This window comes from Mustela erminea, chromosome 9 (genome assembly GCF_009829155.1).
Source record: "Mustela erminea isolate mMusErm1 chromosome 9, mMusErm1.Pri, whole genome shotgun sequence".
Lineage (NCBI taxonomy): Eukaryota > Metazoa > Chordata > Mammalia > Carnivora > Mustelidae > Mustela > Mustela erminea.
The window spans coordinates 101,014,015-101,078,517 of record NC_045622.1 but is presented as its reverse complement, the minus strand read 5'-3'; the positions used below and the strand labels follow the sequence as shown (position 1 = coordinate 101,078,517).

At 48.9% G+C, this 64,503-nt stretch overlaps 1 protein-coding gene across 1 annotated transcript; it reads left to right on the top strand.

The window, feature by feature from the left end:
• Window positions 1-25,460: 25,460 nt before the first annotated feature.
• APLNR (apelin receptor) lies at window positions 25,461-28,339 on the top strand. Its single transcript, XM_032358680.1, has one exon. It carries the CDS (start codon window positions 25,934-25,936, stop codon window positions 27,083-27,085), a length of 1,152 nt encoding a protein of 383 aa, XP_032214571.1. The 5' UTR covers window positions 25,461-25,933; the 3' UTR covers window positions 27,086-28,339.
• Window positions 28,340-64,503: the final 36,164 nt, after the last annotated feature.

Below are 64,503 nucleotides of genomic sequence, written 5' to 3'. Positions count from 1 at the left end.
CACACACATACACACACCACACACACACACACACACACACACACACACACTGAGGACAGGAGGAAGCTTTTGGAGGAGATGAAGGTATTTATGGCTTATGTAGGTTGTGGTGATGGTCTCATGGGTGTACACTTATTTCCAGACTCATCAAGTTGTATAGTCTGAGACAGGTACGGCATTTTGTATGCCAATCATACCTAAATAAAGTGGTTTTTAAAAAAGAATTATTTCTTTATTTTAGGGGGGCTGGAGGAAGGGACAGAGAGAGGGAGGGAGAGAATCACAAGCAGATTCTCTGCTGAGCATGGAAACCCATACCTGGCTCGACCTTACCACCCCGAGATCAGGACCTGAGCGGAAATCAAGAGTCCGAGGCTTAACCGATTGATCCCCTGTTTGTTTGTCTGTTTGTTTTTGAAGAATGTTCTCTTCTTACAGGAAGCGCACGTGCAGCTCAGTTATGGGGCTCTCTGGCAGAAGCCAAGTGTAACATAGTGGCACGTGATCGTGTACCCCAGGGAGGAAGGAAGGGGTACTGACATCGTTTTCTCTCTAAGAAGGATCGTCAGCATCATTCAGCTTTTATTCAGTGTTTCTGAAGCTCTGACGATGAGCGAGGCATTGTGCTAAGCATTCGACATTCCTTATTTTGTTAACTCTCCACCATAACCTTAAGGGTTAGGTACCGTTCCCCTTTGTTTTCCAGGGGAGGACAGTGAACCCCGAGCAATCGACGTGCCACCTCTCACCCAGCTAGCAGGTGGCAGAGCTGGGATCCGTGCCAGGCTGTCTGCCTCCAACACCTGCACTTCCTCATGGTGCCCAGAGCACCCACGCTCTTGAGTCCAAATCCCACTGATGTTCATTTTCATGGGGTCAATTTCCATTGAAATTTGCATGGGAGGCAGTGGAGCTGCGGAAGAGCCCTAAGCATGGACCCAGAAAGCTGGCACGGAGGACTCTAGCACGCACGGGCTTTGTGCCACTTGGGTCTGTTACCTCTTTTCTCTCTGTGTTTCCTTACCAGACAATGCAGATAACACACCCACGTCACAAGGTTATTGTGAAGGTCAAATGAGATTTTGGCTGTGAGTCTGACTTGTAAACTCTAAAGTCTGGAAGGTCAGGAATTGTTATTCTTACTACATTGTTCCCTTGGCTCAGGTCAAATCCTGTCATTAGCAGTTCCAGACCCAGAGAGGAGTCTCAGCCAAGCTCAGTGGTGGCTGACTTCTGAGCACGAGGGAGCTGACTTCTGAGCAGGATGGTAGAAATGTAGCACCACCTGGAGCTGGGGGTCTGGACTGGGTGATACATGCTTAGTCCCCAGATCCTACTCACCTTTCCCCACTTCCTCACCACCAACCTGGACCCGGGCCCTTTGGCCTTCACCCCTGTTCCCGTCTGCACTGTCTTTACCCTTTGCTTGCCCCCTGGCAGGAGCTGTGTGGTAGATTTGTGCCAAAGACAGGATGTGTTCACAAAACGTCCACACGCTCTTGGTTGGGGTCAGGGCAACGTTGGTGGAAATGACATGAATCTCTTCTGGCAGAGGCAGTTAAGACCTAGTGCTCCCCTTCCGTGTCTCCTGTCCCATTGGAGGCCATCTAGAAGGTAGAGGTAGGCCACCTGACCCACAGCAGTGTGTGGCATGAACGAGAAATGGATCTTTGTTGGAATAAAGCCCCTGAGATTTGGGGGGTAATTGGTGAAGCAATGTAGCCTAGCAGTGCCCCCACCAATATATTTCCTGCCTTTGGTCTACACAGAGGGGAGGAGGGAGGACCCTATTCCAGGCAGAGCAACATGAGTAAAGATGGGTCACGCTATGGGAGAAGGAGAACATAGGTGTGGATGGGGCTGAGGGTGCTTGCCCATAGGACCCTATCACATAGCGGTTAGAGTCACACCCTTGGAGCTCCGACTCTAATATGGATGGGCTCTGTGGTTTGGGCACATGACTACCAAGACTTGGTGTGCTTAACTAAAGTTGCAGGTGGTCACAGTGCCCAGACCAGCCCATGGGGTTGAGTGAGTGCTTAGCTCAGTGACTGAGTTAGGGTAAGTGTCTGATAAAATGTAGCTATGTTCAATCTCAGTTGTTGTTGTGCTAAGGGAGGACTGGGCGGCCGATTTCAAGGTAACAAGAAGTGCTTTCCATTCTCACAATCATCTGGAGCCCAAGATGGTAAAATGTAGGAGACAAGGACACAGGGAGTCTTGGGGGCACGTAGGATGGATTCCTCCACTCATCCAACAAACTAAAAAAAAAAAAAAAAAAAAAAATCATTCTTTGAATGTGAGGGAGTCTATAACCAACAGAGCAAGAGAGCCTGAAAGGCTCGGGTTATTGGAGAAGGCCTTCCCAGCCTTGCTGCCTCCTTCATAGGAGCTAGAAAAAAAATAGCAAATTCAGGAAGGGAGCCAAGGCCAGTGACGTCTTGGTAGGAAGGGCAGCAACAGGAAACCACATCAAGGCTAAGTGCCTCTCCTTGGGGCCCTGTTCTCCCCTGTGTGAGGAGCTTGGTGGGGAGGCGTGGTGGGCTCTTTATCCCAGGCACTGTGGTCTGGTGGGGAGGGAGTGGACTCTGGCTTGTAGTCCACCAGGTCTGGGGGGCCGAGCAGTGATTTACTGAAATCTCAGAGCCACAGGCCCAGAAGCAGCATCGAAGAGTCTGTAGCAACATTTCCGGAAGCCTCCTGGGCTCACAGGTGAACGGTGTCGGAAAGCCTGGTCAGAGGGAACGTGGTGGGTCTTGTCTATCCAACTTCCTTTTCCCTGTCTCCTGGTTACTGGGCTAGCTCTAAATCTGTCCATTCAGCAGGGGTGACTCCATGTCCGGCTCTGCGGCCTGACCACTTACAATATCAATTCTTCCAGGCTGCTGTGACTGGTTCAGGCGTAGGTCCAGTGGGATTCCATCTGTGAACCTTTATTTGAACCTTTGTGTTAAGATCCGCTCTTTTCACAGGACTCACAGCGAGGAGGATATGGGTCTGGATCTTCTGGAAGCTAGTGAGTCCAAGGAGAAAATCTGCCCAAGACTAATATAGCAAAACACAGTACTGATAGAACAGAGGCTGCAGCCTGATGCCATTGTGTGCGGGCCCCTGGATCCGACCATGCCTGAAGGCCGCCTGAACGGTTCAATTATTTGAGAGTCCTGATTGTTATACCAGTTCTCCAAAAAGCATCTTTGGTTGTCTGAACACTGTTGGATGGTGGGGGATCTCACTGCCAGGAGGCATTTCCATTCTCAGTTCACAGTGGGTTGCTTACTCTGTACCAGCTTATGAGCTGGGCTCCTGGGATAGAAACATGAATAGGGCTCTAGCCTTAGCTCCAAAGACTCGTAGTCGAGAGAGGGAGACCGATATAACTGGAACGTTCAGTGTAAGACGTGCTGAGATGAAATGAAAACTGTCATGGGAACTAAGAGGAGAAAGGAAGCCTGGATCGCAGCGGGAAAGGCGTGTTAAGTAAGGCCGTTGAGAGGAGGTAATATTCATTCCTTTCAACAGGTATTTACGGGGCTCTATGCCATATACTCAGCTGGGCCCTGGGGTTGTAAGGGCATGGGACCTGACCTCAAGGTGCTGGCTGTCTGATGGGAGCAGGTGACCCAACTTCTCAGAATAACCTGTGGGTCCCGGGCAGGATCAGGGTGCTGTTAGAAGAAATAACCAAGGAACTAACCAAGGAATAACCAAGGAATTGGCTTTGGGATGTAGGAGGGGTTTCTCCGAAGAGGAAGGAGGAGCAGGAATTCAGCAGGATGAGTGGGGATGGGAGGCATCCTCGGCAGAAGGGAACAGCATCTACGACCGTTCTGTGGTGGGAAGGGGCAAGACAACCAAACACACATAACAGATTATTGGGCTGTTTAATTGAGGAGGGAAAACCCATGATCCTTAACTCCAAGGGCTTTCTCACACCAGGTGGGTTTTTTTTTTTTTTTTAAAGATTTTATTTATTTCACAGGGTGGGGGAGAGAGATGGGGGTAGGGGGAGAGAGAGGGAGCACATGCAGGGGGAGCAGCAGAGGGAGAAGCAGGCTCTGCTGAGCAGGGAGCCCGGTATGGGGCTTGATCCCTGGACCGCAGGATCATGACCTGAGCAGAGGGCAGACATTTCACCAACTGAGCCACCCAGCTCAGTGGTTTTTAAACCCAGCAGAGTATCACTTTTCCCACCTGTGAAATGGGGTAACAACACCCACTTTGCAGGCTTGTCAAGGGGTTCACTGAGGCGAAGTGTTGAAGGGCCTGGCAGAGAGAAGGCAGTCAGCGAACAGGGGTGATGACCAACGTCCTCCTCCTGCTCAGGTCCGACCCCAATCACCCCTGGTGCTTTCAGCTTTCATTTGGTTCCCAGACTTTTCTCTTTCCTTCTGGGAACCTTCTCTCCACTCACCTGCTCCCCGCAGTTCTGCCCCCAGAACCTGCTCCCATGGGCTCCTCCGGGGGGCGAGAACCTTTGGGGTTGGGTCGCGCAGCATGGAGGGAGACAGGGTGTGTCATGGGCCCAATTGTGTCCCCCCCGACCCCCGCCACTCCCAAATCCACACTGAAGTCCTGATGGCCTGGATCTCAGAATGTGGGGAGATGGGGGTCTTGAAAGGGGTTACTAAGTTAAAACGAGGTCATTGGGGGTGGGAGGTCTCTAACCTGATATGACTCTCCTTACGGGCAGAAGACGTTTGGACACAGACAGGCACAGAGGGAAGATGCAGGGTGACAGTCACCTGCAAACCAAGGACAGGAACCTCAGGAAGAGCTGAGCCTGCTGACACCTCGGCTTCCACCGACTTCTAGCCTTTCAAGCTGAGAAAATAAGCGTCTGTTGTTTGAGTCCCGCAGTCCGTGGTATTTGTCCCGGCCGCCTGAGCAGACTGAGACAAGGGCACAGTGAGAGTCACAGAAAGAAAGTCAGAAAGAAAGGCACCTGGGCTCACGCGTCACAGCCATATACCTCGAGGCAGGCTCCTGTATTTTCCACCTCCCGTCTCCCACCCGCGGCCCCTGAGGCTTCGAGAGCAGCTTGCATTCTTCTCCCCTTGGACACAGGTGATAGAGCTGGAGAGGGACACAGGCTTTGGGAACAAAGGGGCTTTGTCCTCTACCCACTCCCTTCACCTGTGCTGGGATGTGGGTGAGTGAAGTGCGACCTCTCTCCAGTTAGGCTGGAGTCAGACTTTCTGGGTTCTCATGTCCTGACTCCACCACTTGCTGGCTGTGTGACTTTGGGAAAGTTGCCGACCCTCTCTGTTCTTCACCTTTTTCATCACCGAAATGGGACTAATAAGCATACCTCCTCCATTGGGCTGTTGTGGAGATTAAATGAATGTTTAGAGCAGAGCCCATCACTCATGAGAGGTTCTAAGGAACATTCTAAGGAATGTTCCTGGCCTCATGAGATTAGGCTAAGGCTGAAACAGGATGTGGCAAGATATTTCAGGATATTGGACATGAAAGAATCCACGCTTGTTAGATGTTGAGTTATTCAGTTAGGTTTTAAGTCCTGGTTCTGGCATCTGTTGGAGAAGTCATGTCACCTCTGTGTCTGTTGGCCTTTGTAAAACGGCTCCACTGACTCCTCATCTCCCTGACTGCCTCCGACTCATCGTAAAATTCTAGTAAAGTAGCATTTGTGAAATCACTTTGTAAGACCGAAGCCTTGTATCAGTGTAATAAGAGCCAACAATGGGGTTTTTACGTTATTTGGCATTCTTCTCTGTGTCTCCTATATATTTCTCATCTACTCTTTACAACAGCTCTGTGAGCTTGACCCTGTAATTCCCCATCTTATAGATGGGAACACTAAGGATAAGGAGATTAAGCAATTTGCCCAAGTCTCCCAGTAAGCTGTGGTGCTGAGGTTTGCTTCCGTGCGTCAAACATGGGCACTCACACCCTTCTCACCGCGCAGGGCTGTCCAGGAGAACTTTCTGTGGTGACGGAGGTGTTCTACAGGTGCCTATATGATACAGTACCCCGAAAGCTCTCGTATGTGGCCAGTGTGACAGAGGAACTGAATTTGTAATGTAATTACATTTTACCTAATTGAAATTAAAATCTAGATAGGGCCACATGGCTCCTGGCTACCATATTAGACGAGCACAGCACTAGGCTACCGTCTCCTGCTTGAGATGCTTGGGAGACAGATCACATGGCATCAAGTGAGTGAAGAGGGGATTCTCCAACCCCCCATAGCTACTAAGCCAGACTGCAATGCATTGCTCCTGGCCTTAAACCCAGGCTTCAAGCCAGTCCAGGCTCTTCCCTGCTGGACCTGGAGAGAACAGGCTGCCCACCCGTGAGAAAAGGGCATTTTTCTGCGGTGGACACCAGACCTCCTGCTCCCCCGGATGGGTGGCTGCAGGGTAGGTTGAGCGCCCTCCCTTGTTCCCCTGACCTCGTACCGTGCAGCCCCTGAGCTCTCCTGCCCCAGCAAGAGAGAGAGAAAAGCTGGAGGGGAAGCCGACCACAAGCTTCTGCACTTCCTCTCTGAGCTGGAAGCTGAGCTGGCCAGCATTCAAGGCTTAATTAGCTGAAATAACTGAATAATAATCTTCAAAATGATAGTGGTAAAGCGGAGGCCATGCCGTTTCGGATAATTCAGCTGTGCGACGCGCGCATCACATTGCCAGCTCGGCTGTGCCAACTTGGCCAGGCTGAGCAGGATGACTCCAGGGTGCCCTGTTGGAGTGATTCTCTTGCTTGTTGGGAGAAGTGAGGTTCAACGTCTTTGGGGGCCTGGCTCGGCATCTGCGGGACGGGGACCGTACCCACTGAGCGGGACAGCTGTGAGCAGTCAGTGAGAGGCCTTGCAGAGCAGAAAGTGCTCCCAAAGAACTACAGTTGGGCAGGCCACACAGATGTCCCAGACAAAGGGACACTGGTGCTTGCTGCTGAGTGACCTTGGGCATGGCACTTCATGTCTTGCAAGCCGGCTTCCTTCTCTAGAAAACGGAGGACACCCAACCTCTGAAGGCTGTCAGGAGGTTCGAGTGAGCATGTGTACAAGCAACTCTTGGCCCAAGTGCCCAGCACACAGAGGACACTCCCCAAATACCCCTTTTTGGGTTTCTCTTGTTTTTCTGCTGGATCACTGGAGACATTCCTAGTTTGGGATGAGAGGGAAAGGCTTTGTTGGAAGGTTGGAAGGTGCTGATGTTCCAGAACAGTTCTCTCCCCTAATACCTACCAACATTCTTCTGTGTGATGTAGACTTTCAGGGTGCTGGGGCCTTTGAGGTTTAGGACAAGAGCAGAAGAGGCAGGGAGCAGTCCCCTTACCAGAACCCATTGAGTGCATTCTTCCCTGGAACCCAAGCAAGAGAAAGGCTTCCAAAGCCAACAAGGTTACTTTCCATAGAACTGTTAGGTTGGAGGATGCCATTTTTCTAGGTCAAAAGTTGGCCGAATATAAGCAAGACATGTGAAATAAATAAGGCCACTTGACTCGACTTTAATTAATTAAGTCTGCTTTAAGCAATGTGCTGCTTCTATGCATCTATTTAAGGACGTGAGAAAAGAAAAGTATAAATGTTTTAATAATGAGATTTAAATAGCCCTTCAAAGAACAAGAAAAGAGAGGCCATTAGGCAGGATCTAACTGATTGCCAAGTAATTTATAAGAAAATGATGAGTGCAGGATTTGAGAAGAGGGAGAGGCTGTTCCTGAGTAAAAGGGGTGATGGGTAGGCTAGCAGATGGAGGTGGGGTTTCCATTTGTGTCTGGAAGGAGGGTCTGCAGCTTCCAAAGGCAGAGAGAAGGGTCAGAATGATGCTTCTGGCAGAGAGAAACAGCATGGCCAAGGTCTGGGGACTCAATCCCCGGTGCAGGGAGACCCCGTCTGGTAAACATTTCTGCATCTAACACAGTCCCTGTGACAAAGTGGGTAACAGTATACATTGGAGAAAAGAATGAACAAATGAGCAGATGGAAAGGTGAGCGAGCAGATCCGTCGTTGTGGGGGGGTGTCTGTGGGTTGGAGGGGATGGTTCGTGGGAGCTGAAGATGTTCAGCTTGGTTCTGGGGAGTTCTGAACACAAAGGAGTTTGGATAGCACTCAGAGACAGGAGTTTCCCACTGTGAATGCAACAAATATATACAATGTGGCACGTTCTAGAGGTGAAAGCAAGCTCTGGAGCATCTCCTAATATGCTGCTTTTGAGCTGACGTGCTCCTGAAAAACAGAGGCCACTCTGAATGGTCCAGATAAGCTGGATGACATTGCAATCACAAATAACTCTAGAATCCCAAGGGCTTAAAGCAATGGAGATCTATCTCTTGCATACGCTGTAGTTCTAGCTCAGTTGGAACATTGCCCCATGGTATCTTCATCCCAGGATCTGGCCGACAGGGCAGTCCATTATCTGGGGCATTTCTGCTTTAATAACAGGAAAATAAGCCCTGGTAAGCCATGTGCTGGGTCTCAGCTTCTGCTTAGAAGTGACACATTTCCTGGCTGAAGTAAGTCATGTGGCCAAGCCAGACGTCAGTGGGGTGGGGAAGCCTCATTCCTCCTTCCCAGGAAATTGATTTGAACAGTAAAACAACCTCAGTTTCTCACTGAAATTCTGCATAAAGTAAGAGCAAGCAGGCCAGGGAGATAGATAGTAGTAGGGAGAGAGATGATCTGGGGATTCATTCTGAGTCTGAGCTTTGTAATTTCCCCTCTGACTCAGCTGAATAGAAGCCACTTTTATGCATGTAGCCATTCTGGACTGGGTTCTGGGTAGTTCTTTATAGGGTGGGACATGTTACCTGATTTGTGGGACCCAGTGCCCCGTGAAAACATGGAGCCCCTTGTTCAAAAATCATGAAGAATCCATAGTCTCTCATGGTTCACCTCCCCTTCCAATTTCCCCCAACTCCCTTCTCCACTCTAAGTCGGACGGGGGGTGGGAGGTTGGGGTACCAGGTGGTGGGTATTATAGAGGGCACGGATTGCATGGAGCACAGGGTGTGGTGCAAAAATAATGAATACTGTTATGCTGGAAATAAAATAAATAAATAAATAAATAAATAAATAAATAAATAAAAAACAAAACAAAACAAAACAAAAAAAATCATGAAGAATTTCAAGACACTGACAGCAAAGCAGAAAACCACACACGGAGCATTTTTAAGTGCAGGCACTGTGCAGTTGTACAGGTTGTGCACCTGTGAAGCCGGGCTTGCTTATAGGTAACCTCTCCATGGCAACTGTTCAGAGATACCACATGTCAAACCTCCATTCCCTTCAAACCTCTGACCTGCTTCCCTTCAGTCTTCCTGTTTATCCATCGGATAGGAGACATATTCTCAAACCCAGGTCTTCAGACCTCCCAATAGCGGCACTGCTCCCAAACCCCAGGGAGGGGGGCTGCTGTCCTGCTGCTAAAAGTGAATCCTTCCAACTCTGCCTTGCTTGCTCCCTCACCTAGACTGTCCTTTAGCCCTTTCTGCCTTCATCTGGTTCACTCCTTTCATTTGATTTTTGTTTTTTAAATAACTGCTTTCTGTTTTCTGTTGACTTTTATTTTTTAAATAACTGCTCTATTGAGATGCACTTCTCATGCCATACATATAATCTGCCTACGTAAGTGTAACAATGTAATGGTTCTTAATGTACTCAGAGTTATGCAGTCATCACTACAATCAATTTTGGAACATATTTATAACTCCTCCCTGCCCCCCTTTAGCAATTATTCCCTTTTCCACCTCGTCTCCCCACCCAGCCCTAGACAGCCACTAATACACTTTCTATCTCTGTAGATTTGCCCATTCTAGATGCTTTAAAATAAATGGAGTCGTACAATGTATGATTCTTTGTTACTGACTTTTTTCACTTAACATAATGCTTTCAAGAATTATCCAGATTGTAGCATATGTCAGTGCTTTTTTTTTTTTTTTTTTTAACTGTCAAATAATATACCATGTGTGGCTGTACTACATTTTATTTGACAGGCATTTGGGTTTGTTTCCACTTTTTGGCTATTAGAAATAATGTTTGTATGAACTTTTGTATGTTATCACATGGACACGTTTTCATTTCTGTTGGGTATATACCTAGGAGTAGAATTGCTGGGTTAGACGGTAAGTCTATTTTAAAACTTTTGAGGAACCACCAGACTGTTTTCCAAAGTGGCTGCACCATTTTCCATTCCTACAAGCAGTGTGTGAGAGTTCCAATTTCTCCACATCCTTGCCAACAATTGTTATGTCTTTTTTTTTTTTTTTAAGATTTTATTTATTTGACAGAGAGCGAGAAAGGGAGAGAGAGAGAGAGCGAGCATAAGCAGAGAGAGCAGCGGGCAGAGGGAGAAGCAGGCTCCCAGCGGGGCAAGAAGCCTGATGCGGGACTTGGTCCCTGGACCCCTGGATCATCACCTGAGCTGAAGGCAGATGCTTAATGACTGAGCCACCCAGGTGCCCCTCTTGTCTGTGTTTTTATTTCAGCCCTCCCTGTGGTTGTGAAATGGCATCCTACTGTGATTTTGCTTTGCATTTCCCTGTAGCTAATGATGTTAATCATCTTTTTACATGCTTATTAGCCATTTGTATATCTTCTTTGGAAAAATGTCCATTAAAATCCTTGGCCAATTTTTTTAAAAGATTTTATTTTTAAGTAATCTCTACACCCAACGTGGGACTTAAACTCATAGCCCTGAGATCAAGAGTTGAACCAACTGAGCCAGCCAGGCACCCCTTCCTTTGCCAATTTTTAATTGGGTTATTTGTCTTTTTATTATTGAGTTATAATAATTATTTATATATTGTAGACACCATAAGTTCCTTATCAGGTATATGGTTGCGAACATTTTCTCCTGTTCTGTGGGTTGTCTTCTCACTTTCTTGATTGTCTTCTTTGGAGCACAGTTCAATAAAGTCCAATATATCTGTTTTTTGTCGTTGCTGCTTGTGATTTTTGGTGTTGTATTTAAGAAATTGTTGCTTAGTCCAAGGTCATGAAGACTTATGGCTATGTTTTCTTTGGAAGTTTCATAGTTTTAGTTCTGACATTTAAGTCTTGGTCCGTTGTGAGTTAATTTTTCTCTGTGGTGTGAGATAGGGATTCAACATAATTTCTTTGCATGTGGATATTCAGTTGTCCTCACATTTGTTGAAACGATTTTTCTTTTCCCATTGAATTGTCTTGGCACTCTTGCCAAAAGTTTTCAGCCATTATTTCTTTGCATTATTTCCCCCTTCTCCTTTATCTCCTTTTCTAGTAATCCCATTTTGTGTATTTTAGCGTGCCTAATGGTGTCCCACATTTCTCTGAGGTTCTGTTCATTTACTTCATTGTTTTTTCTCTCTGTTCTTTGGATTATGTAGTTTCTATCGACATATCTTCAAATTTATGGATTCTTTCTTCTGTCAGTTCAGATCTATTGTTGAATCCCTCTAGTGCATTTTTTCATATCAGCTATTACACTTTTCAACCTCAGATTTTCCATTTGGTTCTTTTAAAAAATATATATAATCTCTATCACTTTATTGATAATCTTTTTTTGATGGAACGCTGTATCACCATCTTTTACTTCTTTAAGCATGATTCCCTTTACTTCTCTGAGCATACTTCTCTGGCTGTTTTGAAGTCTGTTACATCTGACATCTGGGCTATCTCACAGATGGCTTCTGCTGCTGCTTTCCTGCCCCCCGACCCAACCCCTTTGCATGGGCTATACTTTTTAGTTTCTTTGCCTGTCTTGTAATTTTTTCTTGAAATCTGGACATTTTAGGTGATGATATATTGTAGAAATTCTGGAGACTGATATTCTCTCCCTCCTTGATTTGTTTCTGTTGTTGCACGTGTGTTTGTTTAGTGACTCGGCTGAACTATTTTAGCAAATTATATTTCCACCTTAATATGAAGCCTCTGCTGTTACTTCTCCCAGAGTGAGACATGCACACAGTCACCCTGGGATGGTGGGTCTTAGCAGGGCTCTCTGTGATGGTCTCTTTCTCTAAAATCTCGATTAACCTCCTTGCCTTTGCTATTATCACACATAGCCCTTAGACTCCACTCGTTTTCTTCTGATTGCTCTATTATTGTGTCAATATTCTGGGGCTGTACACTGTTCTGCATTCCGACCCAATTAGATTTGGGCACCTTTGCAGAAGGAGCTTTAAAGGCAAGTCTTTGAGGTTTGTTCTGACCCAGGATGGCTTTTCTTTGCTGTCTCTTAACTGGATTCTTTCTGGTAAGCTAGCTGGACTGTGATTTAGCTTGCTGCTCTAATGGATCTACTCACTTCCTCTTCATTGCTTACCACCAAAATCTTCATTGCTTTTGTGAGCACTGTTAGGCTTGAAATTCCCCACACTCCATTTCAAATAAATTCTGTCCCACTGGCAAGAGCTTTGGAGCTCTCCATTTGTATTAACTGCCTCTTTTCCTAGGTGAAAATTTCTGAACCATTTCTTCAGAGGTGAAGGCTGGGACAGTCACTGCTCTTGGATTGACCACCCTGATTTAGGAGCAGGGCACTGAGTGACGATGGCAGTCTCTAGTCTTCTCAGCTTGCTTCTCCTGGTGTAGAACCTCCATTCTACACCTGAGCTGGGGTGAGGGCAATTAGGACTCCCATATTCTTATCCTGCTGTGCCTGCAGTTATGTCTCTGATCTAGGAGTGAGCACTAAGTGGAGGGAATGAGCCACTGATAGTTTGGGCACCTCTGCCAGGAGGTTAGCTTTTGCAACTTGGAGTTTGGGTAAACGAGAAATGCTAGTAGCCTGCCTTTTCCTGTGAACAACTCTAGCCTTTGACAGGGAACATAGAGAAGAGGGAGGCCCACTTTATTCACACAACCCACTCTGATTAGAGCTTCCATTGTCTTGTTGAGATGAACGGGGGAAGGAAGCTCAAATTACATAGAGTCTCCCTATACTTACTGAGATTTAGTTCTTAAATAAACGTTTCTTTGTGTGCCAGCCTTTCTTATGACAATTTCCAGAGACTTCTAGCGGTTGGGTATAATGATTTTCACCAGTGATGGTTCTTTCCTGAGGAGCGGGTTCCTGGCTCTCCAAACCCTGCCATCCCGGAAGCCCTCCTTGGCTCTTCGGCAAGCTCATGTCTTTGCCATTAAAAAAATTCCATCCTCCACTATTTTTGCTTTCTCTTTCAAAGTTCGAGGAAAAGTTCTGTAGTTCCTCTTTACCAGCTTTCTCCTCAATCATTCTGAACAGATTTTCCAGGCCCACTGGTCCTGAAGGAGCAGCTTGGATCCCGAGGTCACCGGTGCCTCCTCATCTTGATGTTCGTCCAGTATTTGTCTCTCGTCTAACTTCCTCTCTCAGCAGCATCTCAAACTGCTGACTCTTCCCTCCTGTCTTCTCCTGGGTTCTGTGACTCTGCTCCCACTTGGATTGCCGTCTATACCCATGGTTTCCTGTATTGGCTTGTTCTTCACTCCCAGCCGATAAAGGAGGTAGAGATCCTCAAGATTCTGGCATCGGCTCTTAGTTACTGATTGCTGGGAAACAGATCACCCCCAAACCTGGTAGCTTAGAAAACAAACATTTATTATCCCATGGTTTCTCTGGGTCAGGAATCTGGCTACGGCTTTACTAGATGTCTCTGGAGTAAAGTCTCCCAAGGCTGCAGTTAAGGTGTTGGCCAGAGCTGAAGAGCATTCTGAAAGCTTGACCAGGACTGTAGAATCTGCTTTCAATCTCCCTCCTGTGCTTATTGACAGGATTCATTTTTTTCACTGGTTGGATGTTGGATTAAGGGTCTTAGCCCCTCCCCAGCTATTGGCCAGAGGCCTCCTTCAGGTCTTTGCCATGTGGATCTATCCATAAGGAAGCTTACAACATGGTGGTTGACTTCCCTCAGAGCAAGTGATTGAGAGGACATCCAAGATGGAAACAGTCTTTTGATGACCTGATTTGGAAGTGACATCCCATCCCTTTCCCCATATTCTATTTTTTAGAAGCAATTCACTAGGTCTAGCTCACGTTCAAGGGGAGTTGCACAAGGGCATAGATCCAGGAGGTGGGGATGACTGGGCCCCCTAAGTAGCTCCCTTCTTCAGGCTTCCTTCTGTTCTCACTCTCTCCCCCTTTTCTAGACCACTTCAGATACAATGAGACTTTCATTACCAACCACAAAGAAGAGGGAGATGATTTTCAGTCCACGCCTTCCCTCTGACTTCCAGGCTCATATCTTGTTTTCCATTTCACTCAGATCTCTGAAAGGCTGCTCAAAAACAGAATGTCCAAAACTGGACTCAAGGGTTTTCCCCAACCTGGTCTTCCTATATGTTAGTTATGGCACAGTGAAGCTGTGAGACGAGACAGTGTGTGGCTCAGCTCTCCTCCACGAGGTGGCCAGCTCTTCTGCCATTCCTCCACATCCTGTCTTCATGCACATATTCGATGCTGGCTCACCAGCCCCCTGCTGCTGTTCCGGGAAGTGAAGAGTAAGCAATGTCCCCTTTGAAGGCTGTGACCCAGGGAAAGTACATATCACTTCTACCCATACCCTGTGGACAGTTAGAGAGTCAACTGTAGAGAGGGAGGCTGGACATGCCAGTCTCTGGTCATGCATCTGTGACCCCAGTTAATACATGGGGGGGGTCATATTACTGCCTAGATTGGGTTCCCCTCGGGGTGACATCTGAGGCAGGGGGCTTCTGTGCTCTTATTTTATTAGGGAACCAATTCCCAGGGGAGTAAGTTGCAAGGGGAGTGGCATAGGAAGGAGGGAGACATAAGATAAGTTTGCATATTATGGACTGGCCAATGGATAGGACGACTGCAGTAAATTGTATAAACGGCCCCTGAGGGTCAGCCGTCTGGGAGAGAATGCAGGATGGATTTCTCCACTGGCTTGTTTTCCATTGGTCAGTAGTTCATCCCCTGGGGTGCTAACGCTCTTGCTTTTCTGAGCTGGCATGTCTGCAAGGACATGGGCACCAGAAGCTCCAGAGGAGGGGGTCAGTAGGCACAGCATGGGCCAGAGACAACAGGTTCCTCAGTGCCTTTGCAGAGCGGGGACAAGGACAGGGGAGCCTGAGAGGATCTGACCCCGTGACAGGACTCCCGTGCCATCTCTAAATAGAGAAGGAGAAAATAGATATCAGGGTTCACTTACCACTTCCTACCACACCCTGTTTCTATGAGTGACGCCCTATTCATTTAGTTCCAGCAAGTGAGAAACCCAAGACACACCTGACATCTCCTTTCTCCTTATACCTAGATCCAATCCAAAATATCTCTGAAATCTGGTCACTTCTCTCCATTTTGACTACCACATCTTAATCAAAGCTTCTATCATCTCTTGTGGGAACAAATGTCTTCTAACTAAACGCCTATCCTTCTTCATATCCATTCTCCACACACAGCCAGAATAGCTTTTCTGTAACACCAACTGGATATTGTCACCATGGCCTACTAATTAAAATCCTTTCTCTGCTCTCCATTTCTTGAAGGATAAAGGCAAAACTCCTCAAGGTGGCCCACAAAGCCTCATGTGGCCTGGCCCTTTGCCTCCTCTTGCAACAGAGACTCCATTGTCCTCACCCACCTACTTTTGGCCTTAGCTTTCCCAAGCTCTTGCTGCCACAGGACCTTTGTACATGCTCTGCCCAAGGTTTGCTGTAATTGTTCATCATCCTTTTCTCCTACCTGCCTTCTCATCTTGAAGCTCTCAGGGCAGTGATCATTTCTTCAAGGGGAGTATTTCTTGATTTTCCTGACTAGGTCAAACCCTTGTGTACATGTCCACTTCTGGATTCTTCAATAGGCAGACTAGGTATGTATTTTGTATTTCAGGCACTAATGAAACAGTGTTACTCCCAATTTTTCTCAACATGCTATTTGACTTTTCACAAATAAAATAACATCAAGGAAGTCTTCGTGGGCAAGACAAGACTTTTTGGGGATTTCATTATACTTGTCTTTTTGTTGTTTGTTTTAATTTTAAATTGGTTGTGGGGGAGGTCATAGTCTTTTTAATACTTGGAGCCTCTAAGCGTCAGACCCTAAAACTCTGGCTGTGGATATGACTTTCCTTCATTGCTTTCTACTGCTAACGCTTAACTTTTCATCATGTCAGTTAGCAGATGCTGGTCTTCCCCATTACTTTTTGTTTTTCAAAGGTAGAGGGCTAGGTAGGGTTTGGGCTCACCACTGAGCTTAGCACGGGGTCCCTACCCAGGAAAAATCACTCTTTAAGTGAGTGAGTCTCAGGAGCTTGGAGCTCTCACGCTGGTGTGGCCACTGAATGGCTCTGTCCCCTCCTCTCTGTGTCCAAGTTCATCTGTCTTATCACAGCAGCTCCTGCCTGAGATATAGGAAAATCTTTCCCAGAAAGAGAAAGAGGAAAAGAGAAAAAGCACACATACACATTAAAAAAAAATTTATATTCAGTTAAATTCCTATGAAGCCCCCAGGGTCCCAGGGCTAAGATTGCCAAGATAGCTTGGCAGGGTTCTGAATGAAGAGTATTTGTGTATTCACACTTCTTGCTCAAGCCCTCAATTTGTGTGTCCATCTTTTGTCCATGCTAAAATCTGTGGGGGCAGCGGGAGACATTTCAGTGCAAAGTCCATTGAGTTAAAGGCTCAGACAAGAAATTCTCAACAAGTCTTAAACAGAGGGCTAAGTGAGCGAAGTGGAGGTTGCGGTTGTTGTCATGCAATTGACCACAAGGTGGCGCTGGGTGCTCAGCAATGAGAGTCCTGTCTCCAGGGACTTCAGGACCAACTTTCCCCCTATCAGTTGTCAGTTTATTTTAAAAAAGTTTCCTTAGTCTTTTTCTAGTCCATAATTTTCTTTAATAAAAGAGTTACACTTTCCCCTTTTATGTGTCTTTGCATAGTGACGTGCTTGAGGAAGTCATGAATAACCCTGAGGATGATTCAGTGTGTCTGGTTTTCACCCAAAGTGGAAATGACAAGAACATCTCTTTTCCTACGTGAGTGTCATAATGTGATATGGGGTGATTACAGCTCAGTGTAACTACACTTCAGGAAATAACATGTAGCTCAAAACACTGTGGTGGATGTAAAGATCTAGTGCTTGATTCTCCAGGACACTGGGCTCCTGAGCTAGCTGGGTGCTAGGATCCGCTCAGCCTCAGAATCACCAGCTGGTTGGACTGTGGGTAAGTCCCCTGTGCTAACGATTCTTAGCACTGCCCCACAGCTGGAAGAATCTGGGATTGGCAATTCCAGATGCCATGGGAACCCAGGAGAAGGAGAGGTCCGGCTACCTTAGCCGCTCCGGGGACTCTGCTCACGGGGTCTTTGCCCCCAAGGGAGGGCCCAGAAGCCAGTGCTGAGAATCAGGCTCAGGGGAGGTCAAGACTGAGTACCAGCTCGTCCCCACCAGATGTCAGCATCTCCCAGGTCAGAAGCACACAGCCGATCCCAGCCTGGCCAGGGTGTAGCTTGGGAGGCAGCTCTGTGCCCTGGTCTGGTAGTGACACTGATGTCCAGTGCCTATTTCCATCTCCCCGACCACTCCTAGTCCCAGAGCAGTCCTAGGGGCAAGAGATGCTGTAGTAACTGCCTCATGTCTCCTTGGCAAAGGCCCATGGTCATCGGACACCTGTGGTACTCGGGGCGTCCTCGGGGTCCTGGGTAACCCCTCCACCGAGCTCCGCGGCACACAGCGGCAGCCTCTCCGCACTCACACCAAGCTGGGGACTGTCCCACTGGCTGCTATCAAAATGTTAGGCAGGCAGAGCAGACAATGTTCATACCTCAAGAACTAAAATAGAACGTTTTAAAGAACAAGAAAAAAATATGACTTCACAGATTGTTCAGGATGATGAACTATATACCAGGGGAGCCAGCCATCCTGGGTTTGAAGTCTCCTTCCAAGACTTAGAAATCAGGGGACTTGGCCTAGATTCTCCATATCTTTGTGCCTCAATTTCTGCATTTGTAAGCTGGGAATACTATCGTTCCTATTTATTTTCATGGACCCTTCCAGTCCCGTCGGGTGATTGCGAGAATAAGATCACTGTAATCAGCAATGTTTGCTGAGCAATTCTCTCTGCCGGGCATGGACCTGGTCTTTTTCTCTAGTATCTCATAGTTCTGACCACTGCAAGTGTGTTGTTACCCCACTGTATAGTTAATGAAACCAAGGCTCAGAGAGATAGAGTAGCAGAATGAGGATTTGAAAGCAGGCACTTTGCCCTCAGAGTTAACTCATGTAATCAGCGCAAAGCACGTTTGCAGGTCTTGCAAATTATTTTGTTGCTGTCATGACCTTGTGGACTCCCGTGATCCCTGATGGCAGCCCTCTGTCTCCTCTCTGTTGCTTGTAAGCCAAACGCTCCTGAGCCAGTGAGGTGAGTTTCCAAACCTTGATTTACTGACCTGTAAAATGGAAATCGTGATAGAAGTTACCTGATGATTGCTGGGTCATAGGGCAGTTCTATTTTCAACATTTTGAGGAACCTCCATGCTGTTTTCCAGAGTGGCTTAAGTGGGTAGGAGAAGAATAAATGAAACAAGATGGGATTGGGAGGGAGACAAACCATAAGTGACTCTTAATCTCACAAAACAAACTGAGGGTTGCTGTGGGGAGGGGGTTTGGGAGAAGGGGGTGGGATTATGGACATTGGGGAGCGTATGTGCTTTGGTGAGTGCTGTGAAGTGTGTAAACCTGGTGATTCACAGACCTGTACCCCTGGGGATAAAAATATATGTTTATAAAAAATAAAAATTAATTAAAAAAAAAAAAGAAGAAGTTACCTGATGAATTTTTAATGAAATTAAAAAATTTTTCTTAATGAAAATCACTTTGAGGAAAGTGTTTAGAAGTGCTTCTGTGGTGCCTGACAATGTTACCCATCAGGATGTGAAAAGAGTTCACCTAGTCCTAGAAGTCATGTTAGCTTGGCATCCTAGCTCAGGAAGAAGAGAAATCACATCCCTCTTGGATGGTGCCATTTGACGAAAAAAAAAAAAAATCCCAGCCTTCCCCTTAATACAGAACTTCAGTCTGGACAACGGCATTTACTTCCCCTTCCTAACCCACCCCCGAGGTGCCTCTGGAGTGGGCGTCTTAAAGCGTAGAGCTGGTCCTTTAGTGCTGTCCAACAGGAACATAATCCTAATAGCCACATTAATAAAGCAAAAGAAACAGGTAAAATTCACTTGAGTCATGTATTTCATTTACCCCAATGTATTCAAAACATTATCATTTGGACGTGTAATCAATATAAAGAATTACGAATGAGATGTCTTCCGCCTTCTCTCTGTGTGGAGTCTTTGCAGCCGGCATGTTATTTTATACCTGGAGCTCTTCTTCTGTGGCCCTGACCACGTTTCAAGGGCTCGGGAGGCACCTTTGCTGAGTGGCCAATACACGGGACAGTGCAGGTCGAGCTTTTCTGTGTCACTATATTTATTTATTTTAAAGATTTAATTAATTAATTTGTCAGAGAGAGAGAGCACACAAGCAGCAGGAGCAGCAGAGGGAGAGGGAGAAGCAGGCTCCCCGCTGAACAGGGAGCCTGATGTGGGATTTGATCCCAGGACCCTGGGATCATGACCTGAGCCAAAGGCAGATGCTTAACTGACTGAGGCCCCCAGGTGTCCCTCTGTGTCACTTTAACGGCAACAAGATGGAGCTTGGCTTTTCTGGCTCTATCTAACTGTAGCCCCCAGAGGTTTTGCAGAGACGCAAAATGAAAAGAAACAAACAAACCAAAACAACTTTGTTTTGCCTCTGCATCTTTGCTGCGTCTTTCTGCCTGCGTGGCAACCCCCTACCCCTACCACTTTACCTCGTGTTGAAGCCTCACAGCAACCCCATAAGGTAGATACTATAACAACGTCCATTTTATAGATGAGAAAAGCGAGGCTTGAAATGGCTCCTTTACCCATGGCAACGTGACTGGTAGGCAGCAGCATGTGGTCTGAACCCCTGTGCTCTGTTGCACATGGCGCTGTTGGAATGAGCAGTGTTGTACCCGTGTGGAGCACCCCGGGGCAGGAGTGAGTGACTGGTCAGCAGAGGTGTTCAAGAAGCCGTGGTGGGCCCTCAGACTGGGGTGCAATCGAGGAGATTCCCGGGCTGGATTGGAGCCGGGAGGCAGGTGGGTTGCTCTTTGCAGTCCTGGGGGTCCAGGAGGTCTTCCTTTTCCCCGGAAGGCTGTGTTCTGGGCAGCCAGGATGGGGAGCCATTGTCTGCAGTGCCCACTCTGGCCCCAGGGCGGAGGGCTTGACTTCCTCCTCCAGTGGTCAGTCGGGGTGGGTCGCGGGGGGCCTTCCCCAAGCTCCAGAGCCCTGGTGCAGCCGATGGGCGGTTTGGCGTTGGTCTTCTCCCCTGGAGGGCCTGGCTCTACATCCTCCCATTGTCCGTCCTGATACAGGACCTCATTAATTTAGACTCACTGTAAATATTTTTGGAAACACCCTGTTGCTCTCCTGAAGACTGGAGAGGCCTTGGTGTGAGCGGGGGCCTGGGGCCTGTCCGCCTCTTCCTGACCTTCTTCCGGCCTCCACTCTGTTTCCTGTCCTAGCTGCCTCCTGCCCAGGCCCTCCTGTCAGGCTAACAAAGGCGAGTGAGTTCCAAGGAGACAGGCGTCCTTGGGACTTGATCTTTAGGGATGGGAGGGGAAGACTGAGTGGCACGGGGGACCGTGGGTCTGACCCGGTGGGGACACCTGGAGGAGCTCCCTTGTCCCCCTCAGGCCTCCCTTTGCTCATCAGCAAAGCCAAGTGTATGGGACGGAGGACTGACCGCACAGCAGAGCCCACTGGCCATGCCCTCCCTTCTCCCTGAGCAGTGCGTTGTCATTTTGGAAGGATTCTGTTTATCTAGTCCTCCCTGTGAAATAATCATTAATTCATATTCTCAGTTCTGATTCATCAAAGACCTCCTGAGTACCAGGGAGGAGGAACCAGAGCCACCAAAGTGGGTTGTGAAAATCCAAGCTCGGGGGAGCCTTGACATTTAAGGAGGGTTGTTTGATAACGGGCGGGGGGTGTGTGTGTGCGCCATTTCCAAAAGGTTTCATGAAATGCTGAGGCTGCCCCCATGAGACCCCCTTGCCCCCCACCCCACTACTGTCTTCTAGGGCTTCAGCTTGGGTGAGGCGGGTCAATGGCTTGAGAAAGGGTCCCCACACATTTACTAGAGGCCCAACTTTGTGTTAAATAATGGGGGGGTAATGTCAGGTGGGGGGTGAGGGGGTGGCTGAGGGGAATCACAGCCTAATAAACGACCCATTAGTGGGGACTTGGTGCCACAGCAAGGAGAATGGATTCTGATCTCATTTTGCCTCCCTGTTCTGACCCTGTTAGCAAGAAATCCACTTTTCCAACCACCTCTGGGAGCCACTGCCACAGGTCCCAGAATCTCCAGCTGAATCCATGCCCTCCTGTACGGACAGGAACCCTGAGGCTCAGAGAGGGCAGAGCCTGGTGCCGGGTCACAGGCAAGGTGGTCATTCAGATTTTAGCTAGAAGGTCAGCCGCGACAAGAAGGCCCTCTTCTGGAGGCCCACCCTGCCTGTCACTCTCCACTCCATGCAGCTCTCCTCATTATCGGAGTTCTTCAAGCCTGTTTTGCAATCGGCTCTTTGGGCTCTTCTCCGCCTCTAGAAAGCATGTGCTGGAGATCAGGGATGTGGTCTGAGCTGCCCGCACAATTCAGTGTGCGCCACGTGCCTCGGCTGGAGTCTGGCTTATACTAGCTGCTCATTAAATATTTGCTGAGTGAATGAATTAGTAGCCAAGATGGGACTGGAACTTATATGGTCTGGTGCTTGGGCCAGCAGGCTTTCCTGCATTTGCTGTCCCCGGGGCCCCGGGTGTCCTCTGTGTTTGGAGAGCGCCTGGGAGTTTGAAGTGGCACCAAATGGCCAGGGGAGAAGGAAGGGGCTGCTGAGGGGCTGAGGGGGGGGGTCTGCTTTAATTGTCAGAGGCAGCTGGCCATTTGGTTTTGCTCAGATAAACTGCTAAGATAGGGCTTGTGAGTGTGTGTGTGTGTGTGTGTGTGTGCGCGCGTGTGTGAGTGTGCACAGGGCTGGGATGGGGAAGGGGTTGTTGTGTGGCTGAAGAAAGGGGAGAGGAATCCCTGAGTGGGCTGGACAGCCAGCTTCATCCCCATCTGGGTCCTCCCCCTCCTTCCCCACAGATAACACCACCAGCTGTTCAGGACACAGCTGTGCTTTCTCTGGGGAAGGGGAGAAAAGGGCCCCGTGGCCCTGGGTGAGTTCAAAGCAGACCTGTGAAGTGAGGGGGCTGGAGGGGGTGCTGGAGGAGGAGGTGAGAAGTCAGCAAGAGGCAGAGAAAGACAGCTTTCGCTTTGATGTCCCCCACCCAGAGCCTGGGGCAAGGTCCGGGCAGGTCTCGGCAGACCCCGGGCTTTGGGCTTTCTCCCTCACCCCAAGCCCTTAGAGAGATCCAATTAACCACTCTTTCCTGTCCCTCCAAAAAGGAGGCCCATCCAGTCCCTGAGCCCAGCACACAGCAGCTCACGGAAGCACACTCGCACCCCACAGCATACGCTAGCCTGCCCGTGAGCTCACACAGCCACACACGCAGTCCCGGGCGTGGGGCCGAGGCAGGCTCGCTTTCTAGGCCAGGAGCCAGCCCAGGGCTGGGGTGGGTGACGGCGACTGATTCACTGGCTGCAGAGGTGCCCATCAGTCCGGGCTGTCCCCAGAGGGACCCGCAGCTGGTCTGGGGTGCTGATCTGACAGGAGCTGTTCACGCCAGACTCCTCACAATAATCTGAAGAAATGACTGGGGAGAGCGCGAAGTCCCCGGGGCAACTGGGTCGGCCTCTCCAGGGCAGGCCAGCCTGGGAGACACTGGCCAAGAGCCCTGCCCCAGCTGCCGGCTTGCCAGATGGCTCAGGGCCGATTATCCTGGATCAATGCAGCAAAGAGGTGCCCTTCTGAGCGCAGAAGGAGTGGCCCTGGAGTGAAGACCCGGCCTTTCCCGTCTTCTCCTGAGTGTGTTTCCTACAGTTTTAATTCAACATGCCTTTGCCAGGCTCCGGCTTGAGTCGGGGAGGGGTGGTGCCCAAATGAAAACAGGTGTCTGCCCTGGTGTGCTCTGTCTGGTGAGGAATTCCTTCAGAGCCCTGGAGGCACATAACATCAGGCTTTAGCTATGGCTCCTCTTGACTAAGCTTATCTTCTGTGTGGGATGGACAGGGGTCTTGGGTGCCAGGCCAGGAGGCGAGGCTGGCTGATTCTATGATTTCTGGCTACCACTGGGCAGGAGGTCAGATCTTATCTGCACTTCACCCAGTCCAGCCCTAACCAGTAGCCCTCTCCCAGGCCTGGCCCCCAGTTCCCTTCCATTTCAACGAGTCTGGTTCCCCTGGTGAGATGAACCACTTCTTACCCCCTCAGAGACAGAGAGCCTAGCGGCCAGAGGACTAAAGAGATGGGCCCATAAAGGGACTCTCTACATGGCTCAGGATCCAAGTGGGAACAGCTATGGGGGGGGTGCGGGGGAGACCTGATTTTGGGAATGCTCCAAGCTCACTGGCTTCCCTTCTGTTTCTAGCTGCAAAGGGCCCTGTTTCCTGCATCTTTCTGGGAGAATGAGAGAAGATCTGGATTACCCGGGTGTCTGGCACTTGGCCTTTATCCTGCAATGTTTCAAGCGAGCAATTTAATACATAATAGCTACCATCAATTATGACCTGACCGAGGCGAACTGGTTCCTGCACACCTCTCAGGTCCCTTTTGATAGGTCAAGGTTGAGGTAATCCGACAAGGGTAATCACTTTCACCCAAGTTTACGGACGGATTAATGAAAGGCATTCAGCCACCTGCCTAGACTTCTATTAGACAAACATGCCGGAGCAAGCATGTCCCAGACTGTCTACTGGGTCCTGTTAGCTTTCTGGAATCCTCTTTGGGAATGGCTGGCCACAGGGCTGTTTCTGGATCGAGTTATGGTGCCAACCCTAAGGGCACAGACATTCCTAGCCAGAGTTCTCATAACCTGTTCCATCAGGGACAGGGGTGGGGTGGGGTGGGGAGGATCTATAAAATATTTTAGTCCATCTTTTATAAAAATTTCGCTCAAGAGAGCTTATTTTAGAATAAATTATAGGTATCTTAGTGCTATCCTACATTTCTGTAACGCTTAGAAGGTGAAAAACCCCCAACCTAAAAAGGGTTGGGGGAGAGGAGAAGTTTGAGGGTGAGCTCATGTGCTCAAATTCTGGCTCTGACAGTGACTGGCTGAGTGACCTTGGCCAAGTTATTTCACTTCCCCGTGTCTTCATTTCCTTATCCGTAAGTGGAGATTAGTAAGAGTGCAAGTCATTGTGCTAACTGAAAGGGATAATAAGGACATACAGAATGTAGAACACTCTTAACCAGGTCCTTGTGGGTATTTGAGTTTGGGACCCTGGCTTAAAAACCCCTGCAGAAGGTTTTCTGAACAACCCTCCTTGGAGACCAGGAATTCTGGTTTTAGAAGCTCTTTGCTTTGGGTGGGGCCATGATTTATCTGCTGATTTTGTCCCATCGTATCCCTGCTCAACTTTAGACGGACTTCTGCAGTCTTGGGGGTTATATTTAAAAATCATGTCTTGTGCACCTTCCCTCTTTCCTGCCCAGAGCTCCTGGAAAGATGAGCAGACAGGGCAAAGTGAGTGTGTGGGCGACTGTACCCACAGCAGCCCCTCAGTGACCACCCCTTTCTCTGCCCCCTCCCCTGGCTGCGTGGTCTCCTAGAGACGTGGTCCCCAAAGACTGAAATGCACGTAGGTCCTTAGCGCATATGACCCCTTCCTTTCACTCACCCCCCAGTTCACCCATCTGTTTTACTCACTCAATCATTTAGTGATCACCTATCATCCGGCAAGCCCTGTTAGGTGCTTGGAGAAGAAGAAAAACAAACAAGAGAATTGGAACGAGATCCATCCTGTGACTTTAAGCAGGACCTTTACCTCCTTAGGCCTCAGTTTCCCCACAGACTTAATGACTTTTGTCTGGGCTTTCTTTCTCCTGGGACTCTGTCCTCAACCCTCTAAAACTTCCTAGGCTGTCTGCAAACCGCAGTCGGCCAACAGCTTATGAATTGTAGAGAAATCCCCTTAACTGTGTCTGTAAACCATAAATGTTCCCAAAGGGGGGGTCAAAGTGGAGGAGTCAAGGAGGATGACTGTGAGGGGAAGAGTGAAGTCTGGTCTGGGTGGGTCTGGGTGGGGGGGGGGGGCTGGGAGGGCAGGAGGAGGGGGGTGGGGGCCAGACCTGAGGGGCCAGACCAGCCGGCCAGGAGGGCTTGCCAGGTGCTGGGAGCATCCTGCGAAATCTCACACCCTCCCTGCCCCCCCCAACCGTCCTGGCTCCAGCTCAGGCTGGATTCCAATCTGCATAATTTGCCCCATTTAGAGTGGATGGGAGGGGGTGAGAGTGGGAGGGTAGGGAGGACTGGGGAGGGGGTGCTCCAGAGGCCAGAGGAAGCCAGGCCTAGAGGCTGGGGAATGGGTGGGTGGTAACCAGAGGGTGAAGGCGGGGCCAGGAGGAGAGCAGGCTGCTGCGAACCCCAGATAATCTTCTGCCCAGCACGGCAGGGCTCAGTGTGGTCCACTTGCCCAGGGAGAAGAAGGAGTAAAAAAAAAAAAAAAAAAAAGTGGGCTGTAACTTAAAGATCTTAAGACTTCCAAGTGAGGGGTTGGTCTGGAGGTGGGAGGGGGGAGTGACCAGACAAGGAGGAGACAGAGACTCAGGAGGGTGCAAGGAAGTGTCCTAGCTGAGGCCAGGACAAGGCAGGAGAGGGTGGAGCGAAGTCTGCGGGAGCAGGCATCCTCCAGAATCCGGTCGCAGCTCCCGCCGCTCGCTCGCTGGCCGGGAAGGGCTCTGGACACCCTCAGCCCTTCTCGCCTGCCCCCTGAGGCTCAGGCCAGGCCAGCCGCTCGGGGCCCTTGCTGAGTTGGTGCCACAGCCACGGAGCTGGGACCCCAAGGACCCCCTGCCCGTCTTCTCTCCAATGCCCAGCATGGAGGAGGCTGGCGATTTCGACAACTACTACGGGGCAGACAACCAGTCTGAGTGCGAGTACTCGGACTGGAAGTCCTCGGGGGCCCTCATCCCCGCCATCTACTTGCTGGTCTTCCTCCTGGGCACCACGGGCAACGGGCTGGTGCTCTGGACCGTGTTCCGCAGCAGCCGCGAGAAGAGACGCTCGGCCGACATCTTCATCGCCAGCCTGGCCGTGGCGGACCTGACTTTCGTGGTGACCCTGCCGCTGTGGGCCACGTACACGTACCGGGACTACGACTGGCCCTTCGGCACCTTCGCGTGCAAGCTCAGCAGCTACGTGATCTTCGTCAACATGTACGCCAGCGTCTTCTGCCTCACCGGGCTCAGCTTCGACCGCTACCTGGCCATCGTGAGGCCCGTGGCCAACGCTCGGCTGAGGCTGCGGGTCAGCGGGGCGGCGGCCACGGCGGGCCTGTGGGTGCTGGCCGCGCTCCTGGCCGTGCCGGTCATGGTGTTCCGCTCCACCGGGGACCTGGAGAACACCACGAGGGTGCAGTGCTACATGGACTACTCCATGGTGGCCGCCTCCAGCTCGGAGTGGGCCTGGGAGGTGGGCCTGGGGGTCTCGTCCACCGCCGTGGGCTTCGTGGTGCCCTTCACCATCATGCTGACCTGCTACTTCTTCATCGCGCAAACCATCGCCGGCCACTTCCGCAAGGAGCGCATCGAGGGCCTGCGGAAGCGGCGCCGGCTGCTCAGCATCATCGTGGTGCTGGTGGTGACCTTCGCGCTCTGCTGGATGCCCTACCACCTGGTGAAGACGCTCTACATGCTGGGCAGCCTGCTGCACTGGCCCTGCGACTTCGACATCTTCCTCATGAACGTCTTCCCCTACTGCACCTGCATCAGCTACGTCAACAGCTGCCTCAACCCCTTCCTCTACGCCTTCTTCGACCCGCGCTTCCGCCAAGCCTGCACCTCCATGCTGTGCTGCGGCCGGAGCAGGTGCCGGGGCGCCTCGCACAGCAGCAGCGGCGAGAAGTCGGCCAGCTACTCTTCCGGCCACAGCCAGGGGCCCGGCTCCAATTCCGGAAAGGGTGGAGAGCAGATGAACGAGAAGTCCATCCCCTACAGCCAAGAGACACTCGTGGTTGACTAGGGCTGCGGGGATCAGAGAGGAGCCCGGTGCCCTCCGCCCCACCCTGGCCTCTGCCCTTGCTCTCTGAAAGTCAGGTAGCATGATAGCACCTTCTCCCTTGCATTTGACCCTTTTCCTCGCTCCCTGCCTCCCTGCCCCCCTGGTCCTCCTTCCTCCTTGAGGTTTGTGGTTTATGGAAGGAGACTGAGTCCGGCGGACTCGCGCTGGCGCTGGGCCACTCGGTATCTGTGAGAGGGACCTTGCTCGAGTCTCTTAACCCCCTGGAGCCTCAGTTTCCCCATTTGTATAAAACAGGGGAAGTCAGCCTGGCTCAACTGAAATGTGTTGCCCCCACTCTTTTTCTTGGATCTCCAGCTTTTTCTTTTCCCTTCTTCCTTCTAATGTTCTCTCCCCTCTCCCCTCTCCCTGCCCCTGCTTTGCCCTCTTAGCTGCACTTTCTGCTCCGAATCCTTACCTACTGGCTCCAACCCCCTCTCCTGGAGCACACCCCCTCCCTCAATCCCTTCTTTCTCCCCTGTTCACTTCCTGGTTGTGCAGGGCTCCTAAGGGTTAAGAATCCTGAAGCTTGCACACATGGCCCTGGCCCCAGCTCTGTTGGGCTCCCTGGAGTGCAGCGGGGGACCTCGGCAGGGCGGGCAGCTGGCGAGGGAGGGCTGGTGTCAGCCAAGTTAGCTCCAGGCTCTGCAGCTGGGAGCTGCGGAACTTTCCTGCAAACTGGATCAGTTCACTTTCAGGCACTAAGGATTCCAGAAGGGGTCTCCCCTCTTGCAGCCCCTCCCAGATGCCAACTAGATGAGCTTTTTGCAGATTTCCTCAGACCCTCTCTTCAGCCTCTTTTCCCTGCGTCCATCAGAAGGCTGTGGGGTTGGTGCAGGGACCGCTGGCTCCTTGGCGTCATAGAGGAGTGGGGATTTGGGAAGGGAACGTCGGGGAAGAAGGGAGTCTGTATTTAGTCTACATGCTGCTTGGCTTCCCTCTCCGATTCCTCACCCCTCTAGCCCCTACAGGCCTCCACACCACGCCTGGCGTCCCCAGCCAGGACACTTTTCTTGAGCACTGGTGCATCTGGGTGCCAAGATTTATGTGTGTGTGCATGCATGTGTGTGTGCGTGCGTGTGTGTGTGTGTGTGTACATGGAAGAGCGTCACGCGTCATTTGGGTGAACTACTCCCCTACTGTCTACCGCTTCTCCACTCTTCACACAATATCCTTGGGGGGAGGGAGACATATTGAGGCAATAGAGAATAAAATGAGTCCACCCCGCCCCCACTGGATTTGGGGGCCCTGACGGCAGGTCCGTGCTTTAAGAGAGAAGTCTATGCTAGTGCTGGGGGCCAGCCCCTCTGGGGAGATCTGTCCCCAAGGCCTGGGGACACTCAATGTGCTGGGTCCCATCCTTCCTAGTTCCCTGAGGGAAGTAGGAGGTGGGTTAGAGCTTCCCTTGGCCCCTTCTCCATGCCTCCCCACCCTGCTCTGAGTTGATGAGTGTGTTCCTTGCCATTCTCACTTTTCCAGGGTCTGTGGCGTTCTTGCCTGGGGTGAAAAGCGCTGGGTGGGTTTTTTCTCACCTCACCCTCAGGATCACCGTTGGCCTCTCCTGCTGGGCTGGGGGGCTGGGCACGGTGACCCGAGCAGCTGCAGCAAGGCTGAGGGCCTGACGTCATGCCACCAGCGAGGCCTCAAGGACCAAATTGACGGCAGGCCTTTGTGAGCTGGGGGCGGGGTGTGTATATTCCAGGTTTTGTTCTTGGAGGACTCCGGACAGGACGTGAAGGACAAGATTTGCACCATGGAGGCAGGAAGAGCCCGGCTTGGTGTCAATGGAGAGCTTGACCATCCCTGGGATGGCGCCAGCTCTGGGGCAGAGGAAGGAGGAGAAAGGAAGAGGCCCCTTGCAGCTTAGTCTCCCTTTCACAGGCCAGAATCTTCCGTAGACTCCCTTTCTCAGCCCAGGGCTCTCCTCAAAGTATGCGGTTAAGGCTGGAGGAAACATCTAGAAGATCTAGAAGGGACGAGGGTGCCCTTCTGAGGCCCTCCTGGTGACCCCATAGACCTCTTGCCTGGAACTCATTGGTTGTCCTGGACAGAGTGGGGAGGCTCCCTCACCCCTGACCAGCCCCTTCTTTGGAATGTCTCTGCTATTTTCTTTCTGACCCTCTTAGTCACTGCGGTTCATTCAATAAATCTGTTTTGTGTAACTGTTGTGTCCAAAGCCTCTGCTCACACAGACGTCTTGGGACGAGTTAAGGTCCCCCATTTGCAAGTGTTCCAGTGGGAGGTGGTGTGGGCTGAGGGAGCACAGGAGGAAAGTAGGAGCTAAGGGAAGTCAAGTGGGAAACTGGAAAGGGAGTGGGGGAGGCGGGCAGAACCCGGAGCGACAGACACAGCGCAGGGCACAGGTGGGGACGGAGACCAGGGGAGGCACAGGAAGTAAGGGCGGGGGGCAGGGGGCAGCTCAGTTTTTGTGTTCTGAGAACCTGTGGGACAAATGGGCACGCATTTTGGAGTCCAGAGCACAGGCATGTAGGAAAATGCTAGCATTCATTTATTCACCAATTCACTAATTCATTGTCCCTTGAGGAACCACTCAGTTTAGATAAGAAGTTCAGGTGCCTGGCCTTGGATCGGTGACCCTGAATGTCTGCAAATGCTCACTCCCGAGCGGTACCCCAGACCTAAGGAATCCAACTCTCCTGGGCTCACCCTGGGTGTTCTTAACTTCTAAAAGCTCCTCAGATGATTTCTGGGGGAGGCTAGGTTCGGGGATGTCCGCACCCATACAGATTCTGTGGGCAAATGAAGGTGGGCACCAAGGAGGAGCGAGTCAGAGACAAGAGGAAACGGGCCTCTGGGTGGTTGTTGATTTGGAGGAGGAAGAGTCTGAAACCATCCTTGGGGGGAAACACTCAGTCCAGAGGTGCTCATCATCTCCCAAGCAGATTTCGGGTATAGCCGTGTCAGTGGATGTCACCAAAGCAACCACCACAGTAGAACAGACAAGACCGAGAGAGCCCACGGTTACTGTGATTCAGCGTGGTGTGTGCTAAGCACTTCCAAGCACTATCTCCTTGAATCCTTGCAATGCTCTGAGTGGGGTATGTTCACCGCAGTTTGCCGAGAAGGAAGCCAAGGCTCAGAGATGTTAGTCACATACCTTGAGAAGGTTACACAGCCCGTACATAGAAGAATGAGGCCTGGGACAGCTGGGTCTGTCCACACCCGAAGCCTGGGCTCTCGGTCCCCGCCTCTCCCAAAGTACAGGAGAGGCGGTGCCGGGTACTGGGAGGAGAGTGAAGCCCCCCGTGTAAGGTGCTGGCCCTCAAGGGGGGTGCTCAGTGCACAGGGACTGGGTCAGGATGGGGAGGGGAGAGAAATGGTGGGAAATGCATGAGAGAGAGAAAGACAGAGACAGAGAGATACATAGAGAGATACAGAGAAAGACACAGAGAGATAGAGAGACAGAGAGATAGACGGAGAGAGCAATGGAGACAAAGAGAGAAAGAGAGAGAGAGACAGACAGACAGAAAAAGAGACAGAGACAGAGAGAGATTGAGGGGAGAGACAGAGAATGTGGAGAGAGAGAGAGAGAGAGAGATATGGAGAGTGAGGGGCCCAGTGGGGGGCGGCAGGGAGGGAGTTGGAGGACAGGGTGTCAGTACTTGTTTTCAGTCTTTGGAAGCACACCAGGAAACCCAGCAGGAATTTACAACTGCAACAACGAGCTATTTGAGCCCCCCCCCCTTTTTTACAGATGCTGTTAAAAAAAAAAAAAAGCAAAAAAAAAAAAAAAAACCCCAAAACTTCACCAACCCTCCAGGGGAATTTGAGGTAAGTTATCCAAAAAGCTGTAATTTTGCAGAGCAGTTAATAACTCATCGTCCGCAGTTTTCTTCAGGTCTTCAGTCAGGCACCCAGCGCGCTTCCTCATCCCGCCCTTACTACTTCTGCGCCAGGCGGAGTGGTGGACGCAGGATCAGACGGTGAACAGGACCCAGCGGGGTGCGGGCTGGTGGAGACCGTGAGGGGGCGATTCTAAGCAGTAAGCTCTAAGAAGGGAGCATACCAGGTCTTCAGAGGGTTAATGGACACTGTGGAATGAGTCCAGGCAGGGTGTCAGGACAGACCTCAGAGAGTGTGCCTGTGGGGGGCTGGTGCTGCTGGTGGTGGAAGGCTCTGTGCAGAGGAACTACCCACAAAAGAGAAGGAGCACAGCCCCTGTGAGGAACCAGAACGCCCCTCATCTGTGCTTTCTGCCACCTGCACCAGCTCTGGGACAGGAGCCAGGCAGAGGCACAGAGACAAACTTGTCCAGGTCCCAGAGACTGGATGACAGCAGATTGGGGCCTGGGACTATTGTCCAGGTCACTAGACGCTGGGGCCAGGGATTTTTTGGGGAGGATGGCTTCCTGTCTCCCCCTGCCTGGGCTTGGACTGTTTCCTAAAGATATATGTTGGGGTCTCCTAGACAGAGGGTGGGAGTTCTGGTCCAATCACACTGTGCTTGTTGGAGGAAGCTACACGGGGCTGGTAGATCCCTTGGGAAGACCATGCCAGGATGACATAGCATGACAGGACCCAGATGGGATGTCTGCCTTTCTCAGCTGATACCCCTCTATCTGAACTCCAAGCCATTGGAAGCTTGTAGGGTCTGGTGCAGCTGGTGCAACTCTTGTGAATTATTGACCAAATGCTTCGGTGGTCCTTGAGAGCAATGCCAGAGACAGTTGTAAAATCAAGATGACAATAAAGGAGATTTAGAGACCCTGGGCTGACTGATTATAATGAGATTGCGAGAGTCTCAAGCAGTGGTCAGGGATTTATTCACTCAATAAACTTTTTGTTCAGTGCCTACTATGTGCCTGGATTGTCTTAGAAGCTGGAGATACTGAGATGAACCTGACATCATTCCTGTCTTCAGGGAGCAACATGGAGAACCTTACCTTCCTGTTGAGTAGGTGGTAGGTGAGTAATAGACAGTGGGAAAATGGCAGAGGTGGGACTAGAACTCATGCTTCCCACTGCCAGGCAAGAGCATGTCTCAGGGCTCCATGATTAGAAAAGAGAGAATGTCCTTCATCCAGAATCACCCAGAGTCCTGGGATCGAGCCCCGTGTCAGGCTCCCTGCTCATGGACAACCTTTTTCTCTCTCTCCCTCTGCCCTTCCCTTTCCCCCGGCTTGGTTCTCTATCTCAAATAAATAAATAAAATCTTAAAAAAAAAAAATCTTAAAAAAAAAAAAAGAATATGTAGAGCAACTAGTGAGGGTCAGAAAAATGATGGACAGAAAAATGATAGCCAGGTAGAGGGAGGACCCAAAGGTGCTTGAGGGTCATTATCCATATTTTTGTTACGACACCTTTTATTTTAGCTTTACAGAAGAATTGTTAATATAATACAGAGAGTTCCCATATACTCCACATCCGGTTTCCTTTATTACTAGCATCTTACATTAGCATGACACTTTTGTCTCCATTCATGGACCATTCTTGATACATTATTCCTAACTAAATCTGAATTTTGTTTAGACTGCTTCATTTTTGACCTAATGTCCTTTTTCTGTTCTGAGGATCCCACTCAGGATACCTCGTGGCATGTAGCCATCATGTCTCCTGAGGCTCCTCTTGGCTGGGACAGTTCCTCAGACTTTGTTTTTGATAACCCTGATAGTTTTGAGGAATACTGATCCAGTATTTTGTTCCATGTACTTTTTATTTATTTATTTATTTATTTTTAAAGATTTTATTTATTTATTTGACAGAGAGAAATCACAAGTAGATGGAGAGGCAGGCAGAGAGAGAGAGAGAGAGGGAAGCAGGCTCCCTGCTGAGCAGAGAGCCCGATGTGGGACTCGATTCAGGACCCCGAGATCATGACCTGAGCTGAAGGCAGCGGCTTAACCCACTGAGCCACCCAGGCGCCCTCCATGTACTTTTTAAATGAATACGTTTTTATTTCCCTATATCAGACCCATGCTAGGTGATAAGGACAGAGCAATAAATCATGTACGAGGGATTCCGGCTCTGTTGGAGTTTAATGGTGAATAATAGCATCATTGCAGGGGAAAGACAGGAGGCCGTGGAGGCACACAGCCGTCTTCTGGTGTGCACCATGGAGTGACCACGGGCAGGCTGAGGTACTGGCTGAAGTCACAGGTTCATCTCTGGGTCTGTTAGGCTTTCAATGTCCGGCATTGACTCCCGCCTTCAAAGCTAAGCCAGGACTTATTTTCTTGTCTGAGTAACTGCAAACCTGGCCATTTGCGAGAGACAATATTTGTGTTCAGTGGATATCTTGGCCAGGGCCATTTCGTACTTTATCATTTAGCCATGTGACACCTGTTTTGCCTACTCAAGGCTGCCTCCTATATGGACAGAGGGTAATCAGAAATGGATTCCCCAAACCTGCTTGAACTACCTTTCTTGGCCAGCGTGCTGTTCCTCCTCTTCATGTCCCCAGGGCACTGGGACTTGGCCTCATGATGCTAGCTCTGTGTGCTGGTCTGTCTCTGCCCTATGGGTAGCTGCTCTAAGGTAGGGGCTGTATTTACACATCTCTGTAAGCCCGGTGCCTGGAATATGGCAGGTGCTCAAAGGGTACTTGTTGGAATGATCGAACCACTGGATAAAGAAAGGGCAGGAAGTAAGGCGGAAAAAAAAAAAAAACAAACCCAAACCACTGATTTTTGGTTGATCAGTTGATCACTTTTAAAAGAGCTCGGTAAGATGAAGTCGAAGACTGGTGCCAGAAGAGATGAACTAGGATTGATGAGCACGAAGATTCCTAACCACTGACTCAGACCAAATAGCATCGTCCTCTTAGAGCTGTTGCTTGGGAACCGCAGAGTCAGAACCCAGGGGGCGCTTCTGATATTCTTGTAAGTAGGACCCATCAGGTTATAGCACCGAAATGCTTTGTTCAGTGTTTGTGCTGGGAACTGTCTTCAAGTCTCTCTGGCTGGATGGTGTTGTGCAAGGCTGGTTGGCTTCCTGGGGAAGTTATCAGGGAGCCAACTGGAGCCGACACTGAGTCAAACAGTTTCTGGGAATCTATGCCTGGACACTCACTGCTCATGGAGGAAGGACTCATGATGGTGGGGATGTACCGATTCAATGAACAATCAAATCTCAGACTTCCCGCTTTATAAAAATACTCAGGGGAAACTTCTCTTCCGGTCTCTGAGAAAATCTGGGCCAGATTTAAGGGCATCAGAGATTTGGCAAATTTTCTTCTGGGTCTGGAATATGTCCATAAGTTCAAGAAATCTTCCTGTCTGATGGGGATAAAGTGGCCTCTGGTCAGAGGAGTGAGCCGGACTTCACTCTAGATGGGCTGGGTCCAGTCTCTTTGGCAGAGAAAGGACTTTGGTAGCAGGGACAACAGTGATCCAGAGCTTGGGGACTGTCATCGCAAGGTGTCAGGATTGAAGAGCATGGATATAACCCCTGCCCTTAGGAAAAAGGATGAACCAATATGGTGATTAATTAGTTTCCGGGATGAAACCTGGAATCCCCTGCGTATACCATATACTTAGGATCCAGCTGGCTGCAAGCTCTGTGTTGGGGGTGCTGTTAGGCTGTCAGTCCCCTGGAAGGTGGTGGTTATTTGATGTGCTAATAAGCTATTTTTATGTCTAGGAAAAGCAACACAGCAATTAGCAAAGGAGTGACTAAAGATAGATGTTGCAGGCTGGAGAAGGAAGTGGTTTCCACTCTGATTGTGGCAGGAGACCAGGCCGCTCAACCCGACGGCATGGAAAACAGGACATAATTGAGCTGGAGAAGAGTGCTTCTACCTTCTCACCTCACTAGCTAAGGGAGTGAGGCCTTGGGGGGGTGGGTGGGGAGTAAGTGACTTTCCTAATGTCATTGCTAAGTGGTGGCTGAGTTGGTTGTCTTCATTCTCTTGATTCCCAGACCTGCTTCCTTTCAGGTCACCAAATTGTCTCTTTTCTACACTGCGGATGACTTTGGAAGGGATACGTATCAGAGTAGGCAAAAAATTGAATGTAGTATTGACATGTCCAACCTGTGTTGGTGATAGCTTAACCTGATGTTTGTCTCTGCTGTCCTTTCTGTTCAGATCACAGTTAGCCAGGCGTAGTCTGAACCCCAGCCCTTCTCTTGTTTGTGTCATCAAGACCAGGTGCTTCTCAAACTTCAGTGTGCAGAAGAATCACTGGGGGACGTTGTTAAAACACAGATCAATTCAGTAGGTTCAGGGTGGGTCGCAAGAATCTTGCTTCTGAAAGACCTCTGGCAAGATGCCGTTGGTCCAAGGAACAAACTCAGAAGAGCAAAGATCTGGGGCACCCCACACTGTTTCCTTATCTGTAACATGGGGTAAGAGAAGCAGTTGCCCCGGGGGGTACGTGGGTGGCTCAGTCGGTTAAGCGTCTACCTTTGGCTTGGGTCATGATCCCAGGGTCCTGAGATCGAGTCCCATATGGGCTCCCTGCTCAGCGGGGGGCCTGCTTCTCCCTCTCCAGCTCCCCTGTGCATGTGTTCCCTCTCTCATTATCTCTCTGTCATAAATAAATGAAATCTTTAAAAAAAAAAGTTTAAAGTTACCCCGTAGGTTTTTGATGGTTCCATGAGGTAATGTCTACAAGGGCTTTGCGTGGTCTCTGGCACATAAAAGGCAGTTAATATTGTTTTAGTCCATTCAGTTTCCTGGAACAAAACAATCATACGCTGGATGGCCTGTAAACAACAAACATTTATTTCTTATGGTTCTGGAGGCTGGGAAGTCCCATATCATGGCCCTGGCAGAGTCAACGTCTGTTGAGAACCCACTTCTTCATCAACAGCCATCTTCTCCCTGTGTCTTCACGTGGTGGAAAGGCAAGGAGCTCTCTGAGGTCTCTTTGTAGCACCCTTATGACAAATCACCTCCCAGAACCTCACCTCCAGACACCATCGTGTTGGGGGATAGATTTCAATAGATGAATATTGGGGGGGACACATTTAGTCTGTGGGAAATAGGTTTTAATTTTCTTCCATCTTCCCTTTTCACCCTTCTTATTACAAAAACCAAAGTGACTTGATGAGTTTTCCACTACAGAAGGCTTAGAGGGTCTGTGCACTGAAAAATAGAACGTGGGCAAGAAGGGAGTGTTCAACTCCAGGACTGTGGTCATTGGCAATTCTTCTTCTTCTTCTTTTTTAAAATTTTTATTCTTTTTCCTTATTTTTATTTTAAAAAATTCTTTTTATTAACATATAATGTATTTTTTGCCCCAGGGGTACAGGTCTGTGAATCGTCAGGCTTACACATTTCACAGCACTCACCATAGCACATACCCTCCCCAATGTCCGTAACCCAGCCACCCTCTCCTCACCCCACCACCCCCAGCAACCCTCAGCTGGTAATTCTTCTTCTTATATTTAAAATACTTTTAGCTTGGTGGTAAACCGCAAAATAAAACTGGAGACTTTTGACAGAAGTTTGCATATAAAATTAATCTGGTCAGAAGTCTGTTGGAAAAGAAAGATTAAAAATAATACACTGAATATATATTTTTTAAATTCAAAATTCACAATCTCTATAGTCTTCTAAGTGGGTGTGAGCCCCAGCTTCTCTGTCTGGGGGGTGTTGAAAAGGCAGCCTGATATAATTTCACACTGTGGAATGAAAACACCATTCTGGTGGTCCAGAAACACTGTTCTGTTCTCAGTGCTGTTCCCTGAAAAGCCACCCCCACCCCCCCAGCCTCAATATCCACCTCCCCTCATAACATGAGAAGACGAAATGAGATCAGGGCAGCCATCCCCTTCCCATCATCGTAAATGGCCTTTCTTGCTACGATTGTGGCCCTCGCCAGCACTCAGGGCAGCTGAAGCAGCAAATGGGATTTTGAATTATCCCCTCCGAGAACTGACATTCAAGGATTCTAAGAATTGCTAATGACGGGAGGTTTCAGACATTAGGCTTGAAGGTGGCCCTTGATCCGGGTTTTGGCAACTTGAATGAGGAATGGGGTTGGTAGGAAGATATCCAGACTGATGGGATGGTGCGAGCAGAGGCAGGAGGGCAGAGAAAGGCAGGAGACATGTGAGGAACGGGTCGAGCCCGTTTGTGTGTAGGGCATACATACAAGGGAGTGTGAGGTTCACTCACTCACTCATTCATTCATTCATTCAAAAATGCTTATTGAATGCTTCTTGTATGCCAGGCACTTTGCTAGAGATAGGCATGTTTCTTCCTCTTGGTAAGTTACCATTTTTGGGGGGGAAGTCAGACAACAAACCTGTGCATAAGCAAAACATTAAATGGCAGATTATAAAACATGCTGTGAAAGATATAACATTTCAGATAGAGAATGATGTTGAGGACAATTTTAGACAGGGTGCTCAGGGAAGACCTTCTTGGAAAGTGACCTTTCTGTTGACACCTGACAGATGAGAGTGAGCCCGCCACGTGAAGGGCTGGCTGAGAGATTTCCAGATGCTGAGAGAGTTCAAGAAACTCTGAAGCAGGGAAGATCTCAGTGGTTCTCGGAGCATTGTCAGGGCTCCTGGAAGACTAGTGGGCAGGAAGCCAGGCAGAGGGTAGTATGAGAAAGTTAGAGAGACAGGCAGGGGACAGCTGATGTAGGGCTTTAAAGGCCATGGCAAGGAGTATGACTTTATTCTAAGTGCAGTGAGAAATCATCAGAAAAATGACATGATCCAATTTGCATAAAATTGCCCCTCAGGCTGCTGCACGGAGAATGAATTGAAGGGAGCAAGAGGGGGGCACAGAGAGGCCAGTTAAGAAACCACCTCAAAGGCCAAGGTGAGAGATGATGAGTTGCACAAAGGTGGGGTCCACGTAGCTTGGGAAGGGAGCCACATTTGAGCCACATTTTGGATGCAGGATGAATAAGACTTCTGTTGGATGGTCTGGATGTGGGTAAGTGGATTAAGAGTAGAAAGGAGAGGGGGAGAGAGGGAGAGAGAAAGAGAGAGAAAGAAAGAGAATAATCCCAAATTTCTGACTTGAGTAACTTGGAAAAGGGTGCTGCCAGTAACTAAGATAAGGAAGGCTGGAGAAAGAATAGTTTAGTGTTTGGTGTGTGTGTGTGTGAGAGAGAGACAGAGAGAGAGAGAGAGAGAGAGAAAGAGAATCAAGATTTCTGCTTTCACTGTGTCATACCTGAAATGTTAATAAGATATCCAAGTAAAGATGTCAAGAAGGCAGTGTGACATGCGAATCCAGAGTTCTGAGGGAAGGTTGGGCTGGTGATAAGATCTGAGCATGGTAGGGAGGGGGCACTGAAGAAAGCTGCTGAGTGTTCAGACAGGAGGAGACCAGAGCATTGTCCCCTGGATCTGGTGACATGGAGGTCCGTGGAGACATGGACCAGTCTTGATGGTTTGTGTTGGTAGAAGATAGAAAGTTGAAGAGAGGATGGAGGTAGGGCATTGAAGAACTCTTACTGAAACCATACTTTTCAAACGCTTTGTTGGAGAGGTGAGCAGAGAATTGGACACTCGCTAGAGGAGGAGATGGGACAAAGAGAAAACTTTTCAACAATCAGAGCTTCAGAGCCAAGAAAAACCAGAACTACCAGTGAGAGCAAGAGCAAGCCACAAAGAGGATGACGCTTCCCCGGAGACAGGGTGATTGGAGAAGAAAAACCTTCAAGAAAGTCAGAGAGAGCATGAGTTGGAACATGTGTGGAAGGACCAGCCTGATAAGAAGAGAGAACACTCATTCCTGACATTAGGAAGGAAGTCAGAGAGGATGAATCAAGAAACAGATAAGGTGTTGGATTCTGGTGATGGAAAGGTGAGGGAATCCTGGTTTTGCGACTTCTTATTTTTCAGTGAATTGTAAGATGGGGTCATTAGCTGTGCATGAGGTGGGGAAGGGTATATAAGGTTTGGAAGACATAAAGTACTATCTTGAGCAATAAAAAAGCAATATTTCCAGGGAAAATACATCTCTGATTCTCCACTTTGAGATCTGGGCCCATTGAATTTAAGAAAAATCCCTTAGCCAGGCTGTGTGATTTTCCCTGGCAGCATTTAGCTGCTGTGTTTTTAGGCACAGAGAACATGCTCAGCCGATGTTGGAGTTTTGCAAGATAATTGTGCCAGAGGGGAGAGAGAGAGAGAGAGACAAGTGTGGCTGGGTTGTTTGCAAAAGAGTGGTTATTAAGGACAATGGAATTTGATTTATATAAGGAAGGAAGCAAGGATGGGAGTTGCCCAGTGGTGGACACGGGGTGGGGTCATTGGGTTGGTGGTAGGACGAGAAAAGTGGGATGGGGGTACTGAGCGAGTTGCCTGAAAGCACAGAAAGTGGAGGTCAAAGAGCAGGATTTCAATACAGAGATTTCTGGGAATGACCTGGTCTACAGTATGGCTACCAAGTGGGCAGCTGCAGGAGAGCAGGGATGGGGTGAGGGGTGGGGGGAGGGAAGATTGTTGGGATGAAGAACATCAAAGAACCCAGAGGCCAGGCTGCTGGGAGAGCTGCACGTGTAGATATTGAAGTTTTGGAATTACTGCAGGAAGGGGACAGTGAATAGGATTGTAACCAGGAGCTCAAATCTATGGTGAAGGAAGGTTGATGACCAGAAGACAGTATCATGACGCCAGTGGGGAGGAGGGCACACATACAAAAGGGAAGTAGGGCCATCGCCAGCCAGTATGATGCTTTTGTGCAAATTAGGAAAATAATCTCCTCCTCCAGAGGAAGCAGCCCGACCCCAGGATTCACAGCTTGGGGAGTGTAGACTGGTTTTTCCTTACCCCTCAGGTGGGCATCCTTGGCCAGCGCACACCTACCTGTAAACTCAATCTTGCCTGGTAGTAGCCCTGGTTGACCAGCATGAAAGGAATCAGCTTTTTGCAGAAGAAATGTCCCTACAGAGCCAATGGGGAGCCAAGGCCAACCCCTCATTTTATAAGCAGGGAAACGGAGGGCTCAGAGGAAGAAAATAGCTCAAACCCATAGGAGGTTGGTGGCAGCATTGGAGCAAAACTCTCAGCCCTCTGTGCCACACCCTGCAATAGAAATGACGTCCTAGCAAACACTCCCAATTGCAAATTCAAAACCATGTTGTCCCTCAAAGTTGCTTCTGTGGGAGGTGACAGACTTCTTTCTAGTGATGTTGCCATTGTTCCAGTCATTTCTGGAAACTCCGTCAAAGAAATGATCTTCAGAGCCAAGCTTCTGAGTCACAGATACAGCCCACTGCACTGCAAAGACTTACTGAATACAAAAGACATGGGACCTTTTCCTTTTCTGGTGCTGGGTCTGAGACCCCCAACATGCAGCCTGGAAACATGGGCTCTCTTTACTTTATTTCAGTACATATTTATTGTGCACTCAGTATGTTCCTGGTCTATGAGATTCCCCATCTCTCTCTCTCTCTCTCTCTGTGTTGTGTGTGTGTGTGTGTGTGTGCATGGTCAGATATTGCTGCGAGGTATGTTCAGTCTAAACAGGTTTTGTTTTGCAAAGCTGGCATGTACGAGGCTTGCATCCTTCTGGCATCTAAGATGCAAACAACAGAACCTCGCCCAGCTATTTATGTAGATGATGAATTTAATAAAGAAGATGTGCTAGGGAGTTTGCGGAATCTCTGGGGAATTAGGCTTTAGGAAGGAGCCTTTCTTGAATTATTTGCTTCCACGGGGGCACACACACAGCTTGCACCATGAAGTGGTACCTGGGACTGGCAATTCTACCACTGCTGACTCCCAGACCTAGATGATTTTCTGCCATTCCCCCCCACCTCAGCCAGAAGACAGATTCCACACAGCTCTGGGGTCCTCGGGTTGTCGTCTTAAGCTAATAACTGCACACGCAGGACTGGTGGAGCCCAGACCACCTGCTGACAGAGCTGCAAAGGAGGCCAGGGAAAGCGGAAATCAGCCTCCAAGCTGGGAGGCGGTGTTCAGATTGTGGGAAGATCCCCAAACACAGGGAGCTTGTGCAAAAGAACAGTGAGTGTTACAGACATGACGAAGTTTGTGTACTAGGCTGTGGGCTTCCTTAGGTCACCATACTTAGAATTTGGGAAGGCTGTCCCTAGGTTCACGGTGGTGACTGGGCCATTGTCCTTCCTGGCCCAAAGGCCCATTTTCACAGAAAGTGATCATCAGCTCAGAGATCACAACACCGACTTTCTGTGCTAAAAATTAAGAGTTCCCTTTGAAACAGTGTAGTTCAAAGAGAAGCAGGAAGTTGTATCTCCAGTTCTGCAAATCAGTGGTAGTCAAGGTCAAATCCTCCTGCCAGCAAACTTGTGTGCATGGAGAAAGCCAAGACAGTCCACCTGGAAATGCTAACCCTCCATGATCCAGAATTCCTTCTCTCTATAGTCTCTATACTAGTCTCTATAATAAACAGAAGGATGACCCAGCAGCTCCCTGTGTATGCTGAGAAAGATCCATCTGACCAATTTTTGTGGGGGGCTTACTAAGGGTGAGGTACTGGGCCTGAGCCTGGGCCAAAGGGGCTAGCATTTACTCAGAGATGAATTAGATACGGACTCTGTTTACAGGAAACACAGTCTAGAATTGGAGACAGACAGGCTTAGCTTCACTGTGTGTCCATCGGACACACACAGAGAGTAGGAGAAAAGGGCTGTGGGGTCTTTCAATCCTAGGACCATGCCTTGGGCTTTGTGAACTCATTTTCCTTCTGCAAAGTGGAGATAGTGGCTTATCTCATGTGGCTGCTTGAAGGAGTAGAGAGAGTATGTGGAGTACTCAGGGGCTGGCACAGGGCGTAGTTCTCCCCAGGGCATCCCAACCCCCTCTTCCCTCCTTTCAGTAGGAAGTGTGGTGGGATCATAGAGAAGGTGGTGGTACTTCTTGATGGGTTTGGGCTGGGCTCCTAATGATGACGGGGGTTCTTCAGGCAGAGGGCGAGGAAGAGGCTTGGGGCACGAGACGCGGGAAGATCAAAGCCAGGGCATGCTGTGTTTAGGGAACGGTGAGCTGCACATCTGGCTGGAGGTGAGCGAGTGGGAGAGCAGCCTGGCTGGAGGGGAAGCAGGGGCTCTGTGAGTCGCGCTGGGGGTCTGGCTGTTCTCCTGGGTGGTCAGCGAAGGGCTTTAAAGAAGAAGACCATTCCCAGATGGCCAGAGCAGCTGCTCTTTGGCTGGCAAAAATCTTTCTCTTTTATTTAGCCTTGCCCTGGACTTGGGGAGTTCTCTGCTTCTCTGCTTTGAGATAAGGATGGAGGAAGTGGCCTGTTTCTTGGCTCCCATTAAGCCTGGGGATATGTAAGGGTGGATGTCTTGGAGAGCATCTTATCGCCATTGCTATTTCTTTCTTTTCTTCTTCTTCTTTTTTAAGGCTTTATTTATTTATTTGAGAGAGAGAGAGAGAGAGAAAGAGAGAAAGCATGAGAGGGCAGAAGGTCAGAGGGAGAAGCAGACTCCCTGCGGAGGCAGGAGCCTGATGCAGGATTCAATCCCATGACTCCAGGATCATGACCTGAGCCAAAGGCAGTCGCCCAACCAACTGATCCACCCAGGTCCCCTCGCCATTCCTATTTCAAGAAGAACAAATAACACTGTTGTTTTTCACGCACCAACTGCTCTCAACACAGTGGTAGGTATTTTAGAGAACGAATCCCAAATTCTTTAAAGAACTTTGTAAAGGCAGGTACTATTATTTCTGTTTTTGCAGAAGGGGAAACTGCAATGTTAGGCAATTTGCTCAAGGTCATGTAACCAGCACCTGGCCCTGGCAGGGTTCAAAGCTGTGTTGACCCTGCTGGAAAGCCTGTGGTGGTTTCATGAGGCCATGCTCCTGAGTGCCACTGGCATGGAAACTTGCTGCGTGAAAACTCCGAGTCTGTTTCCGTATCTCAAAATTTACCTGGTGTCCCAAATTCTCTTGCATTCTGTTCCTCAAATCTCTGCGAATTCAGGTGCATCTTCCTTTCTGGATGGGGGAACAGCAACGTGGCTAACTGTTGCCATCAAGGGTGTCCTAGAGGGAGGGTGTCCTGACCACCTCAGTGAAGGGCAGGCTCAGAAGGAAGTTTGAGGAGCAAGCTACAAGGTGCAGTAGATTCCCTAGACTTTGGTCTCTCCCTGCTGATCCTGTCACTCTCTCAGCAATGCCAGAAATCCCTTTGTTTTTTGGTGGTCTCTGGGGTGGTGTGGAGCTGAGACACCTCACAGAGACCTGAGCTCAAATATCAGCTCTGTCCTCGCTACCAGTGGAGGGCCTTGGGTGAGTTGCGAAGGCCCTGAGCCCCGGGGATCTAGGTGTTGGCCTGAGAGGATGGTTACTGCACCTGCTTGCAGGATTTTGTAAAGATAAAACAAGATTTCTGCAGAATTCTGGGCACACAAACGCTCATCAGGTGTCTTCTTTAAGTTTCTCTTGCTTTGGGTGGAAGTGTATTAAGTCACATTTGATGGTCATTTTGAGTAATTATCCCCAGACTCATCTTTGCGGAGACAGAATGGAATTCGATTGTAAGACTAGTTGGCTTTGGCAGGGAAGAGGTGGAGGAAGGGAAGAAAGAACAAAGAAGGGGCATCAGAGGCCAAGTTCAGCACCTTGGTAACTTATCCAGGATCCAAGCCAGGTCCGCCCACGAAGGCAGTAGCTGATGGACCTGGGTGGGCCCCTTTGCTGCAGACCGTATCCGTAAAAGGTTGGATGAAGTCTTCCTCAAGCCATAAATACATTTTGGGCTCTAAACACAGCCTTTCCTTAAAGGGCAAAATGCTCGTAAGTGGGAAGGTGACTTTATTTGGGTTTCCCTGTGGTGGGCAGCAGTTCACAGAAGACTCTTGGCAGGAAGCAGCCCTGGTGGCTCGTGGCCAGGCCGGTGGAGACCTCTGACCTTCTCTGTGGCCCTCAGGAACTTCTGCTTCCCCGGGAGGAGGAAGGTGGCAGGGAGGAGGGGAAAACACTGGGAGGAGCATTTGGAAAAAAAGGAGAGTTCTGGAAAACAATTGGCTATGAGGGAACCAAGGTGAGTGGGAGGACCCCGACTGATTATTAGTCTTAAGGGGCTCCTTGGTGCTTTGGGTTGCTCTTGTTAGTTTTCCTTGTGACCCTTAGTTCTTGAACACATCTTGAAGTCACTGAGGGATAAAGGCTGACTGGTGCCATCTCTCCATTTTGCTTTAGGTAACAAAGGTCCGGAAAGGGGAAGTGAGTTCCCAGAGCCAGCTGGAGTCTACATCACCATTCTCTGCCCTTCTGGGCTCTTTGGTGATCTAATTCTTGTAGACTTGGGAGGAGGGATTAGTAATAGCGATCACAGCAGTTAAAGTTAATTGGACACTTCTTGAGCTAGACCTTCCCCGAGCTGGAGTATTTCATGAGCTCAACCTCATTTCATCTCAGGAGGTGGAGGTGTTAGTGATCAGCTCCATGTCCCAGATGAGAAAGTTGAGGTTCAGAAGAATGAAATGACCTGCCAAATGAAAGGTGATAGCTGGCAAAGGAGGGCTGGGATCTAAGTCTGGGTGGATGGACTCCAGGACTGAGCGTTTCTCCACCCCAGTATGCCACTGCTGGGTGGCAGCTACTGGGTTTTACTTACCCCCTTGTCTTCTGCAAGGCTTGGTATGCTGGGGTCAAGTTGCCCAGTAAGTTATTTTTATGGAAGTGATGGTGAAATCTTTTTCTCGTTTTGCCTTTCTGCTGGGTCTTGGTGCGGAGACTACACATTAGGTACCCAAGATTGATGAGCTCAAAATTAATTTTCATGGGTAAGAAGAACCTTGTTTACAGAGACAAAGCTTTAAGGTGCACATATGAGATCTATCATCTCCTTGAGATTTAAAAAAATATGGCAGGAGCGTGCATAGTTAATGTTGTTTCACATATATCCAGCACACTGACGAGAGGTAACATGCTTTGGAACACACTGGCCTGGGTGCTTCATCATGTGTTATGTCCATATTATAGCAACAATCTTGGGGGACGGTGCTATATCATTATTTGCAGATAAAATCTAGAGTTACATTGACTTTCCTAGGGCAACATTAAAAATGCCAGAGTCAGGTTAGGGACCTAGAAGGGTCAGAACCCTAAGTCCACTATGTTGAGTAACCCTCCAGGTGTTGGAAAAATCATTTAAATGGAGGGAGGACCAGACTGACATTCCATTCCTCCGGCTCAGGTGAGACCTGAGCAGAGGAAGGGGAGGGGGTCATTTATTATTTTTAACTCTGAAGAGTGAACTAATCGCAGATAGAGGTAGGAAGTGAACTCAGTGCTGCCTTCCGGTGGGCCCAACAACCCGCATCGATCAAGGGGCTTGGGCCAATGGGCCAACAGGTATGAACACCAACCACTCTCTGGTGCTCAGAAATATCTGGATTCCCAAGCAGACCATGCTGAATGAGAATCTAATTCCTAGATTACCTCATTTACCAAAAAATTAAGCTGAAACAACCAAATTACCCATCAGACTTCTGGACAGCCTTGTAGCAGCTGATGAGAACAGTCTGGGCTCTCGTTACCTATTGTAAGGACAAAGGTTGCGTTATATCCATCCACCCATGCTGCTTTTCGAGTATTGCTAGCCCTTGGGGACCCCTCCCCTATGTGAATTCATTCCCCAGGACCTAGCTTTCCAAGCTGGGACCCATCAAAATGGGAAACAAAGTGTTCCTCTTCTGTTCCCCCTTCAGCACTTCCCCACTGCTCTTTGTTCTTTGGGGGCAGGACTGATGGATTTTTACTGGGGTGGTGTGGGAAAGCCTGCGGATCTGAAGCTCCTGATGTCTCAGGACAATAGGAAGCAAGATTTCAGTCTGTGAACAGTAAGGCCAGCGGGTTTGAGGTGCTCAGAGGGGATGCAGGGAAGTCCTGAGGGTGTGGCCTCAGCTCTAGGGTTTTTCTAGGACTGCGGCCCCCAGAAGGGTACATGCTAGAAATATACTAGGAACAGACATTTGTTCTAAGTTCAGGGTCATCTTACAGGGGGATGTGTTTTCTTAGTGGACTGAGCCCAGCTGTACTGGGGAAGGGGAGCTGGTGAGCATGTGTAAGTGTGTGTATCTGAGAGTTTTTATGTGTGTGTGTTTGTGTGAGTGTATGTATTATGTATGTGTGTGATCGGTTTGTGTGTGTCTGAGCATCTGTATTACATATGTGTGTGTGTGTGAGTGTGTGAGTGTGTGTGTGTGTGTTCCCTTAGGGATGCTAGGTTGGGTTTGGACGTAGCCCAGCAGAGCCCTTTGAAGCAGACAGTAGAAAGAAAGCTCAGTTCCTCCTTCCTCCCCGACCAGGGCTTGCGAGGCTGCAGGGTGGGGAAGGCATTTATAAGCTATTTTCTCACTTTCACACTGTCTCCTCCAGCCCAAATGGTGGCATAAACAGTACTTTTGTGAGAGACCCCTGGCTGCTAGGGCTCTCCGGTTTCCATGGAAACCATAAAGCCCACTGGAAGGGGGTTAGAAGGAGGAGGGGCAGAGCAGGGTGGGAGACTCCTTCTCCAGACAAAGGGGAGGGACAAAGGCTGGGAGGAGGGGGAGCAGGGGTGTCGCAAAAGACAATTTATTGCCCTTGTCTTACGGCTTCCCAAATTGCTTACGGGATAATGGAGCTGCAGGGCCTGGGGCAGAAAGATGAAAGGCACTGTGAGCTGCGTCCTAGGTGGGGCCCGAACAAGATGCCAAGACGGAGACAAAGGGACTGGAGGAAAAGCTCTCCGCCCACCTCACTGCCTTTGAGATAAACCCCGAATTCCCTGGACCACCAGTCAAGGCTTTTCAGTATCTGACTCCACCAGAGCTGTCCATTTTCCTTGGTTTCCTCTCTGACAGTCCCTTAGAACAAGTGTTGGCCTCACCACTGGAAATACCCCAGGGCAGTGACTTTGTCTTATTTATTTGTGCATTGTCAGTGCCGGGTAGCTAAACCGTATGAATGGATAAAATGTGCATGCTTACTGCAGAACTGGGAACCTTTGCTCTGACAGAGCTCCCTGCTTGGAAAGCCCTGATTCTTCTCCTTCCCCATGCAAGGTCTAGCCCTTCCTTCATGCCCCACTCAAGCCCTTTGCCCTCTCTGTGAAGTGTTCTCAGTCCCCATTCACAATCAAGGTCTTCAAAACTTACAACTAGCCCCTTGGCTTGCCGGCGCAGACGACGATCTGGTTTCCCTGAAACACATGTGTCTGTGCTTCATTCCAGACAATGCTCTCTTTTTAAAATTCGAGCTCTTTCCCTCTGGTGGGAAAGGGCATGGAATCTGGAGGACAGTCATACTAATCAGTAATTCACTTTCTATCATGAATGTTTATATGCAAAGTATCATTTGGAGTAAAAACCAACCTGAGGTTGAGCCTTGGCTCTGCATCTACTACCTGTGAATGTGAGCGAGACATTCCCACTCTCTGACGCTCATTTTTCTCATCTGGAATCTAGGTATTATAAATAACAATTTCCATGTTCTCTGCAGAGGGTTATTTCGAAGCTCATAGGAGTTTTTAGTCGGGACAGGGCTTAGGAACTTGGCAGATGCCCTGGTGCTGTGTGTTACTGTCATTTTTTGGAGTTCTGAATGTAGGGGGAATGTCTTACTGATTTTATGCCATCCCCCTGTCCCACTCCAAGTACAAGTGCTGGGGAAACACACAACAGGTGTTTGCTGAGTTGAGTTAATTAGATTTGCAGAGAAAATGGCTCTGGGAGGGTTGACTGAGTCCAGGTGTGGAATCCCATCGTGTGGCCCTCTGGTGCTTGGGTATTGTTAGGGTTTGGAGGGGCACTTTCTTATGGTACCAAATCTGCAGGGTTCCAAGGCCACAGCCTAGGGCACTGCGGTTAATAAAAGGGAATTTAGGGATAGGGGAAGGTAAGGGGAAGATTAAGAAATCCTAAGGAATGAGGGCTAGAAGCTCAGATTTTTTATTTTATTTTAATTTTTTAAAAAATTTAAATCTTAGTTAACATACAGTACAATATGAGTTTCTGGAGTAGAGCTCGGTGACTCATCACTTACACACAACACCCCGTGCTCATCATAGCAAGTGCCCTCCTCCTTCATATCCGTCACCTGCCTAGCCCATCCCCCACCGACCCCCTCCACCAACCCTCAGTTTGTTCTCCTTAATTTGGCTATTGTTGATAATGCTGCTATAAACATCGAGTTGACTTTGAATCTGCATTTTTGTATCCTTTGGGGTAAATACCAAGTAGTGCAATTATTGGAATTCCTCAAAAATTGCAAAGTAGAATTTTTCACTTGCATTCCCATCAACAGTGCGACAGGGTAGGGAAGTTCAGATATTTAAAAATACTTGGGTACTTGCTCCCCTTTCATTTTCAAATCATCATCTGGCTTTGCTTTTCCAACCGCCTTGCGGAGTGGATGTTTCTGTTCCCATTTTAAAGGTGAAGAGACTTGATCAGACCCAGTGCTTCCTCCAACCTCCGTATTACCTTCCTGTCCCTAGATTGAGGTCTTGAGAGGTTCCTTGTCCTAATGGAGTTGGAGTAGGATAACCTTCTTGAAAGACCCCCTGACTAGCCCCGGGGGAGAGAAAACCAATAGGTGTGGTGACTGTAAGAAAACATTTGGTTGGAACTCACAGCTTGTCATTCAGGAGTGACCTCACGCCAGGGAAGAGAAGCCCAATAGAACTTCCTGAGTTGTTGCCCTGGGGGTGGGGGGCGGTGATAGGGGAAGGTCTGGTCCCTCCATCTCCTGCCTGTATATCCACTCAACTCCCAAACATCCATCACGGCAGGGCACGGGGTGAGGTGACACGGAGGGGCAGAGAGTTGAAGGGGGCTGGGGAAGTCAACTGGTGATTGCCAGCAGCTGGCCTCCCCTGCCCCCCCTCACCCCCAGCCCCTGAGCCTCAAGTTTCCCAGGGGCAGGGGTGAGTCTGATTAAAAACCATTTGTCAGGACGTGCCCACCAGCTGCCGGCTGACCTCAGAGACTGTTTAATGTCCAACAACACAATGTCAGTCACAACCTTTGCCCTGTCGGCACCATTGGAGGATGGAGCCTATTCCAAAAAGGAAAACATCTTCAAAATAGAAGCTAGCCTCCTCAGCCCACCCCCTCTGGCTTTTCCTGCAACTTCAAGGCTCTCGTTGGAAGCCTGGAGGTGGCTGTTTTCCTTCTTCAGTCGAGCCAAGAAAGGGGCCAGGTGGGAGATTTACCACACGGAGCAGACCATTGGGACCAATTATTATCTTGGATCCCATGAAAACATTTTGATTTCCAAGGAAATGTCTCAGAGAGGCCCCCCACCCCTTTTACAACGTGGGGAGGACCCTCATTACTGTCATCCTACAGCCCCTGCCTGCTTCCCAGAGCGGCAGCGTGCACTTGTAGGGCCAAAACTTCATGCCGCTGAAAGGTAGCCTGTAGGCATGTGTGGCTGCACAAATTTAAATTTATATTATTTGAAATTAAGTAAAATTAATTTTCAGTTGTTCAGCTGCACTAACCATGTTTCAATTTCTTAACAGACACATGTGACTGGTCCCTATCAGATTGGACAGGGCAGAGAGAGGACATTTCCGTCACCACAGAATGTTCTTTTGCACGGCACTGGCCTACAGCAGTGTTTCTCTACTCTGGCTGCTCACTGGAGTCCCCTGGAAGCTTTTAAAAAGTCCTGATGCCTGTCTGGGACTCAACCTAAGACTCAAAGTGAATATTCTGGGATGGAAGTTGGCATGGGGGTTTTTCAAATGTTCCTTATGTGATTCTAATGTGTGGTCAGCCCTTGTCCACGAAGTACCAGGCTTTATTCGCTATAAGGATCATGTGGAGCTTTTTAAAAAATGTACAGATTCCTAGGAAACTTCCCTAAGTCTTCTGAGTGAGCAGGTCTGGCGCAGGTCTCAGGAATCTGTGTTTTTATTATGCATGTCAAGTGGGTCTGCAAAAAAATGGTTGTGGACCAGAGGCAGGAAGGATGTCACGCACCAGGCTCCTGTTAGGTCGGGCATTGTGTTGGGGTTTGAGCCATAGGCCGCGCAGTCCAGCAAGGTGGGCTTTATGTGTGTCTTTGTCACAGGTACGGGGAATGAAAATTCAGGAGAGGTGAAGTCCTTTCCTAAAGTCACTAGCCAGGGAGGGGTAACAGGGGCCTTTAGACCTGGTTTGAGTGTTAGAGAAAGCAGGCTCTGGAATCATGTTGGGGCTTAAGTGCCACTAAATGTGTGACCTTAGACAAGTCACCAACCAAGCCTCTCAAAGTCAATTTTTCCTACTTTGTAAATTGGGAATCACAACAGGACCTACCTCCCAGGGATGTGGCAGTGATTAAATGAGATAAGGCAGGCGAAGGGCTTTGTATGGGTACTATAGGCGCCAGAGTAGCAGATTGGTGTCCGAGAGACTTCTGCCCCTCCCCCTGCTATGTATGCATGCTCTCTCTCTCTCTCTCAAATGAATAAACAAAATCTTAAAAAAAAAAAAATCTCTTTGCTGTTCAGCAGGTGGGCTCAGGCTGCCTCCTTGCCCCACATCTGCTGTCGTGCAGGATTGCAAATACAACTTCCTCACAATAACCGAAAGAGTAATGGCAATAGTAACAATGATTTGTAATCAAGTAGCAACGGCCTTTCACCAAAAACAAACTCCAGGTACTGGGCTGAGTGCTTTATACGTCAATATGTTTAATCCTTTCTGCAAACCTGTGAGGTAGGTATTACTATAGTTCTCTTTTTTCATACCAAGAAACAGAGGAATAGAGTCTCTTAAACATTCATCTGTGGTCACATAAGTGGTAACTAGCAGAAATCAGTTTCAGCCCCAAAGTGGCTCTTCCTCTAAGTTGTTCTCCAAACAGAAAAAAGGAAGAAAACAGTGGAAACAGAGTTTTATGTCTCACTGTATAAGGCACTGTCGTGCACATGGAATTGTTGGGTTCTTATGATGTATCCTGTGTGGCCGGGCTAGTTATCACAATTCCCAGTTCAGGAAAATGCGGCCCCTGGGAGGTATGCTGTGTGAAGATCGCCCAGTTAGTGGTAGTAAGACACAGAAGACCATAGCGGTCACATTCCTGCTCTTTCCAACACACCATCACTCAAGAGAAATTATACTTATTATCCCCTGCCTGTGAGCATCTTCATCCCTCTCTTGCCTTGCCCATGAAAGATGAGGAGCCTTTCTCCTCTGGGGGTGGAAGTGCTGGGATTTGGTTAAGGCCTGAGAAAACACAAGATGAGTGTTATCTTGTTATCCATCTTAGTTCCAGTTCTTTCCCAAGGATGAGGGAAGATCCTGTGATCTCCAGATTCCCTGTAGGGAAATGCTGGCCCCTGGGAAGGCCTTTCCCCCTTCCTTCACTGAGCTCTTCCCTTAGAACAAAAACTAGCTAAGTAGGCAGCAAAGGCATGCAATGAGGGAATGGGTGCTGGTTCTGTTTTCTTCTTGCTGTGTGACCTTGGACACATCATTTAACCTCTCTGAGCCCCAGCTCACTCCATTATAACGCTGAGAATAATGTCTGTTTTACATCATTATTGCAAGGGTAGAATTAGACAATGGACTTCAATGCCTAGTGTTGCCTGATGCACAGGGTATCCCAATGGCAACCTTCACCGTTTGTGTTCACTCTGACCAGGCATCCAAGCAGAGAAGCAAAGGGAAGGGCAGCTGCTACACTCCACCGGGAGTTGCCCCCGGGCCCCCTTCTCTCAGTGTTGATGTGGACAAAGGAAAGGGGGGGTTGGTCCCGGAGAAAGGACAGAGGCCCTTTAATGAGCTCAGGAAAGCCCATCTCCTGACAATAACAGCCTAGGCTTCTGCAATAACATCCTGCCAGAAGAGGCAGCGACAGGATGCGTGCTGGGAGTGGGAGCGTGTGGCTGCCCCACTGCCCGCCCGCCTGCCCGCCTGTCCTCTAGCTCTGAAGAGGCTCAGGAAGTAGCAGCCAAGGATCAGAGAGAGATGAAGACTTCCCCCTCCACATGCATCCTGGACTGATACAGAGATGGGAATATCAGCTGGCTTGGATGGCGACTCCTGTTGGGCAGACTGTTAGTGTTTTTTCTGTGATCTGCTCCCATCCCACTGCTGTCCTTGCTTCAGCTGGAGCTGTCCCCTGGGTCCACGCCCAGGGGCCTCCCATAGCTATACTCAGTCAAGCAGCAGGGGAGTGGTTGGTCCCCACTGGCCAATCAAAGCTCCCACATCTGTTGAAGTCCTTCTTGGTGCTGAGGACAGAGCTTGTCTCCGGAAATGTGATGGTGATAGAGAGTGACACCATCTCAGCCCCCGAGGGGGTGGTTTCCATTTGGGTGGGGGTACAGAGAGGATGAGCAAATATGGAAAGCTGAATGAAGTTCTGAAAGTCAAGGGAACTTGGGGGTTGATGGGGGATGGGAGATCAGGGGGCGCAGCTCCATGGTGGAGAAGGTGGACACACAGCTGATGGATGGGCCGGAGTTGGCCAGGCAAAGAGGTATGGGTGTTGCTAAAGAGGGCTGAGTTGGGTCCACAGCTCTGAGTACCAAGGGGCTGTGGCTGGAGAGAAGGCCAGGGCCAGCGGCTTTGTGGGATGGTCACATCAAAAATGATGCCCTTCTGCCTTCAGCTCAGGTCATGATCCCAGTGTCCTGGGATCGAGTCCCACATCAGGCTCCTAGCATGGCAGGAAGCCTGCTTCTCCCTCTGCCTCTGCCTGCCGCTCTGTCTGCCTGTGCTCTCTCTCTCTCTCTCTCTCTGACAAATAAATAAATAAAATCTTTAAAAAAAAAAATGATGCCCTTTATATGAAGGGCAGTGGGAAACCCATGGAAGCCTTTTAGGCCGGGAAATGATGAAATCAGATTTGAGGTTTGAATCTTGACATGTCCCCTCCCATCAGTGAGCGAAACTTCACAGGGGCCTCTCTGCTTTCAGGTCGGGAGGATATTCAAGAAAGTTGCTTGTCAGAGCCACAGTCCTGCGAAGTGGAGGACAGAGACCTGCTGGGACACAGGGGCAAGCTCGGGGCAGGCTCAGACCTGGCTCTATTGACTGGTCGTTTGCACAGTGACCTGGGCAAATCACTGTCGCCCTCTTGACCCCGTTTCCTAGATATATATATATATATACACACACATATATATATATATATTGGAGCCAGAGGAATCCAAAAGGCCTTTTCAGCTAAAATACTCTATGCTCTAAACTTGCCCTACAGTCTGGGGATGCTTGGTAAAAGTTGGCTGATCCTTAGACAGCACCTGATTAGGGGTAGGGGGTGGAGAGAGAACCAGAAGTCTCTGTGTCCCGGAAAGTGGATGTCCTGCATGCAGAGAGGGAAGGATCGCCACAGTGTGCTTACGGCCTGTTGGAACTGAGGTTGGATTTTGCATCACTCTCATTCCTGAGTGGGGTCAACCTCTCCGGCTGGGGGACGTTCTCCCCATAGGAAAGTCCTGGGGTCTTGCTTTCAGGATGTCCCCATCCTGCGTCTTCGCATGATTCGGATGATTCTAGTCCCTAGAATCATAAATAGGGTTTGACCTTATGAAGCTAGGGAGGCAACAGGGAAAGATGTCACATTGAAGTAGGAGATCTGGCTTGTATTCCTGCCTCTGCTAGTCCGTGACATGTGGTGTGACTTTGGGGTCATGTTGCTGTTGCTCCCAGGGTCTAGTTTCCTCATTGATGCAGCGATAGAGTTTTTCAAAGTGATAGCTGCTATCTGGGGTAGTGATCGAAGATGAAAAAGACTAGGTCTCTTCCTTCAAGCAGCCTTCAGAAACCTGTACTTTCTCCCTGCAGTGTTCTGAGTACAAAGCTAAAGGGATACTCAGACATAGGGCCCTTAGTTCAGTGGGGAGGTATAGGAGGTCTTCCTGGAGGAGGAGGCTGCATTCCCATTTGAATGGTCAGTGTGAGATAGCTGGTAGAAGGAGACAGGGGTGGGGGAAGTACTTTAGACATTTCCAGAGAATAAGGAATCTATCTAGTCATTTTGCTTTTGGCAGCAGAAGCTCTGGCTCACACCCCGTCACCCGCCCCCCCACCCCCACCCCGGTTTGACTGGGGCTCTGGAGCTGCTCCTCTGTCTGCCTACTGGCTGGGACGGCGGCCAGCCCCAGAGGTCTCCTGGGAGGACTTCTGAGCACCCTCTGCAGGGATGAACTCTGAGCACAGCCCATAGTTGACTTGAAGTCACAAGCTTGCCTTGGGCAACATTTTCCACCAGTCAGCAGGATGTCTCCTTGGGAGCCTCCAAGACTTAGAGCAGAGCCAGAACAGCCTTTGTCTCTGCCAGGGTTTGCTGGAAGAGATGCCATCCACCACCCGGGGGCTTCCTAAAGGCAGAACACCCAGCCTCATCCACCTGTCTTGGGAATATTTATCGAGTGTAAATCAACACCAGGCGAGTAGGGGTAAGAGAAAACAACCAACCTTATCAAGTAACACACACTTGGGACTGAGTGGGAAAGCTGTGGAGGAGAGGGTGTGGTCTCCTGGGAGACTCCTGTAGGGATTCCAGGCAGACCTCCATTCCTGGAGGACTCTTTGTTGGGGTGCTTAAAGCGGGCTCTAAGGGAGGAGAAGAAACTTGAGAGTTAAAGGATAAGGTGAGAGAGAGAGGAAGCAGACCAGCATTATAGGCAAAGCAACAGCATGAACAAAGGCTCTGGGGCTGGGAGCCTTGTCCATCAAGGAGGTAAAAGGCTGGGTGGCTGGTGTGCAGGAGGAGTGTGGTGATGAGAGGTGATACTGAGGGGTTGGCTGCGGATCCTGCAGCCTGCCCTGGGGCCTTTGTCCTTTACCCTAAAAGCAATGGTGGCAGGGGGCATCCACATCAGCAGGGGTCTAATAGGATCAGACTTGTGTTTTGAAAAGAAACATCACCTTGGATGCCTCAGAGGACAGAGGATGGATGGGGAGGAGGCAGTGGATGTGGCTGGACCAGCTCAGCTACTGCACTGGTCAGGGCGGGAGATCAGGGGGACCGGAACGAGCTGTGGCAGTGGTGGTGCTGCTGAGGGGGTGTTGGTTTTGGAAGTGTGATTGACGTCTTTGGTTTCTGAGATATCAGAGCTGTGGAGCACTGCACGGTCATCTCGTCTACCTCCCTGTCTGCCAGCACAAGGCAACTGAGGCTCAGAGATAAGGACAGCAGGGTCACGCCCTGTGCTGTGCTGTAGGCGTATGCAGTACAATTTTAAGAAAACGGTTGGAGCAGGAAGAAGCTTTAGAAATCAACTGTCTAATTCTTACATTTTTATAGATAAGGAAACTGAGGCCCCAAGGGTTGAGATCTTTAGGGGCCAAAGGCCACCCAGGGAGTTAATTAATTAATCAGTGGAATGACCTATGCATATATAAACATGGCTCTGTTGACCTGTAGATAGTGGGACATGTGTTTGTTCAGGAGGGAGATAACTTGGCAGAAGTCCCTCCAAATGCTTTCCCAAGCCTCTTTGCGCCCGCTGGCTCCTCTCTCAGCGGGCCTGGGGTTAGGGAATCCAGATGTCTGGGTCCATGAAGCCAGCTGCATTTTCCCACATCATGGGTTCCCAGTGTTTGGATTCAATAGGCTCAGCAGCCTTGCTGGTGGCAGGGAGGGAAAGCTAAGCTGTTGTCTCAGTGAGTTTCCCAGTGTCTGAGTTTAGAGAGAGAATTAATTTCCTTGGGGGCTTTGGAGGTGGCCCCTCCAGTCTGGCCAGAGCCCCACAGCTAAAGTCAGAACTGCAAGGTCACCACCTTGTGCCTGAATACAGGGACCCACCCGGTCTTTGGAATCAAGCATTGTGATGGGTTCTGACAGATGTTATCAAACACTGTGCTGCTTCCAGATGTAAGAAATCATTTGGAAGATGTGTTCATGTGGAAGCCAAAATTTTCTTTTCATGTGGAAGCGAATTTTCTTTTTTTGGGAGGGGGGAGGAGGGATGTAGAAAAACAGGCTGAATATTTGAAATTGGGGATTGCATTAGGAAATTGCAGAACTTTATTTTTTGGCAGCGGAGTAGTTCATTGTCAGAGAGACCTGGCTTTGTCCCCGAGGAATCCTTGGGGTCCCGGAAGGACTGTCTCAGTTCTCTGAAGCTGCTCCCTCAAGCCCTCGGGAACATTCAGGCAATAGGGACCGTGGCACCAGCTTTTGTTAGAGGCTCGGATGGCTGGGAAGATGGTGGCATGTGGAAAAGCATGCAGTCTCTAGAATCATACAATCCTGGAGGTGTGATTGGGGAGCACACTTGGGTCCTGGCTTCTCTGTGACCACCTGTGTGACATTGGTACTCGTGTCTTTAAGCCTCAGTTTCCTGATTTGCTAACTGGGGACGAGGACACTTATTTCACAGTGCCCTTGTAGGAACCAAACTAACTGATGAAAAGCACTTTATATGGTGTCCAGCACCGGAAAAGCTGGATTTACAATGTTCTTTTTTGTTGCTGTGGGACCCTGAAATCAACCAAGATGGAGTCAGTTTGATTCAGAAGAACAGAACCTTCCTCTTCGATTCGGGCCACTCCTCGTTGTCTCTTGAGGATCACTGCCATGGCAACGGGCTGGTGCGGTGAAGAGGGAGGCAGTGGGGGCCGCTGAGCAGCCAGAACGCTGCCTGGCTTGGCCTGCTGGCGCCATGGCCAGCGAGGGCAGCAGCCTGATTAATGGCCGCCTGATCCACTGGCCTCCTGTCAGGCCACCCTGGGGGAGGCTCCTCACCCAGGGAGGGGCACAGCCTCATTTGCTGGGGTGGGCCAGGCCCCTGGTCAGTGGGCACGGTTGCAGGTGCCGTGGAGTCTTAGAATTGCTGAAGCACAATATTAGAGCTGAAAGAGACCCTGGAGATGAATTATTCCAGTGTCCGTCCTTTATGGCTGAATACAGAGCAGATGGGTAATGAATGCCTACACTGTGCCCAATGCAATATGAATTTCTTCCCTCATAGGTTAACTTCTACAACAAGCCCGTGCAATAGGTATAACTATTCCTACCAGGGAGGTACAAACCAGGGGTGGGAAATCTGTCATTCACAATGCGTAACTAGGATCTGCCTCCAAGACGTCTCTGATTACAGGCCTCATGTTCTTTCTACTACCTGTGTTACTTACTGTTAGTCTGGTTTTGGGGAACTCAGCTGTCTTAGTTTTCTCTTGCATTTCTATTGCCTCGGGTAGTGCTTCATGCATCTGAGGGGTGCCATAAAAAATGATTGAATCTCCATTAATGATCTCAGTGCCATTTTTGCAGGTACGACCCTAAACACGGGCCAAGAAAGCATGTGTGTATTTGGGACCTCTATCAGACCCTAGGATGGGAAGGTCCTTGAAGACGAAAGTCCTTGGTTGGCCTTCCAGCGCCTCTCGCCAGGCTGTTCTGGTCACACTGAATTCCATGCCAAACGTGTACTTTCCTTCCCCCTGTGCTGTCTCTCTTTACTGGTCCCATCTTTCAGATATTCCTCCGTGACATTCTCCTTGATGCCTTTCAGGGAATCTGGTTGCTTCCTGCTCTAAATTTCTGTGCTCCTTGCGAGTTTCTTGTGTGCATCCTTGATTGCATTTTACATTGCATTGTCTTCTCCTGAGTGCATCATTTCCTGCCTTTCCTCCCCCAATAGACTATAAGCTCCTATGGGGGCTTGACCTCATATCTTGGCATCATCTGGGCCATCCAGCACGTTGGCACCCACAGCAGCTGTCATGACTGTGGAATTGAATGCAGATGACCTGGAGCAGAGCTCCCCCCCTACCCCGTCCCGTTACCCTGATACTCTGGTGTTGAGCCGGATTCATCAGGCAGTAGGACTAGGACAGACAGGGCTGGAGGTGGGCCTCGGTCTGCCTCCTCTCCCCAAGTGTGGGCTGAAAACAGCCCCTCTCCAGGGACCTCTCTGACCTCGACTGACCTTCACTAGGGCTGTTTTCTCATTCTCTTGGATTGGGCTGAGAAAAACAGGAAGAATCATTAAGAGACAGTGCCTTGTGAGCCAGCAACATTATCACTGATTCTTTTTACAGACACTAAAAGCTTTGTACATTGTGACAAAAGAGTGGGCTTTTCCTGAAGGCCCTGGGGAGAAGTCACTACTCACCTCCCGGATCCAGCCCTGGCTTCACCCTCAGCCCCCTTTGCCTTTCTACCTCTTCCTTCCACACTTAGGATTGCCAGCGTTTTCCACACTTAAAAAATGTAGAGCTGGAGGACCTCTCCCGGTTGTGTCTAGAATCCCCCTGAGAGATCATCTGACACCTTGCCCTTTGGAGTGTGGTCCGTGGACCAGGAAAATGCAATTCCCAGGCCCTCGAAGCCTGCTGGTATAGACTCTGCACCTTAACAAGATCCGCAGGGAATTGTTATGCACGTCGAAGATTGAGAAGGGCTGCTCTCACCCACTTCTAGTTATTTATTTTTAATTTTTCCAACAAGAGGTGGCATCTGGGCCCTGGAGAGGGAAATGAACTTGTGAGTTTGGAGCAAGATTAGTTTGGTTTAACAAACATTTGCGGAACAGCTGCTCCCCACCCAGCCCTGTGCTAGCTCTGTAAGAGAAAATCTGAAGCATGGATTGTGGTCTCTTTGGTCTTCCCGTTCGTTCTTGTTCCTAGCATCGCCCTGCCCACACTGGGGCCCCAGCAAGCGTTTGTTGAATTCCAGCCTGAGGTTGCTTCTGCTTCCCTGTAGCTGCCTTCTATAATTACCAGCCTCCCTGGGTAACTCACAGCACTTTCAGACAGAAATAAATAAGGTCTTTAAGGAGGAATTCAGAGAGTGGGCTGTGTCCTTCGTTTTACCGGCTCTGGAGAGTAGAATCCCGAGAGTCGAATAATGAGATAGCGTGCTTACAGTCCAGAAATCCATATATCCTCGGTGACAGAAGGGGAGCGTCTGTGCTGGGGCAAGGAGGGATTTCAAATGGGTGAGACGTCTTTGATGACGCCATACGGGATTCCAAAGAGGCCCCGAGTATCAGTGCTTGACTCCACTTCACCAAAGTGAAGATCTCTTGAGGTCTGATCTCTGTTGGAGTGTCTAGTTCTTCCTTTAGGGGCTTTCTTCTTGATGTAACATTTGCTGAAAGTCATTCCCGGAAACTACCTTTATTTGCAAGGCAGGCCTCACGCGGTCCTTATCTGTTCATCAGAATCCAGGCTGTGTAGTGCTGCTGCTCTGTTTGTGATTCTCAGGGCCAGTGTCTGCCTCTGCACTCCCTTTGGCTGCTCTATTACTTCTGGGAGCTCCATATTCATCCACTATTGTGGACTGGAGCGGGGTTTTAAAATTTTTGCACGGAAGGCATCATGTAACACTTTGCATCCGAGTTGTACGTGACTTTTCCTTTGGGGGAAGAAACATGCTGCTGTAATGTGTTTCTCAACGACAGTTTACAGTAGTGGCCTGGGACGTCGATACCCTTCAAGACCAGTAGGAGACGGGACGTACTCTTCTCTTTATTAACTCCAGTTGTCCTCGTCAACCTCTGTTAATAGATCATCACAGTATTGCGCACTAGGATTTCCCAAAGCAAAGAAAAGTGATGGAGATTTCCAGTGGTGTTATTCTTGGAAAAGTTAGAAACTAGGACCGAGGATTTCATGGGTCCCTTGCATTGGTCAGATTAATCACATCCAGTATAATGATAATATTTTTAGTATTAAAAAATAACAGTAGCTAAATTTTTGTTGATTTCTTACCAGGTGCCAGGCACTGCTCTAAGCACAGTAATAGGGATCAGATCACTGAATCACTGCACAGTGCTAGGAGACAGGGGGCATCCCCATTGTACAGAGAACAGAATGAGTCAGTGAAATGTCCAGCTGGTAACTGTTGCACTTGGGTGGTTGGATCCAGGAGCGTGTGTTGTTATCCTCTCTGTAGTTTGCTTTTGGGGTGGAATGGCCATTCTGGATCTCAGGCTTATGTTGCTGACACAATTTTGTCCTCAGTAGGTCTTTTCCTTATATGGTGGTGTTTCAGTTGTGGATAGCTGCCTGACAAATGACCCTGAACGGAGAGGCTTAAAACAACAAATTAGTTGTGTTAAAAGATAAACTGTGGCATATCAAAAAATTGTAGAAGTTATTTGAGCAAAAGTCAATTTGAATAGGGCAGTGACAACGTGGTAGTGAGGAGAAGACAGAGAAGCAAAACAATTATCTGAGTGACTATAGCTTTGGTGGCTGCCTTATTTGGGAAAGACTAGTTGGCTGTTTGTAATTGGCTGTGCTTAGGTTTCGTTTTTTAACCTTGAGGCATTGCTAGCTTAGTTTTTGGTTTGCCCTTGCAGGTGACAAAGGCATTAAGGCCACCTCAATCTAATGGCTTTTTTGTTTAATTAATTCAACAGTGGTTACCCCTGAAGCTTCGCTGTGCAGTTCTTTGGCTGGTCCTGCTTGGGGCTGAGGTCAGAGGGTGGCTGGAGCTGGAAGGATCAAGACAGATTTTCAGAAAGTTCAAGACAGATAAAATGTCTGGTGCCTGGAAGGACTGGCTAGAAATCTGGGCTCAGCTGGAATGCCTGAGCCTCTTTTCTCTCAACGTGGTCTCTCCATGTGGACTCTCCATCCGTCTCCATGGATCAGACTTAATCCATGGAAGCTCAGGGTTCCCTAGAGCACACAAGCAGAAGCTGCCAGGTCCTTTTAAGGATTAGGTCTGGAACAGGCTCAGCATCTGTTACCTTCTGCTACCTTCCCTTGGTTAAATCGAGTCACAGAGCCAGCCCAGATTCAGCATGGGAATGGACTACCCAAGAGAGTGAATATTGGGAGGCGTGGTTCCCTGAGTGTTATGTTTGGAGACTAGTTGTCACACAGCTGGCCACTGTGACCTCTCTGGTATATGACACTGGGCTGGGAGGGCAGATGTGGAATTGATACTTTGTCATGTTTCAGCTGTGTGATTTAGGTTCCATCAACATCTCTCAACTTCTAGTTCTTTCTCTGTACAAGAGGGAAGCTAACAGTTATCACTATCACTGTGCGAGGCACTGCTCTGAGCCTTTTACATACAGGAACTCATGTAATCCTTTCAGAGTCCCAGTGACGTGGCTACCATTGTCCCTTCAAATTCACAGAGAAATTCAAACACAAAGAGGTGATGCAGTCTGCCCACGGTCACATGGCTACCAAGTGGCAGCGCTGGGATTTGAACTTAGGTAGGGTGGCTCCCTAGTCCGTGCTTTTCTTTTGTCCTCCATTTCTCAGTAGCAGCTCTCTCCCAGGGAGATGTCTTGCAGGTAATGTGCTTGGTGCCTATGTGGTACCATGTCAAGGCGCAAAAGTCGGCGGTGGTTATGAATGTTCATGGTATTATCGTCATCCTGAGAAGCCTGGCTCATCAGCATCACCATTTCATTCTTGGCGAAGATGAGTACAAACTGTTTGTTCCCCTTTTTCTTTAAACGATTCTATGTAATATTCCCATTTCAAATGTATCTGGGCCCATCTCAAATATAATTTGTTTCCTGGATTTGTTTCTTTGCAGCCAAGGGAGTCTTACACTTTCCTTCTAGGAAATCACTTTAGACTGATGCTCTGCTCCTAGCACTTGATGGCAGATGCAAATCTATCTGTACTCCGAAAATGCTGCTGATCATCTAGGTTTGAACTCAGTCCCTGAAGCTCCAGTGCTTTGTTCAATATCCGCTGGGGCCCTGAGAATGATACAGAGCATTTAAACTGATGCTGTCTGTTCAGATGTTTTTTACCCTGTCTCTGGGCTCTAAGGTTTGGGTTGTTTCCTGACATTATGAATCTGTTTGTATATCTGCTTCCCCCTTCCTCCTTCCAACTTACTCATCAGAGTTTTCAGAATTACTGGTTGTTGGCTGTTTGTATTCTTTTTTCTTTTTCTTTTTTTTCCCTCATATAATTGAGACAGCCTCTCTGCTACTTGGGTCTTGCTGAGCATAGCTGTAGTTCAAGTAAAAAAAAGAAAAAAGAGAGAGAGAGAGAGAGAGAGAGAAGTTATTCTAGAATGCTCTTTTGTTCTCTCTCCTCATATCAAATACATCAGCAAGTCCCACTGACTCTGCCTCTAAATTCTGTCCTCAGCTTGTCTCCTGTTCTACCACCAACACTGGTACCTGCTAGAATAGCTTTTAACCAGACTCATGCAGGAGGTCCCTTGTGGGTTCCTAGCTTACATTCCTTCTCAACTATTGAGCAGTACCCATATGACATCTAGAATGGCCTTTGAAAGTGTAATCAGAGCATGTCACTCCCTTGCTTAAAACCCTCCAGTGGTTCACCATGGCAATCACATTAAATGTGAAGTCTAACCAGGGTCCATGAGGACCTACATGACCTGGGGCATCTTATTTAACCTCATCCCCAAACCCTCTTCCTGCTCTGTTCTCTTTGCAGCACTTGTCACCATCTGGAATTATTTATTTTTCTTGTATATCATTGGATCCGCCTCCCCCAACCCCTATCCCACCCCCATATAGAGAGTTGGCACCAAGGGACAGGAACTTTATCTCATTCATTGCCATACACCCAGCATGTAAAACATGGGCCTAGCACTTGGAGGAGTGTGATCAATTTTTGATTGAATGAAGGCTTAAACCACTCCTTTATATGGGAATCTAACTCTTAACCAGCTAAGAGTCCTGTATCAACTATTTCCATGGTTTTGGCTTTTCATTTATATACACAGGGATCTCTTTGGAATGCTGGCTCAGCTATAGGAATAGAAGGCTCCATTTTATAAAAATCAGCCACATTATTATGTATTGTCTAGAACTCCATGCTGTGTACTCCCAAATGACTCCATGAGGTAAGTGTAAAGCTGGGGGGGGGGACCACATTTGATAATATTCTTTTTTTTCTCTAACTCTTTTGTAGTTGCTTTTAAAATCTATGATCTCTGCCTTCCGTGGTGAGTGGGCTGGGAATAATGGCCAGAGACACAAAGTAGCCAATATTTTCTCCACAGGTAACCTCTTAACCACCATCCATGGGAAGTAGCTCTTTTCCATCACTCCCTCTTATCCCTCTAATGATGAACCTATTTTGTAGCAGTGACTTCTGATAGACATTCTGAGCTCTGAATGCACAGGTCAACTCTTTATCTTGGTTGTATTTTTTCTTCGTTTCCTTAACTCTCATCACAATGATCATATCAATGAGGAGGCTCATTCTTTTCGTGGGTTCATTATTGCATTATTGTCTGTGTGTTTCAAACAATTTTGGTCCCAGCCCAAATTGATCCAAGTCAGGTTTCTGATGTTTTAATTAATTTTAAAGAAGCTTGTAAGTATAAATGAAAAGGAAGAGAGAGAATACAAAATTGGGAGCATTAGAAAATTGGAAAAGCTAACTATTTCTTGGCTTAAATGACAAGAGACAAAATTGGAAAAGGCTTTGAGTAACAGGCTCATGAAAATTTTTCAGTTAAAGTAATTTGGCGAGGGAGAAACAATTAGGAATATAAATGTTCTTATCTATTGTTTCAGATAATTGCAAGGTTACCATTAAGAGAGGAGTCACTAAGGATGAGAAAGCAAGGAATCAAGGGCAGCTTGAAAACACCTTTTAAGAAAGAACTTTATCTGTATACTGAAACCTGGAACTTAGTTGAAGCAAACAGAATGAAGGTCTCCTATGTAAGAGGTAAATTGCTAAGAAACTATAAACCTGGATTAAAAAAAATTGACCATTTTTGACCATTGAGACCTAAAACAAATTTCAGGCCAGCATATTTGCACTAGCAGGGAGCCCACTAGAATGGGCAATTCCCAAAGACTGCATGTCCCCAGGACCCACTTTAGATATGGTGGATAATGGAAAAGGGAGGCTCTCCAAGAGGGAAGAGTCAGAAGCTACAGAGAATGACTGACAAAGTTCTTACCAGAAAGCAGAATCTGTGACTAATAAAACAACTTGATCTGCGGTCTTCATAATGCTCTCCCACCAAGATTTCATAATTGCCATGGGTCATGACTGCTGTGTGTTTTTGTTTCCCATTTTCCAAACGAGGGTTTTAGCTTGCTGCTACTCTGTTCTTGGGACACCATTGTATATTGGGTAGGCATAAGTGGGTGGGTGGTAAATTTCCTTTTTAGTTCATAGGATGCTAGACCACAAGGAGGCCCAGTGGAGAGTACTGCATCACCGGTGATCCTGAGCTTTGAGCTGGATGTGGCAATAAGGTAAGACACGTGTGCGAGGAAGAATGAATGACAGGTATTTGGTGAGGAGCAGAGTAGATGGTGTTTCAGACTGGTGGGGTTTCTGTAACCCTGTTTCCTTTGCCTTCTAGGTACATACTCGTCTACTCCCTTGAAGTTAAATGGAGTCATGAGACTCTGTTCAGGCTGCTGAAATATGGCTGGAATTGATGTACTTCCAGATTAGGCCTTCCAAAATCTCCCTTGAGATCTGCCCCACTACAGAGGACCCAGTAGAGGGCTGTGAGGCCGCAGGGATGGCAGAGCCACTAGATGGAAGGAATAACTCATGTGGGGCAGAACCTTGACACGCACTGGTATATGAAATGAACAGAAAATAAGGCCTCATTTAAGTTAAATAACCCAGGAAATCAACCTTTCTTCTGTT

Excerpts from the sequence above, each read along its gene's own strand:
- APLNR (XM_032358680.1), top strand. The coding sequence starts at position 25,934 with ATGCCCAGCATGGAGGAGGCTGGCGATTTCGACAACTACTACGGGGCA.